The sequence below is a fragment of the Pinus tabuliformis genome, chromosome 9, assembly GCF_031772625.1.
Source record: "Pinus tabuliformis cultivar Carrire ecotype Pingquan chromosome 9, CPIR1, whole genome shotgun sequence".
In the NCBI taxonomy this organism is placed as follows: Eukaryota; Viridiplantae; Streptophyta; class Pinopsida; order Pinales; family Pinaceae; genus Pinus; species Pinus tabuliformis.
In genome coordinates, this window is record NC_142307.1 from 152,072,144 (window position 1) to 152,144,232 (window position 72,089).

General features: G+C 38.7%; 1 pseudogene; it reads right to left on the reverse strand.

The window, feature by feature from the left end:
* Positions 1-3,003: 3,003 nt before the first annotated feature.
* On the reverse strand, positions 3,004-36,404 carry LOC149147585 (uncharacterized; annotated as a pseudogene).
* Positions 36,405-72,089: the final 35,685 nt, after the last annotated feature.

The following is a 72,089-nucleotide window of genomic DNA, read 5'->3' on the forward strand; positions in this document are numbered from 1 at the left end:
CCGGTATCATGTATAATGTATTACACAAAGAAATAATAACAATGCGAGGCCTTGACTCATACACAGCATGTCGCTTCCACAAGTATGGTTGGCCTAATAATACATCACAAACATCAAGAGGTGCAACATCACACAATACCTCATCTATGAAGGGCTTGATGTTGTAGGGAAGGCAGAAATGCTGGCGGAATTGGAGATCTCGTCCTTGGTGAAGCCACCCGATGTTGTACGGCTTCGAGTGTGGTGTGATTAGTAGGCCTAGCCGCTTCACGACCTCTGTTGAAATGAGGTTTTTTGGCTGCCACTGTCGACAATGAATTGCAGCGGCGAACCCTTCACCCACATTTGTGAGTGGAAAAGACACTCCCCCTCCTCTGGATCTTCCGTCTCATTCTTCTGGACCTTGGTGGTGGCAACAGTGGCGCTGGGCTCCGCATCAATGATTTGCTTCTCTTTGTCATTCCCCTTATCGAGTTCTGACTCAGGGTCAGAACTTGCATCTGATTCTTAAGCCTTCAACTCGGCCACCAGCAACTGCTTGGTCCGACACTCACTCGTGTTGTGAGTGGGGCTCTTATGGAACTCACACCACTTTCTTGTGTCCTTCTTTGACTTCGTGGTGTTCTTCTTTTATTGTGGCTTCGACGGGTTGCCTTGGGTCACATCGTCTTGGCTTTGTCCTTGGTTTGCAGTTTGGGGAAGCCTTTCCCTTGCTTCGGATTCGCGGATCCAAAGTCTCGCTTCTTATGTTTAAACTTATGCTAGATCTTGACAGTGTATCGGTACGCCGTGCTAAGCAAGGAGATGTCCAGGAACTCCATATCATCCTGGATGTACCTGTGTAGGCATCCACAGTATTTGAGTACCAAATTCCACTCAGAATCCTTAATACCCAACTTTGTGCAAAGGTTATCAAAAATTTTGGTAAACTTCGGCACGTCTTGGTCCCTTCCCTGCCGCACCGTGGTCCACTTTATGTATTTATCCTCATAGCTTCCGATAGGTTAATACTGCTCCTTGATGGCATCCCAGAATGAATTCCAAGTGGGTGCAGCTGAAAACAATGAGGCCGCACTTTCATCCTTCTACTCGCAGTAGGTTTCCCACTAGTCCTTGATGTGGGGGGCTGCTTTGAGAAGAGCGAAAGTAATCTTTTCACGGCTGGAAAAATCATGAAAATAAAAATACCCTTCTAGCAGATTTAACCATTTATCTACAACATCTGCATCTATCTGACCCTCGAATATGGGGATTTCAAAGTTAACTTGTACCTTAAAGGGTGTGGCGTTTCCAAAGTAGCTATTAGATGTGTCGCCCTTGGGTAGTCGCTGAAGGATCTGGGCAAAGTTGTCCATCATCGCGTTCCTTTGTTGCTCGAGGGCTTCTTCGAGAAATATTTTGATAGGATCTCCTGCCCCCTCTTCTTTCTTTTCATCCACCATGGGAGGTCGTCGAGATTTGCGAGGCTAGTCTTGCAAAGGTTTGACCAGTTCAAGCCCTAACTCCTTATATCCCGACCTCATTGGGGACATGCAAGGAAAACTAGAGAAAGAGCAAACCCCTTTGATACCATTGATATGAATTTAAACAGGAACACAACAAATTATAGATATAACCATAAATATAGAGATGCAGCAAAAATAACACTTCCTTTTATTAATATCAAATAATGAAATATGCTTACAAATAGTATGGAAATGAGACTAGCTCGACGATGGTAGTTTATCTCTAAGAAGAGATGTGGTGGCTACATGCCTCTGAAATGCATTACAATGAGGCTCAAGGGGCGTTTTATTATTGAACAATAAGAGCAAACCCTAAACAACCAAAACCCTAACCTGAGGAGATGTAACACCAAGAATTTATGGGCCCCATTGGGGTTAGTTGGTCAACCAACTTCCCGGGGTCGTGACTTGGTCATATTATCTTCGTTTGACGCGCATGATATCTCGTTGTAAAGATCTCTCCGATGACTATGACGAAAAAAATGACTTATAAAAAGTCATTGGCATTAGATTGCCAAAACACTGTCGTTTAGGGCCTCAAAATGGCTCCGGAAGTTTAGGACCTGAAAAACTGCTAAAATAGTAAACTGTGCTACAATTAAGGAAACTGAAAAATTGAAAGAAACAATGGTGGGGGTCCAAGTGGAAGTGGTGGGTGGCCACCACTATCCGCCTGGATCACTCTTAGGTTCACAACCTTCCTCTCCTCATTTTTGCAAGCACTAATTCAATACCATAAGTATTCTACTACCAATAATTTACCCAACAACACTTCTCTCCACTCTTTTGGAGGATTTTCTCTGCACTTGGCCCACCTAAAATCAACTTCCTAGTAAGGGAATCCATGAAGAGTGGTACTCCACACCTATCCACAAATCCTCATTTGATGTCACCAAATTGATGATAACTTCCACTATCCCATCTGCTACATCCAAACTAAACTTCCAAAAACTCATACTAAGCACAAAAATAAGAAGAGAACCATGGGGGTGTCCATTAATAAAGGAAACTAGCTGAGAAAGGGCCTTGAATGTCATCACAAAAGTTGCCTCCTAGGAAGGATCCCCAACTTCGATATTATGTTACATCCCCTACATAACAAAGTTGAGAGATCCTGGTGTATCCATAATATGGCAATAGAAAGCATATCTTTGTCATTTGTAGTGCCTGTTCCCAACCCTGTTTAATAGATTACCTTCCGGGGCTTTGACCTCCATACCCATAAAATGGTAGCAAATATAATTATTGAAATTGCTTCTAAATTCATTAGGATTGGATGTGAGAACCTAAAATTTTCTACCATTATACCACTCTAGAATTTTTACTTGTCGAATTTTCTCAGGCCCAAAATTAAAAACCTCTCTGAGAGCTACTAGATTGGGCCATGCAAATTTCAATATGGAAAATAAGATTGTGAAGGCCATTATGACCATTGTTTGAGATAGAAATTGATCCAATAATTTCTAACACCAATGAGCTACCAATACCAAAGATATTTTCACCATATATTTTTTGAACTTGTCGAGCCAGTTATAATAATAGCTAAATACATGTTGGCGAGGGCAAAAAAACATGGGAAAAAAAAGAGTACGAATATGTGACAAGCTGTTCTTCATATTTTTTTGCATTTTTGTGGCATTCATCAATCTCATCAAATGAGAGCAAAGGATTCCCAGAACTTTCCCTTCATGAGGATGGAGGTGAAAGTAATGTAGTTGAAGAACCGGCACGAACTGCAAAATACATCACCTAGAGAACTATTGTAAGCATTCTAAGTAAGAGAGTGCCAATAGACCATTTCATTCATAGTCCCTTGGTTCCATTTAAAGTCCATTGTAACAAAAGTATGTGCAGTGCATTGATATTACTGAAGCTAGAAAAATGCCTCCATTCACCTTAGGATGCAATGCAATGATTGCAAATACAAATTCCAAACTTAATATTGCCACAATAAAGAATGTTTTGAGATTACATTCATAGCCTGAAGGATTGAACTAGTGGAAGAGAAATCCTGAGAATATAAATGTTGCAATGTAACAAGCAAGAGACACAATAAGCAATGTTATATACCAGAATTTCTCATCCTTTGAAACCCAAGAATTATTCCATGTATGAGTAAATTTTGGTAGTAAAACCACTTGAATAAGTAAAAACAATCCAGAACCAAAGTTTGGTAGCATCTCATAAACACCAACAAAACCATGGGGAACTAAAACATCAACACTACTAGAGTACACCAAATCATGATATTTTTCATCCATCCACCATGGTGCCAATTCTCTCGAGAATCTCTTTGGTCCTTAACTCAAATCAGGAGAAGTGCAAAAACAAAAAACAAAAAAATGTCGAGACTGAAGATATTACCAAATTACATTTGTTGTTGACAGGAAGGAATATGTTTCTAATTCTTGAGCTCAGCAACCATTAACACTGGATTTAGAAGGAAACTTATTTTTTCCACTTCCTGCAATTTTGATGTCCCTTATCAATTTAAATTTGGGATTCAGAAAAAAGGGTTTAACCATTGTATATCAAACTTTTCTTAGCCATTGTGATCAAAACAAAAATGTCATTCTAAAAACAACAAGACCACTATCTCCCTTAGCACTATTAAAAACATTATCATTATCATTGATATTATGCCATCCAAACCTGAAATACCTACAACTCACAACCCATAACTTCTTCATGGAATCATAGAAATAAGAGCCTTGGGATTGAACAATAGAATGATCATGGTTGCGAGATGGATAGAAAATAATTAAGGTGGCAGAAAAATATGGTAGTGATGAAATTATATTGAAAGGAAGGTGAATTGACACGCATGTGAGAAGTTGTAAATTACTAATTTTCCTTTATCCATAAAAAAATCAAGTGAATTAAAACTACTTTACCTCGTAATTGTTTAGCTGCCAATACTTACTGAATCTAAAGATGTTGAGGCTATAAAGACCATTAAACTTAGGATAATTAGAGGAAAAATATTTAGAACCATTGTTGCAATTGGAGGTTGCACTGATGGAATTGAATGTTGATAGAGATATGTTGTTGTTGTTATCAACTGAAAGGATTGAAGTTGTATACATATTTGGAGGAAATCAGGTTGAAACCAACTTAAACTAAAAGACTTTAAGATGTTGTTGGAGATTGGATCCTCTTTTTTTATTTTTTTATTATTGGCATGTCTTTGCAAACTTATGTTAGAACCATAAATCATAAACCCATACCTAACACAATTTTATCTATGTGAATAAACTTTGTTAAAGTTGAAAATAGAAAGAATTCATTGGATTACCGACCATTGAAGGATGTATTAACTAGTGGGAGACAACTCACTATTAATGTTAATGAGTGACAAGGTGAAAGATTGCATTCTGACAAGAACGAATGAATGTGTTGAGGTCAAGTCACCTACGAGATCTGGAAATCAAGAGACATTGAGGTATTCCCTTATTATCAATGAGGAATTTTTCCATTGATGTATGCAAACTCCAAGGCACTCAAAAAGATATTTGATCTCAGCCCCAGATAAAGTGCTAAATTCAATGGGACAAGATCTGTTGGAAGGTGGGCCTTAGCGAATCCCACATTAGCCAACTCGAGTATAGAACCAAAAATATTTTGAAGAACCAATGGAACCAATATGAGCTTATAGAGTTTATTGTTTATCTTTCTCACCAAAAGACTTGGTTTTCAAGAAAATCTATGTCTAGTTGCATTGGTTACCCTATTTTTACAACTAGACTTATGTTTTCTTTACTATTTTATTCATTTATTTACTATACTATCCTACCCTACTTGAAAGAGGGAAAACCTCTTCAAGTATAAGAGTACTGTCAATGAATCCATGTGCATAATAAGATAAGATATATGCTTATACTTGGATTTTAGAGATAGGATTCAATGCATACTGGATTATGAAAGGCTGACTGCTTCGAGTAATGTGGTGTCAAGAGTTGTTGGAGAAAAGAGTGTTGCTTTGATCTGGCGGTCATCTGGAACTAGTCTTTAATATAAACATGATATCCTTGACTCCCTTGCCTCATTCAGTCCATTATGTATATGCTCCTCTACCATGCCATGTATATCTCCTACCATTAGATGGTTGGTCTCTTGAGTGTATGGGAGATCTGATAGAAGACATGTTGATAACTCCTCGATCTCAGGTTCAAGCCCAGGCTATGATAATTTAGTCTCCAAGGAAGATCTACAAAGGTGATCAGGGAAGGATTTTGGATCTTCTTGTAGAGATGGCAAATTGACCTTTTGTTCTTCTATCACTTCTGAAGTGCAGGTATTCCCTTGATGGAAGCTAGAATTTTCTCCTCCTGAGAGGCAGTTAGAAAGTTATTAGAGTCTCATTTTTCTTCACTTAAGAAGTTCTTGAACATACTTTCATATTTCCTTGATGGTTTCTAATTCCTATCCAACACATGAATTAGTGTATGGGGGGTTCTTAAAACACCCAAAATCAGTTGAAATCTTAGCTTCTAAAGAAATGAATTAAAGATAATTGCAAAAATATAACACACCAAAATGAAACACATTGAACCAACTGATGAGCCCCAAAAATGGATAATTATATGGGCTCATTCAACCTCCTAATTCGACTTAATCCACCATTCTCATTAGTTTATTGCATGCTTTTTATTATATTTATGCTAATAGAGTGAATTGGGTTAGTCATTATGCCAACAAGTCTAATGTGTGCTTTGTGTAGTCTTTTTGGTCAATTTGGAGACAAAATCAAAGGTTTTAATGAGCACTTGGCAGCCAAATTCGTGGGAGAACAAGGGAGAGGATTTGTAGGAAGGTGTCCCCTTCATTTATGGGCCCTTACCTCGAATTCTCCACCATCAGCTCGGAGTTCAAGGGCCACCAAATCAATCATCACAAGGGCAGCCAAGCAAGTGCTAGTAAAAGTGTTGTTAACTACAAGTTTTGGCAGCCGAGTTCCTAAAGTTTAGGAGGGCTGTTGGGGTCCTCAATTTGTATAAATAAGAAGGCTTAGGGCCTCATTTTGGTTAGCTAGTAGTTAGTCACTTTGTAGGCAGAAGTTAGCTAGTTTGTAGTTCGATTTTAGTCAGTAGATTAGCTTTGCATTTCAGCACATTTTCAAGCTTTCCCTTGTGGACAGTTTTTTATGTAACTCTTCTTTTCTTGCTCAATAAAGATGAATCCAGCTTTGCACCAGCTCTAAATCTCTCTTAGGAGGTTGTAGCTCTTGGGGTTGGGCCCATCTCAAGTGCCCAGTACCTCCTTTGTTTATCTTTATGTGTTTTTGTTGCATTCTTAGAATAAAATCTGCTATTTAGATTTAAATCTTGCTTTGTTATTTAGATTGCTTTTGATGGTTAAAGTAGCTTTTCATGTTCAGATTTAGTTGGTAGGATAATAACAGGAAAAAGGCTCCAAAAAAAGGGTCAACAAACACTTTTGGTTTCACCTCTTCCTTATTGGATCAGGGGCTGGAATTGAAGTAACCGTGTTGTCCCAAACAAAAACACTAGTTTGCTTTACCATGCAATCCTTAGTGTATTGTTTTCATTTGCAGAAGTTAGTTATGTGTTCAGATCTCTGAAATGTTTCATTGCATAGTTGATATACATGGTTCTCTTCCAAATAAAGTTGTTGTTCATTCACTTTATTGTTAGTTAGATTAGATTAGCTAGGAATTTGATTACTTGCAAGACTTTGTTGATTCAGTTGAATGTATACGGTGCAGAGCATCTCTACCACTCTTTCATCCACCTAAGTTTCATCAGAGCCATCTACTCCATCTCCTAGCTAGGTTCCTCGTCTCACATTTGTCCTCTTGCCCAAGTAACCCTACCTTTTTGTGCAATCATTGTTTCAGCATTCTTTGAGCCAATTTAGCCATCTACACCTTCTCACCACTCCATCCACCAGTCCCTGGGCCACTTCAGACCCCTATCCTACCTCCATATCCATTCATGCATCTTCCCTCACTCACCCATCCTCCAAAATCCAATTTTTAAACATCCTGTAGAAATTCCTAAACATCTTGTAGAACCCCTGCAGACTTCTTATAGAAGCTCACAAATGAGGTTCCTTGATAGCCAAACTTTGTGAAACTCTCTGGAAGGGTGTTAGGGACTCCTTAGACCCTCTCTGAACCTTCCCGACCTCTTCCAAGCATTTTTCCTCCTTGATCCACCCCTGCACAATCAAAGAACAGTGAAAGCATATGCATGATGAAACTGACGACTTAATCAAAAATACAAAAAGATGTTTTCTTCAGATAGAGGTAGTCTAGGCACATGTATTTTACCTTCATAGCAGTAATGGCATCTCTTTCAGTAGTTTTCATTCTCTCCTTTGCATTAGTAGGACTAGCTGGTAGAATTAGGGTTTGCTAGGGTTTGCGTTTTCCTTCAGTTTTTCAATCTCTTTTCGCAAATAGATTATCTTCCTTCGAGTTAGCTTTCATCCATCAATTAAAAAGCTTCTTTTAAGAGCTCATAGAAGTTGGCTTAAGCTCCTAGCGGACTTGTGCCAGCTGACCAAGTGACAGCTGCGGCAAGAGCTAGTACTTGTGCATACAGCACCGTCGCTTCCAAGTTTGTTACGAACTACCGGGTTGATAAAAGTAAAGACGGGAGTCCCAGGAGTTGCAGCATTATTGCTGCAATACTGGAGCCCACCATCTTTTTGGCGCCATTTCCGGGGAAGCATCAGAGTATTGGTGATTGCTGCTTTTCTTCTATTTTCCACTACAATATTCTGCTAAGTAGTTTATTTCATTTCCATTATGCAATTTCGTTTATGCAAAAGTAGATTAGCATTTCCTGTTTTCATAGATTAGCATTTCAATTCCGTAGTTTCATTTCTGCAGGTGTAGATTAGCATTTCAATTCCGCAAGCGTAGACTAGCATTTCATTCCTGCAATTTCATTTGAGCAAGATAGATTAGTCCTTTCCTGCTTTCATTTCAACTCCGCATTTTCATTTTCACAAGATAGTTAGTTGCAGTTCAACCTATTTCAGTTTTGCAGGTAGAAGTAGAAAAAAGCAAAAATCAACCAAATAGATTCCTTTTCGTGCCTTGTAGGAGTAGAGATAAGTTAGAAAAATGATTGCACAACACCCCCACTGCTTCACACAGCCAACATTCTCTCTTCTTCGATGGCTGTGATTAAAGAACCCTTAGGTGGACAGCAAGACACATTTGAAGAACCTCAAGGGAAGAAGAAGAAGAAACCATTCCTCTGGAGCAAATGGCTACAAGCAGAAATGTTGGGAGCAGCACCTTGTCCAAAGACGAATTTGAAGCTCAGATCAAAGATTTCAAGAGTGATATGAGGCAGTTTCTTGCCATGCAGCTGGATACCTTGCAGATCCAAAGGAAGCAAGAGGAAGCCAAGAGGGCTTTGGCTATCTTCTGTCCCAGGTGCACTAGAAAGCATCCTAGGAACAAATGTCCATTGCACTCCATAGAAGTGTGTTTTGTTTGTGAAAGAGACCATCCTACGAATCAGTGCCCTTCCTTGCCCGGAATCAAAGCTGCCTATCAAAGGGCTAAAGGATCCACTGAACCACTCTATTATATGAAACAAAGGAGGCCACATGGACCTAGATCTTACCAGCAGGAACTGCAAGGGACATCTGAGACCTATTATGACCCCTATCAAGCCACTTTCATGCCTTCTTGGGGTCACCCTGCTCATCCTTCCTGGTTCACACCTCCTCCTTGTTCCTTCATAGATCCATATTATGCCCAACCAGTTGCTCATTTGTTTCACTCTTATGCCCAGCCATAGCCTCAGTGGAATGCACCTCATCAGGGGTGGAGGCCCCAATACAACACTCCTCCCGCTTCTTTTCCTCCACCACCTGCTCGTCCACAACCATCGCCTCCCACTCCACCAAGGCAACCCCAAATGCCTGCCCAACCACAACCCCATCCACATCCATATCAAATCTACGCCCCCACTCAGCTACCCATACCACCATTTCCAAACCTATCCATTGGAGTAGCTCAACACAATTGCAATACTGGGACACAACATGTCCAAATGACTCCTCTTGAGCTCAATGATCTTCACCATAGCTCAAGAAGAGTGTTGCAAAGCAGAGACTATGTTGACAACATTGAAGGACCAAAGGCAAAAGAAGATTCAAAAGAAGAGATCAAAGAACCCTGGGCTGCACTTGATGAAAAGAAGAGATCAGGACCAGAGATCGAGAAAGCCCCCTCATGGTTACCATCAAACCCTCCATCTAGTCAAGAGAAAAGTCAGCAAAAAGAGGAAGATGTGAAGGTCATGATAGAAGAAGATATGGATAATGATCCAGATCAGCAAAAGGACCAAGGATATCAAATCTTTATTGAGACATGGTTCCAAACAGTCACTAAGTTGCAGCAGTACTCTCTTCCTCAGCTATGTTTGATCCCTTCAAAGTCAAATCATTTGGTCTCTGAGATCTAGATAGTTGTCAAAGCATGCATTTCAAGCCGCCACATCATTTTATCTCTAATCTCGATGTGCACATGGCACCATTGGAAGTATTCTTATACTTGAAAAGAATTTTTTTTTCAAGTAGGGTAGGGTAGGGGAAAAAAAAAGAGAAAAAATGAAAATAAGATGAAAATAAAAATCTAAGGTGAAAACCTCCTCGGAGGTGCCTTAGATTGGCTCATTGATTGAAAACCTCCATGAGGCGGTCAATGGGTTGGAAAGAAGAGAAAATAAAAAGGGAATAAGATCTCTGGGTGAAAACCTCCCTTGGAGGCGCCCAGGGCAGGCAATTAGGGTGAAAACCTCCATGAGGCGCCCTAGTTGTTTTTCAATAAAAAAGAGAAAAATAAAAGAAAAATAAAGCTAATTCCCATTGAATAATTGCAGGTTGCAAGAAGGACATTGCAGGTCAGGAGGATCGCTCAAAACAAAGACAAAGGAAGTTCTGTGCCTTCTACAGGAAGTTCTGTGTCTTCTACAGGAAGTTCTGTGTCTTCTACAGGAAGCCTACAAACGAGCCAAAATTGATCTCTGAAGAGGACCTGAAGGCCGAGAATTTTTCCATGAGGCCTACAAGCATCCATGTTTCCATCCCTCACCCTTCTCCATCATTTTTCCATATCATTGTGCTTCTTTCCTCAAAACTGTGTGTTCTACAGGAAGTTCCTGTAGAAATTACAGGATTTCTATAGGAAGCTAGAAATGGATTTGAAAAAGGTATTTTGGCAAACATGATAGCTTCCTCAAGGGTTCATAAGTCCTCCTGCAATCTTCAAACTCCTCTTCCATCATCTCCATGCCTGCATCACAGCCCAAGCTCAGTTTTCCTTTCCATGCAAAACCTTGCAGAATTCTTTGAAGAAAAAAATACATAGAACAGAATTTGTTTCTTCCCTAGCTTGAAAACCGTGCATCCATTTGCAAAACTGTTACAGGGGGAGTTGTATAGGGACGATGGCAACATGCCCGAGCAATTTCATCCAATTCCGATGCACGGTTTCCAAGAAATCTTCCTCCATCACCGTTAGCCATTTTTGTATTTTCTCCATATCAGTGCATCCATTTCAAAACCTGTTTCATGGGGAGATGCATATGGGTGATAGTAACCTACCCAAGCAGTTTCAGCCGATTCCGATGCACGGTTTCCGAGAAATTGATCTCTAAAATATTCAGCCATTTTCCATTTTTCTCGAAATATGTGCATCCATTGATCAGAATTTTACTATGGGAGGTGCATAATGATGATAGGAACGTGCTCAGCAAGTTTCTGATCGATCCGATCTATCGTTCGGGAGCAATGGTGAAAACAAGTTTTGGTCCTGTGAAAATTCAGCAGCAGCAGCTCTAGGGTGCAAATCTGAACGTGAAGCCAGCTCCTACAGCATGGATCCAGCCAGAGGATACCTGCACAAGAAAAAATAGCCATGAATCAGCCACCAAGCCATCATGCAACCACAGAAACCAGTGCATGCAGCAAATGAAAGGCCACAGCACCTCACAGCAACCATTCGACTTGCAGGTATGTGTCTAAACCAGCTCCTCTATTTGCATCAATATGATCCGAAAGTGCATAACGAATGAAGTGGTGGGATTAAGCCAATAGTTCCTTGTGCAATTCTCTAGCAATCAGCCAGGAATCATGCAGCGTACGTGTTAGACAACTCACGTGAAATTAAAAAAAGCAGGTAGTGTTGGTCGTTTAAACTCTAGTGCAACTGATTAACAAGAAGAGAACATATAGTTCATCATAGCACTGCAGTCTGCATGTGGCCACGTACACCTGGCCACCTCACTCCTTCACCACAAGTCATGCAGCAATTAAAGAACGCTCGACTGAAACTCACAAACTACTGTTCATTTGCACTTGCCACATCCTCAACTGAAGTTTGCACAAAATGATTAACTAGTCATCCTCCACCAATTTCTCTACCTGTCTTAGAGATTCTGCTGTGTATCAGGCTCGCTCAGAGGTGCAGGGGCGCTCTACAGGCGTTTCTACAGGAAGTCTTCTACAGGAAACACAGAAAACAACCATGCTGAAAGAAAACCTGGGATTTTCAGTGAAATTCAAGCTCAAAATGAGGTAGGATCGGGGAAACTTCTTTATGCATGATTTGTTGGTGAAAAATGGTGAATTGAACACAACATTAAATTGAAAAATGAGAGTAAAAAGTCTACCTGTGCATTGAGAACAGTGGAAGTCTGCCTGCATGATTCAGTGAGTTTACCCATTCTTTTCTTCTGCTTCCGAAATCTCCTCATTAGTTTTAAAAAGAAAAAGAAGAAAATAAAAAATTCCCTTGCAAAGAAGACATGCAGCAGTAGAGACAGACCTGTGTGTGTGGAAAAACCTGAATTGGCATATCTATCAATGTGTTGGAAAAAATCGATGTCCTTATGCTCTACTCTGTAAAAAATTTCTTTCATAAACAGACAGACCAATTCTAGGTGACAGCAGTTTTAACACACAAGGCAATTACTGTCATTTGATGTTGTAAGGAGCATGAAGAATTCTTTATTTGGTCCAGAAAAGAAGAAAATTCAGCCATCCTCTGTCGCAGTGAAATGACTATTCCCATGAACAATTTTCCTTTTTTTGGTTAAAACACAAACTCAACACCATGCCAACTAAAGAAATTGAGAAGAAAATTGATGAGGGAGCACAAGACATTCAAGCAGAGGGCAAAACAGAGGAAGAACAGAAGGAAAAAGAGGAATTTGACATGACCGCTGAGCATGAGATAGAAAAGGAGACAACAGCAAAAACAGAGAGGGCGAAAAAGGAAAAAAGGTTGGAAAAAATGCCAAGAAAGCCCAAATGGGAGTTGGCACAACCAAGGCAACCACACCACAATTAAAAGGCAAGACACCCTCAGCCAAGCAGATCGAAACAATGAAGACAGTTTCTACAGGAAGCCAGAAAGCAGTTTCTATAGGAAGACAGAAAACAATCAGCACAGGACTTTCTACAGGAAGTCTAGAAACAGAGGAACAAAAAGGGAAAATCACCTGAGATTTTGGCCAGGGAGGCAGCAGCCATGCTTGCCACCATTAGCACACCTCCAAGACCAAAAATTAAGGGAAAGAGGCAAACCTTCATGTACTTTAAAGTGAAAAAGGAGCACACAGATAAAAGTGGGCAGATCCAAACCACAGTCAAAGGAGCAAATTGTCATTAAGGACACAAAAGCTAAACAAAAGGAGGAGCCTCCTTCAAAGATATCCATCAGATATGAACGAGGAAGCCCGAAGACATCCACCTAGAGAAAAAGAATGAAAATGTTGGACACAAAGGCCTCTCTACAGGATGCTGAGACAGTTCTATAAGAAGCTGAGAATTCTCTAGGAAAAGGAGCACAGGCAGTAGGAAGAAGCAGAGAGAAAAGCATGGTTTCATGACCGAGAAGACGACAGCACTTCAGAATATTGGAGGGAGGCCACCAGGGCCATCAAAGATGAAGAGATAGATTGGTTGCTCAGAGGATGATCAACACTTTATGTAGGGGGGTGATGATGAAACCCAAAAATGGATAATTATATGGGCTCATTCAACCTCCTAATTCGACTTAATCCACCATTCTCATTAGTTTATTGCATGTTTTTTATTATATTTATGCTAATAGAGTGAATTGGGTTAGTCATTATGCCAACAAGTCTAATGTGTGCTTTGTGTAGTCTTTTTGGTCAATTTGGAGACAAAATCAAAGGTTTTAATGAGCACTTGGCAGCCAAATTCGTGGGAGAACAAGGGAGAGGATTTGTAGGAAGGTGTCCCCTTCATTTATGGGCCCTTACCTCGAATTCTCCACCATCAGCTCGGAGTTCAAGGGCCACCAAATCAATCATCACAAGGGCAGCCAAGTGCTAGTAAAAGTGTTGTTAACTACAAGTTTTGGCAGTCGAGTTCCTAAAGTTTAGGAGGGCTATTGGGGTCCTCAATTTTTATAAATAAGAAGGATTAGGGCCTCATTTTGGTTAGCCAGTAGTTAGTCACTTTGTAGGCAGAAGTTAGCTAGTTTGTAATTCGATTTTAGTAAGTAGATTAGCTTTGCATTTCAGCACATTTTCGAGCTTTCCCTTGTGGACAGTTTTGATGTAACTCTTCTTTTCTTGCTCAATAAAGATGAATCCAACTTTGCACCAGCTCTAAATCTCTCTTAGGAGGTTGTAGCTCTTGGGGTTGGGCCCATCTCAAGTGCCCAGTACCTCCTTTGTTTATCTTTATGTGTTTTTGCTGCATTCTTAGAATAAAATCTGCTATTTAGATTTAAATCTTGCTTTGTTATTTAGATTGCTTTTGATGGTTAAAGTAGCTTTTCATGTTCAGATTTAGTTGGTAGGATAATAACAGGAAAAAGGCTCCAAAAAAAGGGTCAACAAACACTTTTGGTTTCACCTCTTCCTTATTGGATCAGGGGCTGGAATTGAAGTAACCGTGTTGTCCCAAACAAAAACACTAGTTTGCTTTACCATGCAATCCTTAGTGTACTGTTTTCATTTGCAGAAGTTGGTTATGTGTTCAGATCTCTGAAATGTTTCATTGCATAGTTGATATACATGGTTCTCTTCCAAATAAAGCTGTTGTTCATTCACTTTATTGTTAGTTAGATTAGATTAGCTAGGACTTTGATTACTTGCAAGACTTTGTTGATTCAGTTGAATGTATATGGTGCAGAGCATCTCTACCACTCTTTCATCCACCTAAGTTTCATCAGAGCCATCTACTCCATCTCCTAGCTAGGTTCATCGTCTCACATTTTTCGTCTTGCCCAAGTAACCCTACCTTTTTGTGCAATCATCCTTTCAGCCTTCTTTGAGCCAATTTAGCCATCTACACCTTCTCACCACTCCATCCACCAGTCCCTGGGCCACTTCAGACCCCTATCCTACCTCCATATCCATTCATGCATCTTCCCTCACTCACCCATCCTCCAAAATCCAATTTTTAAACATCCTGTAGAAATTCCTGAACATCCTGTAGAAATTCTTGAACATCCTGTAGAACCCTTGCAGACTTCCTGTAGAAGCTCACAAATGAGATTTCTTGATAGCCAAACTTTGTGAAACTCTCTGGAAGGGTGTTAGGGACTCCTTAGACCCTCTCTGAACCTTCCCGACCTCTTCCAAGCATTTTTCCTCCTTGATCCACCCCTGCACAGTCAAAGAACAGTGAAATCATATGCATGATGAAACTGACGACTTAATCAAAAATACAAAAAGATGTTTTCTTTAGATAGAGGTAGTCTAGGCACATGTATTTTACCTTCATAGCAGTAATGGCATCTCTTTCAGTAGTTTGCATTCTCTCCTTTGCATCAGTAGGACTAGATGGTAGAATTAGGGTTTGCTAGGGTTTGCGGTTTCCTTCAGTTTTTCAATCTCTTTTCACAAATAGATTAGCTTCCTTCGAGTTAGCTTTCATCCATCAATTAAAAAGCTTCTTCTAAGAGCTCATAGAAGTTGGCTTAAGCTCCTAGCGGACTTGTGCCAGCTGACCAAGTGACAGTTGCGGCAAGAGCTAGTACTTGTGCATACAGCACCGTCGCTGCCAAGTTTGTTACGAACTACCGTGTTGATAAAAGTAAAGACGGGAGTCCCAGGAGTTGCATCATTATTGCTGCAATACTGGAGCCCACCACCAACAGGATGAGGCTTTGGAGAAACCCACTAAAGTGGATGTAGTAGGCTAGGACCCTTTCCAAATATCTTAAAACGAGGGCGAATTTGGATCTTACTGTTTCTCTTCTCCCAAGTCACAAGTGTTGCTAAAAATAGGAAAAGAATGAATTTACTAATGTTATAATCCATTTTTAGCACCTTCGTAGTAGCAATACAAAAAAAAATTGGTCAAAATATATGCATTTATATTACCAACAGTTAATTATGAAATCGAGATTTTAATACTCCAAGATACTAGCAAAAACAATGCAAGATTAAAGCTTAATCGATTCTAATATTATCTAATCTAAAGTCGACAATTACTATTGTAAATCAACAAGTAAATAACATGTTTATAAGGAAATAAATGCAAATAAACACGTGTTGAAACTAAAGACCATTTGGCCAGTCCTAGACTCAAATCCCCTAACACGGTGTTGACGGTGTTGGACCCGCCAACATTCAGGGGATCTCCCCGATATGAAGTCCCAACTAGACCTCACACCGTTTGGTGTAGGAGTCCCATCTGGTACGATGGCCCAATTGCCATTATCTTAAAGATATGCCTCAGCTCTTGCTTGTCAGCACATGACAGTGGTTTAATTAGTCTTCAAACAGTGAGTTTTGTGCCTGGTGAGTGCTTAGTGTAACTTATGTCTAAGTTCTTTCACTGTAGAGGGAGAGGGTGAGAGTGAGTCTCAAGTCGAAAGGGAATAGTCCTAACTCTGTTAGAGATACACAACACAACAAGACATGCGCAACTTCCGGCAGAGTATTCCACATGGATGCGGTAGTCACAAACACAAGGTGAACAAATAGCATGTAAAACACCCAGCGGAATAGTCCACACGAGTGTGATGGTCGTTATAACAAGTTTACGAGAATGAATTTGTCGAGTGTATGAAGGAATAGTCCACATGGGTGAGACAACATTAACAACTGATACAACACATTTCCAACAGCATATGCACTAAAACAACCGAAATAGTTCAATTGTCTTAATACAGGTTAAAGCAACATGCATTACAAGCATCCAAAGAATAGTATTACAAATGAATACATTACATGTGTGAAAACATGTTGGCCTATTAACATGCTTCTGAATTAAGTGAAAGTTCCAAGACACATTCGTACACCATTACATCACTAACCCCAATAGCATGGTGCTGGAGCCACTGCTCGCTCCTCAAAGAAAAGACTACAGACTCTGAAGGCTATGTGGGAGGAGCCAAGGTGAAAAGTCTTTTGCATGCACAAATGAAGGATATATATATCCAAGGGTGAAACTGACCCTTGTGACTTTTGGACTTCCCTCATGACTATTCGACTTAGATGACTCTTCGACTTACATGACTCTTTAACTTCATCCATGGGTCTCTTGGTCCTTGGACTTCCACGTTACATTACATTGATTACACAAGTATGACCCAAAGTAGTGATGTGGATGAGGAAAATCATGACACTACTGGTATGCACATGCTGCCTGTGTTGTTTGTGGAAAGTTGTTGTGTTGTTGAGCGATGAGTGTTGTCGTGATGTACCATAGCTTCACCTCCACATGGAAAAGTGCGTGAAATATTCAATGGTATTGGTGTTTTCTTGATAGTTCATCCATGCGCATGTGTCCCCTTCGCTTGCTACTCAGTATGCTTCATGTGTTCGTCCAACCGCAAGAAAGTCTTTTAGCATGCACTCCTTTTTCATCCCATTCATCATCACGCCATGTCTAGCAGGGCGTTGGAGCCACTTCTCACTCCTCAAATAAAATACTACAGACTCTGAAGGCTATGTGGGAGGAGCCAAGGTGAAAAGTCTTTTGCATGCACAAATGAGGGATATATACAGCCAAGGGTGAAACTAACCCTTGTGACTGTTCGACTTCCCTCATGACTATTCGACTTACATGAATCTTCGACTGACATGACTCTTTAACTTCATCTGTGGGTCTCTTAGACTTCCACATTACATTACATTGATTACACAAGTATGGCCCAAAGTAGTGATGTCGTTGAGGCGACCCATGACACAAATCAACATGACACTACTGGTATGCACATGCTGGTTGTGTTGTTCATGTCAAGTTGTTGTGTTGCTAAGTGATGAGTGTGCTCATGGTGTACCATAGCTTCACCTCCGCATGGCAGAGTACGCAGAATCTTCAATGGTGTTGGTGTTCACTTGATAGTTCATGCATGCGCATGTGTCTCCTTCACTTGCTACTTGGTATGCTTCGTGTGTTCGTCCAACCACGATAAAGTCTTCTAGCATGTGCTCCTTGTCCATCCCATTTTTCGTTGCGCCATGTCTCATCCATCTACCTATTTTTGTAATCACTCATGACGAGACGACATCAAATCCATAAATCCCTTAGTTTACCATGATGCATTGTCTTTCGTTTTTGGGTGCAGGTGACCGGGAGAGAGGAAAAGGCTCTAAAACAACGCAAAGCGCATGTTAGGCTGGGATGTGAGGCTTTAGGCACTGTTAAGAAAAATTGCGCAGGGATCATTGGGAGGCTAGGATGAGCAGTCTGAACAGCAGTGACATTTTGTGTGATTTGTCCGAGCTGGGAGGAATATCTGTGCGATTTTTCCCGTGAAGGCAGTGCAGGCAACAGAGGACACTGGTAGTGAAAACTACGCAGATTTTCAGGGGAGGTTAGGAGTGGGTTGCGAGAGCTTGCTGGCCAAAAATGCGGAGAACTGGGAGGCAGTCATGCTTAACATGTCTCCATAGTTTCTGGGATGCGTGGGATGTCGGGCAACTGGTGGAAAGTCCAGGAAAACTGCATAATTTTCAGAAGAAGCAATAGGTCAGCTAGCAGGGGGATTGACTGACAGAATTGCGCAATTTTCAGAGACAATGTAGTGATAGGTAGTGGGTGCCTATCCCTCTTATATGTGCAATTTATTCAGCTAGTGGAGGAAGGCATGCTGACAGCTTCTCCACAATTTTTGGGAGGAGTAAAGACTGGTGTCACTGCCCAGTCAAACTCTCTGGTTGACCGATGGGAGGCTTGATGGGTTGGCTTGCAGGCATCGAAGTTTGAGATGGCTTCTTGGGCATCTTCTACGTTGTTCTGGATGAAAGTCAGCCAGGTCGATTCCAAGATTGCAAAGTGCAGACTACCTAGGAGGCAGCCTCAAGCTCTACGTAATTCTGGAAAGTAGTACTTGGTCACTAAGGGTTGAGACTGTGCAGTGCAGCTCACCGGAGGTCTGGCTGATGGAGGGTGGTCTAGTGACAGATCTTTGGCAAAACAATAAAGTGTGTGAGCGAGTGAACTCGTGTATACATGACCTTGTGAACACACACTCAACATGACTTGATGACAAGACATCTCGAACAAACAAGACAACATATGCTCAGTGTGACTGACTGTGAGACTGTCGAATGGTGAAAGCGACAAGCGCGACACTTCGGATAGACCTTCGGATGACCGTAATGAACCTTGCATGATAGTGCTTACAACATCGTGTGTGAGTTTGATATATGTTTACATAGTGAGCACAACTCAAACACAAACCTTTAACATCACCAAAACAAGGTCGCAAGCATGGCATAGTGATCAACATGCCGAAGACGACAATTGATTAAACAAGCGAAAAGGAAGAAAGACATGTAGAGGAAACACATGAAATGACTTTTTGTGTTTGTGCACATACATGTTACTGAGGACAGGATGATATGACAATGACAGGCAGTCCTGCAAACACATCTAAGAGGTGTACTTTGAAATATTTTATTTACTTACCATACTTACCCTCGAAATGATCATGCATTCAACGTAGTTTGCATGCAGTCCTAATCTTTTTCCATTACTTGGTCTCTTGGTCCTTCTCCTCGACTCCTTGGGATTGATCTCAGCATGTCACCTTTTCTTGTAGTCACTGAGCGATGGATCAACGCGGTTTCAGCGGGAAGTGACTGTTGTCGGGATGAGGCCATGGGAGGCCCATTTGCATAGATGCAAGACTGATAGGGCAGTGTGGACAACACTGTGCATTTTTTAGACACAGGACTCTGCTACAGGATGGGGGTCTTGGGAGGACACCTCTGCGCAATTTCTCAGCGCAGTGCATCCTAGGAAGTTGATTACTCTGCACATTTCTAGAGAGTAGTGTCAGATGCCTTACTGCTCTATGCATTTCTGGAGAGCAGTCTTGGTTGGGGTCTCTGTGCACTGTGGGGTTTCGGCAGGCAAGGGAGGAAGCTTGATGGTTGCAAAAGCAAAGTGCAAAGTTCCGAGAAGCTAGATGAGGCTAGGTTACGTGAGAAATGGCTAAGTGTGAGATCAGTGATACATATGTAAACATTGATATGACTCGATTGTAATCACACACGGATACTTAGTGACACAACGTAGACCCTCCAGAATGCATAAGACATATGTTTCTTCATGCAACAACCTTCATGACAAGAGTGTGTGAAGTGAGTGTGAAACATGTCTATGTGATGACAACCACTCATATGCACACAATTACCTTGAAGGAAAAAAAATTCCCTTTGTATGCCAAACAACAACCCCTATGCCCAAAGGTGACACATGTTGCATAAAGGTGAGAACATTAAAAACTCTTAAGATCAAGGATGGGAAGCTTGAGATCATTAGCTTACCAACAACTGACCAAGGAAGATTGATCGTAGGATCCAAGGTAGGCTCTGAAATTTGCATGTGAGCCAAAATTTTGGAGGGTGGTGGTAGTCGCTACAACATTGGTGACACATTGGTAGAACCCTAGCTCTCTATATGGACCTTGTTTCGTGAAAAATGAGCCTAACCCTTCTGCAAGTATTGTTTAATTCTTTGATCATGATGGCTTCCGCACTAGCTTGTGTGAAATATGTAGTCCCTATCATTATCTTGATTGGTCAGCACACATTCCATGCCAAGTCAACTTAGTTGTTTTGATTTGGGATGAGGGGTATATTGATGCACAAGTAATATAATTGTTATAGTTTAAGTTTCATCTCTGGTGTTGCTCCACTGCCAGCAGGCCCAGACAGTACCTCGACAAAGTCACGCAGGAACACCAGCATCACTCTACTACCAGCGAGCTTGGTCAGTACCCCAGCGGAGTTACTTGCATCACCTCTCTGCACAGGAAGGCTTTCTCTTCTTTAGCCTTATTCATGTTTCATTTTTCATTTTTTTTCATTTTTTTAAAGAACTATGCATAGGAACTTATTTATTTCAGAGGCAGAAGAGGGATCCTGACTTATTGAGAGCATAAAAGGTTGTTCCTTAAGAGAACTATGTTATGTATACCTCTGACATACTTGTTAAGGTTCTCCACCTCACCTTACTTTACTTCAATGAGCTAACAAGGGTTACCCCAAAAGAACTTATTAGAGTAGGTGATACTAGTTAACAATGCAAGCATTGTGTTTTCACCAAGACTCACTCTGAACAAAACATATTTTCCATCAAGACATCATCGACTGAAGATAACAAGTTCTTCATAAAGAGAGAGGAAAACAGACAACTAGATGTTGATAGTTGTACAAGTCCTCTTAGATTTTCTCTGCCTGTCTCGAGAACCAAACACGGTTTCATGGGAGGCTAACCTATAGGTACAAGCAAGCAAATAAATCAAAAAGTAAAAGGGAGAAGTAGAGCGAAAGAAACACAAGTAAGCAAAGAAAGAAAGAAAGCAAAGAAAAACAAGTAAGCAAGCAAAGCAAACATGCAAACCAGGAAGCAAAGGAAAGCAATAAAGGAAACATTATTCCTACTCCTACACTAAACAGTGCATGGGCCTACTTACATGAAGTGATATTTCCAGTGCAGCCACCGACACATTGGTTGGCCCATGTTTTCGAAGGCATGGTAAAAAAGAAAGATATGTGTGTAAACCAATGAACAAGAAATATTGATCAGCAGAGACCAACAAGCTCTGAGTTCTAAAATATCCATAGAAAATAAAAGAGTGAATGCACAAGACAGACATTCTGCGGACTTAACATGGTGTTGTGACACATTGCATGTAGATGATAAGCATGCACACTCTCTTGACTGTGACAGACAAGCAAACATGAGAAAGAGAGACAACTTACGCCTTGCAAGTGTGCTTGTTGTGTATGATTCCTCCAATGCATGAGCGATAGGATCATGTGATTCTGGTGGAGGAAGAAAAATCTGTGTGTTGGATTGATCTTCAGTGCATACAGATGAGTAATGAGGAGCCATGGGTTATTCACAAATTTTCTGATCAGAAGTGCAACTAACCTTAGGACAGCGAGGGCCTAACATAAACATAATCTCAGCTAAAGTGCCTCGACAGCTTACAGGGTCTCCACTTCGTCAATAGATAGATCATCGATGACCTGTGGCTTAGAAATATTATGAGTGTGTGAATCATCATCGTGATCAAATGAAGAAGTACATAGATCATGAAAACCATGATCAGAAAATTGGGGATCTTCGTCGGTACCCTCATTATTTGATTACTCACGCAGAGGAGTAAATGAGAAACAAGAATGTTCACCCTTTGTGTTTTTAGAAATGACAGATGACAGATGGGACAGATTTTCATAGGAATATGTGTCCTCTCCGCAATGTAATGACAATCTGACATCCGGTGTGTCCTGTGAATGATAGGAAGTAGAAACATATGGAGATGAGTTTTCACAGGGGAAATCAAAAGTGGCAAAATCACAAGGGATGTCAAGATAGAGCGGATGAGGCACGGATGGAAGGGTGTCATCCTTCACCGCGGGTTCTTCTTTAGATTCCCGCCTACACTCATCATGAATGATAACGCAGTTTGGCTACACAACACCGGCTCCGTTGAAAACTTGATCCTCGTTCACAACAAGTGTGGAGTCTAGAATGGAAGAACATAAGACAGTACAATCCGGAGGATCAAAAGAACGCGGGGACGGAGGTTGATTTAACAAGTACACATGACAATTAGTAGGCTTACAAGCCAAATCTGCATAGATATCAAGAGTAGGCGGGGTAGGAGGATGTGAAATTTCAAAAGATGTGCGCGCACCTTCTCCCACCTCGCACTGCAGAGCTAGAGCTGTTTGATGACAAGAGGAAGGAAAGTCACTTGTGACAATGACCGTGCCCATCTTAGATTTGGAAGATATAACACCAAGGTATGCTAGGAGGGGTTTGAATGATTCTAAGAATTGCGGATTTTTAGATATGTAAAGAAGATACATAAATATTCCATCGAGAAATTCCCAATCAATTTCATCTTCAGGAAATTGATATGCAAGATTACAAAAGTGTGTGAAATTACTCAACGGATTCATCGGGTGATTTCTGTAATTTCATAATTTCTTTATTGAGTGCTTGGTTGTCAAAATGATGGAAAACTTCACTTATCTCTTCGATCAACTGCGTGAAAGAGTGAATAGAGTTCTCGGGTAGCGTGGCACACCAATGCAGCGAGTTTCCTCGAAGCATGTGTGCGAACAACGCGCACCTCATGTAATCTTCATGTATTTTATACTTATGACATATGGTTGTAAAGGCCATTCTATGTTCAAGCCAGGCCATTTCGCCTTCACCTTCATATGTGTATTGTGACAAGAGATTCCAGAGCCCCTTCGAGATTTCAAATTCGTTTCCAGTAGACATACACTCTAGAAGAGAAATTCTGTGATGATAAGTATGCAGAGATTCAGAACAGATTGTGAGGACTCAGCTTGTCATCTGGCCCTCCTTCTAGCACTAGAAATGTTGACGGTGTTGGACCCATCAACATTCATGGGATATTCTCGATATGAAGTCCCAGCTAGACCTCACACCATTTGGTGTAGGTGTCCCACCTGGTATGATGGCCAATTTGCCATTATCTTAAAGATATGCCTCATCTCTTGCTTGTCAGTACATGAGAGTGGTTTACTTAGTCTTTAAACAGCAAGGTTTGTGTGCCTCATGAGTGCTTAGTGTAACTTGTGTCTAATTTCGTTCACTACGGAGGGAGAGGGTGAGAGTGAGTCCTAAGTTGAAAGGGAATAGTCCCAACTTTGTTAGAGACACACATCACAGCAAGACATGTGCAACTTCTGACAGAGTAGTCCACGCGAATGCGGCAGTCACAAACACAAGGTGAACAAATATCACGTACAAAACCCAATGGAATATTCCACACGAGTGCAACCGTTGTTATAGCAATTTTACGAGAATGAGTCTGTCAAGTGTCTGACGGAATTTTCCACACAGGCGAGACAACATTAACAACTGATACAACACACTTCTATTGAAGGAAGTGCGGGCTCTGAAACAATGCAAAGCACATGTTAGGCCGAGATACGAGGCTCTGGGCACTGTCAAGAAAAATTGCGCAGAGGTCACTAGGAGGCTGGGATGAGCAGTCCGGAATAACAGTGACATTCTACGAGATCTGTCTTAGCTAGGAGGAAGATCTTTGCAATTTTTCCCAGGAAGGCAGTGCGAGCAACAGACACTGGAAGTGAAAACTACACAGATTTTCAGGGGAGGCTGGGAGCAGGCTACGGGAGCTTTCTTGCCAAAAATGTGGAGAACTGGGAGGCAGTCATGCTGAACATGTCTCCACAGCTTCTGGGCTGAGCGGGTTGTTAGGCAGCTAGTGGAAAGTCCAGCAAAACTGCATAATTTTCAGGAGGAGTAGCAGGTTAGCTAGCAGGGGGACTGACTGACAGAACTACACAATTTTCAGAGAAAATGCAGTGACATGCAGTGGGTGCCTGTCCCTCTTATCTGCACAATTTCTTCAATCAGTGGAGGCAGGCATGTTGACAGCTTCTCTACAATTTTTGGAAGGAGTAAAGATCGGGGTCACTGTCCGGTCAAAATCTCTGGTTGACAAATGGGAGGCTTGATGGATTGGCTTGTGGGAATTGAAGTTTGAGATGGCTTCTTGGGAAACTTTTGTGTTGTTCTGGATGAAAGTTAGCCAGGTCAATTCCAGGATTGCAAAGTGTAGACTACCTGGGAGGTAGCCTCAAGCTCTGCGAAATTCTGGGCAGCAGTACTTGGTCACTGAGGGCTAAGACTGTGTAGTGTAGCTCACTGGAGGTCCAACTGATGGAGGGTTGTCTAGTGACAGATCTTTGGAAAAAAAATGAAGTGTGTGAGCGAATGAACTTGTGTATACATGACCTTGTGAACACACACTCAACATGACTTGATGACAAGACATCTCAAACAAGCAAGACAACATATGCTCAGTGTGACTGACTACAAGGATGTCGAGTGGTGAAAGCGACAAGCGCGACACTTCGAATAGACCTTTGAACGACCGTAATGACACTTGCATGATAGTTCTTAAAACATCATGTGTGAGTGCGATAGATATTTACATAGTGAACACAACTCAAACACAAACCTTTAACATCACCAAAACAAGGTCGCAAGCATGGCATAATGATCAACATGCCGAAGATGACAATTGATCAAACAAGCGAAGAGGAAGAAAGACATGTAGAGGAAACACATGAAATGACTTTTTGTGTTTGTGCACATGCATGTTACTGAGGACAGGATGATATGACAATGACAGGTATTCCTGCAAAATCATCTAATTTTATTTACTTACCCTCGAAATGATCATGCATCCAACGGAGTTTGCATGCAGTCCTAATCTTTTTCCATTACTTGGTCTCTTGGTCCTTCTCCTCGAATCCTTGGCATTGATCTCGGCATGTCACATTTTCTTGTAGTCACTGAGCGGTGGATCAGCGCAGTTTCAGCGAGAAGTGATTGCTGCCGGGATGAGGCCATGGGAGGCTCATTTGTGTCGTTTATGAATGCAAGACTGATAGGGCAACGTGGACAACATTGCGCATTTTTTAGACACAGGACACTGCTGCGGGATGGGAGTCTTGGGAGGACACCTCTACGCAATTTATGAGTGTAATGCAGCCTAGGAAGTTGACTACTCTACGCATTTCTAGAGAGTAGTTTCGGATGCCTTACTACTTTGTGCATTTTTGCAGAGCAGTGCTGGCTGGGGTCTCTGTGCACTGCGGGGTTTTGGCAGGCAAGGGAGGAAGCTTAATGGTTGCAAAAGAAAAATGCAAAGTTCCGAGAAGCTGGATGAGGCTAGGTTGCTTGAGAAATGGCTATGTGTGAGATCAATGATACATATGTAAACAGTGATAGGACTCGATTTTGATTGCACACATATACTTAGTGACACAACATAGACCATCCAGAATGCATAAGACATATGTTTCTTCATGCAACAACCTTCGTGACAAGAGTGTGTGAAGTGAGTGTGAAACATGTCTATGTGATGACAATCACTCATATGCACACAATTACCTTGAAGAAAAACAAAATTCCCTTTGTATCCCAAACAACAACCCATATACCCAAAGGTGACACATGTTGCATAAAGGTGAGAATATGAACAACTCTTAAGATCAAGGAGGGGAAGCTTGAGATCATCATCTTACCAACAAGTGACCAAGGATGATCAATCATATGATCCAAGGTAGGCTCTGAAATTTGCATGTGAGCCAAAATTTTGGAGGGTGGTTGTAGTCGCTACAACATTGGCGACACACTGGTAGAACCCTAGCTCTCTGTATGGACCTTGTTTCGTGAAAAACGAGTCTAACCCTTCCAGAAGTATTGTTCAATTCTTTGATCGTGATGGCTTTCGCACTAGCTTGTGTGAAATATGTAGTCCCTGCCATTCTCTTGATTGGTCAGCACACATTCCAAGCCAAGTCAACTTAGTTGTTTTGATTTGGGATGAGGGGTATATTGATGCACAAGTAATATAACTATCAGAGTTTAAGTTTCATCTCTGGTGTTGCTCCGCTGCCAGCAGGCCTAGACAGTACCCCGACAGAGTCACGCAGGAACACAAGCATCGCTCTGCTACTAGTGAGCCTGGTCAGTACCCCGACGGAGTTACTTGCATCACCTCTCTGCGCAGGAAGCCTTTCTCTTCTTTCGCCTTATTCATTTTTCATTTTTTTCAAAGAACTGTGCATAGGCACTTATTTATTTCAGAGGCGGAAGAGGGATCCTGACTTATTGAGAGCATAAGAGGTTGTTCCTTCAGAGAACTATGTTATGTATACCTCTGACATACTTGTTAAGGTTTTCCACCTCACCTTAATTTACTTAAATGAGCTGACAAGGGTTAACCGAAAAGAACTGATTAGAGTAGGTGGTACTAGTTAACAATGCAAGCGTTGTGTTTTCACCAAGACTCACTCTGAACAGAATATATTTTCCATCAAGACATCATCGAATGAAGATAACAAGTTCTTCATAAAGAGAGAGGAAAACAGATAACCAGATGTTGATAGTTGTACAAGTCCTCTTAGATTTTCCCGGCCTATCTCGAGAGCCAAACACGGTTTCATGAGAGGCTAACCTACGGGTACAAGCAAGAAAAGAAAGCAAAAAGTAAAAATCAGAAGTAAAGCAAAAGAAACACAAGTAAGCAAAGCAAGAAAGAAAGCAAAGTAAAAAAAGTAAGCAAGCAAAGAAAACATGCAAACCAGGAAGCAAAGGAAAGCAATATAAAGGAAACTGTATTCCTACTCCTACACTAAACAGTGCATGGGCCTACTTACATGAAGTGATATTTCCACTGCAGCCATTGACGCAATGGTTGGCCCATGTTGCCAAAGGCATGGTAAACAAGAAATATATGTGTATAAACCAATGAACAAGCAATATTGATTAGCGAAGACCAGCAAGCTCTGAGTTCTAAAACATCCACAGAAAAGAAAAGAGTGAATGCATAAGACAGACATTCTGCGGACTTAACATGGTGTTGTGACACACTGCATGTAGATGATAAGCATGCACACTCTCTTGACTGTGACATACAAGCAAACATGAGAAAGAGAGACAACTTATGCCTTGCAAGTGTGCTTGTTGTGTATGATTCCTCCAATGCATGAGCAATGGGATCATGTGATTCTGGTGGAGGAAGAAAAAGCTATGTGTTGTATTGATCTTCAATGCATACAAATGAGTAATGAGGAGCCATGGGTGATTCACAAATTTTTTGATCGGAAGTGGAACTAACCTCAGGACAACGAGGGCTTGACATAACCATCAGCTCAGGCTGAATTGCCTCGACAGCTTGCGGGGTTTCCACTTTGTCAATAGATAGATCATTGAAGACCAATGGCTTAGAAATATTATCAGTGTGTGAATCAGTATCATGATCAAATGAAGAAGTACATAGATCATGAAAACCATGATCAGAAAATTCAAGATCTTCGTTGATGCCCTCATGATTTGATGAATCACGCAGAGGATTAAATGAGAAACAAGAATGTTCACCCTCTGTGTTTTCAGAAATGACAGATGGGACAGATTTTCATAGGAATATGTGTCCTTTGCGCAATGTAATGACAGGCTAACATCCGGTGTGTCCTGTGAATGATCGGAAGTAGAAACATATGGAGATGAGTTTTCACAGGGGAAATCAAAAGTGGAAGAATCACAAGGGATGTCAGGATAGAGCGGATGAGGCACGGATGGAAGGGAGTCATCCTTCACCGCGGGTTTTTCTTTAGATTCCCACCTATAGTCATCATGAATGATAGCACAGTTTGGCTACACAACACCGACTTCATCGACAACTTGATCCTCATTCACAACAAGTGTGGAGTCTAGAATGGAAGAACATAAGACAGTACAATCAGGAGGATCAAAAGAATGCGGGGACGGAGGTTGATTTAACAAGTCCACATGACAATGAGTAGGCTTACAAGCCAAATATACGCAGATATCAAGAGCAGGTGGGGTAGGAGGATGTGACATTTCAAAAGATGTGCACACACATTCTCCCACCTCGCACTGCAGAGCTAGAGCTATCTGATGAGAAGAGGACGGAAAGTCACTTGTGACAGTGACCGTGACCATCTTAGATTTGGAAGCTCTAACACCGAGGTATGCTGGGAGGGGTTTGAATGATTCTAAGAATTGTGGATTTTTGTATATGAAAAGAAGATACATAAACATTCCATCAAGAAATTCCCAATCAATTTCATCTTCAGGAAATCAGTATGTAAGATTACAAAAGCGTGTGTGAAATTATTCAACGGATTCATCAGGTGAATTCCGTAATTACAAAATTTCTTTATTGAGTGCTTGGCTGTCAAAATAATGGAAATCTTCGCTTATCTCTTTGATCAACTGAGTGAGAGAGTGAATAGAGTTTTCGAGTAGTGTGGCACACCAATGCAGCGAGTTCCCTCGAAGCGTGTGTGCGAACAGCGCGCACCTCATGTAATCTTCATGGATTTTATACTTATGACATATAACTGTAAAGGCCATTATGTGTTCAAGCCATGCCATTCTGCCTTCACCTTCATATGTGTATTGTGACAAGAGATTCCAGAGCCCCTTCGAGATTTCAAAGTCGTTTCCAGAACACATACACTCTGGAAGAGAAATTATGTGTTTAGTCATGATAAGTATGCAGAGATTCAAAACAGATTGTGAGGACTCAGCTTGTCATCTAGCCCTCCTTCTAGCACCAGAAATGTTGACGGTGCTGGACCCGTCAACATTCATGGGATCTCCCTGATATGAAGTCCCAACTCTACCTCATACCATTTGGTGTAGGAGTCCCATCCGGTACGATGGCCAAGTTTCCATTATCTTAAAGACATGCCTCATCTCTTACTTGTCAGCACATGAGAGTGGTTTACTTAGTCTTTAAACAGTGAGGTTTGTGTGCCTCGTGAGTGCTTAGTGTAGCTTGTGTCTAAGTTCCTTCACTACGGAGGGAGAGGGTGAGAGTGAATCTCAAGTTGAAAGGGAATAGTGCCAACTCTGTTAGAGATGCACATCACAGTAGGACATGTGTAGCTTCCGACAGAGTAGTCCACATGGATGCAGTAGTCACAAACACAAGATGAACAAATAGCACGTACAAACCCAATGGAATAGTCCACACGAGTGCGACAGTCGTTATAACAATTTTACAAGAATGAATCTGTCAAGTGTCTGACGGAATTGTCCACACAGGCGAGACAACATTAACAACTAATACATCACATTTCCAATAGCATATGCACTAAAACAACCGAAATAGTTCAACTATCTTAATACAGTTTAAAGAAACATGCATTACAAACATCCAAAGAATAGTCTTAGAAATGAATACAATACATGTGTGAAAACGTGTTGGCATGTTAACACGCTTCTGAATAAAGTGAAAGTTCCAAGACACATCCAAACACCATTACATCACCAACCCCGATCGCGGGGCATTGGAGCCACTGCTTGCTCCTTAAATAAAAGACTACAGACTCTGAAGGCTATGTGGGAGGAGCCAAGGTGAAAATTCTTTTGTATGCACAAATGAGGGGTTTATATAGCCAAGGGTGAAACTAACCCTTGTGACTGTTCGACTTCCCTCATGACTATTCGACTTACATGACTCTTTGACTGACATGACTCTTTAACTTCATCATTGGGTCTCTTGGACTTCCATGTTACATTAAATTGATTACACGGGTATGACCCAAAGTAGTGATGTGGCCGAGGCGACTCATGACACTACTGGTATGCACATGCTGGTTGTGTTTTTCGTGTTGAAATTTTGTGTTGCTGAGTGATGAGTGTGCTCGTGGTGTACCATAGCTTCACCTCTGCATTGCAGAGTGCGTGAAATCTTCAATGGTCTTGGTGTTCACTTGAAAGTTCATGCATGCACATGTGTCTCCTTCACTTGCTACTTGGTATGCTTCGTGTGTTTGTCCAATTATGAGAAATTCTTCTAGCATGTGCTCCTTCTTCATCCCGTTTGTCGTTATGCCATGTCTCATATATGTACCTATTTCTGCAATCACTCATGACAAGATGACATCAAATCTAGAAATCCCCTAGTCTACCATGATGCACTGTCTTTCTTTTCTAGGTTTAGGTGACCGAGAGAGAGGACAAGGCTCTGAAACAGTGCAGAGCACATGCCAGGACGGGATAGAGGCTCTGGGGCACTGTCAAGAAAAATTGTGCAGAGGTCACTGGGAGGTTGGGATGAGTAGTCGAGAATAGCAGTGGCATTCTGTGAGATCTGGATCATATGGGAGGTATATCTGCGCAATTTTTCCTGGGAAGGCAGGGTGGGTAGCAGAGGACACTAGCAGTGAAAACTATGCAGATTTTCAAGGGAGGCTAGGAGCAGGATGCGGGACCTTGTTGGCCAAAAATGTGCAAACCTGGGAGGCATTCATGCTAAACATGTCTGTGCGGTTTCTGGGCTAAGCAGGGTGTCTTGAAGCTGCTAGACAGTCCAGGAAAACTGTGCAATTTTCAAGAGGAGCAACAAGTCGTTTGGCAGGGGGACTGACTGACAGAACTGCACAATTTTCAGAGACAATGCAGTGAAAGGAAGCAGGTGCATGTCCCTCTTGTCTGTGCAATTTCTTCAGTCGGTGAAGGCATGCATGATGACAGCTTTTGCGCAATTTTTGGGAGAAGTGAAGCCCGGGGTCATTTCCCAGTAAAACTCTCTAGTTGACCGATGGGAAGCTTGATGGATTGGCTTACGGGAATCCTAGATTGAGATGGCTTCTTAGGAACCTTTTGCGATGTTCTAGATGAAAGTCAGTTGGGTCAATTCTAGGATTGCAAAGTGAAGACTACTTGGGAGGCAATGTTAAGCTCTGCGCAATTTTGGGTAGCAGTACTTAGTCACTGATGGCTGAGACTACGTAGTGTAGCTCAATAGAGGTTCAGCTCATGGACGGTGGTCCGATTGACAGATCTTCGGAAAAATGGTTAAGTGTGTGAGTGAGTGACTCATGTATAAATGACCTTGCGAACACACACTCACGATGACTCGACGAAAATACATCTCAAACCAACAAGACAAGATATGCTAAGTGTGACTGACTACGGGACTATCTAATGGTGAAAGAGACAAGTGTGACACTTCAGATAGACCTTCGGATGACATTTGTGTGACAATGCTTACAACATCATGTGTGAGTGCGATAGATGTTTACATAATGAACACAACTCAAACACAAACCTTCAACATCACTATAACAAGGTCGCAAGCATGGCATAGCAATCAACGTGCCAAAGACGATAGTTGGTCAAACAAGTGAAAAGGAAGCAAGACATGTAGAGGAAACACATGAAATGACTTTTTGTGTTTTCGCACATGCATGTTATTGAGGACAGGATGATATGACAATGACAAGTAGTCCTGCAAACTCAACTAAGAGGTGTACTTCGAAAGGTGTTCTTTACTTACCATACTTACCCTCGAGATGATCATGCATCTGACGAAGTTTGCATGCGGTCTTGATCTTTTTCCATTACTTGGTCTCTTGGTCCTTCTCCTCGACTCCTTGGGAGTGATCTCAGCATGTCACCTTTTCCTATAGTCACTGAGCAATGGATCAATGCAATTTTAGCAGGAAGTGACTTCTTTCAAGATGAGGCCATGGGAGGCCCATTTGCGCAGTTTATGAATGCAAGACTAACAGGGAAGCTTGATTCAACACTGCGCATTTTTTAGGCACAGGACACTATTGTGGGATGGGGGTCCTAGGAGGACACCTCTGCACAATTTCTGAGTGCAGTGTAGCCCAAGCAGTGGACTTCTTTGTGCATTTATGGAGAGTATGTTGGTTGCCTGACTGCTTTGCGCATTTCTGCAGAGCAGTGTTGGCTGGGGTCTCTACGCACTACTAGGTTTCATCAGGCAAGGGAGGAAGAGTGATGGTTGCAGAAGCAAAGTGCAAAGTTCTAGGAAGCTGGATGAGGTTAGGTTGCTTGAAAAATGGCTAACTGTGAGATCAGTGATACAGATGTAAATAGTGATAGGACTCTACTGTGATCGCACACGGATACTTAGTGACACAACGTAGACCATCCAGAATGCATTAAACATATTTTGCTTGGTGCAACAACCTTCGTGACAAGAGTGTGTAAAGTGAGTGTGAAACATGTCTATGTAATGACAACCACTCATACACACACAATTACCTTGAAGAAAAACAACATTCCCTTTGTATGTCAAACAACAACCCCTATGCCCAAAGGTGACACATGCTGCATAAAGTTGAGAACATGAACAACTCTTAAGATCAAGGAGGGGAATCTTGAGATCATCAGCTTACCAACAAGTGACCAAGGATAATCAATCGCAAGATCCAAGGTAGGCTCTGAAATTTGCATGCGAGCCAAAATTTTGGAGGGTGGTTGTAGCCGCTACAACACACGGCTCGAGAATGCAATCTTTCATTGCTCATGCATTATATAGTAGGTTGGATCTAAATAAATAAAATATTCTAGTTCTGGTGATTAGTTTGTTGAAATCAAATGCATGAATTGAAGGATGAAATTAAAGGAATATAAAGTAACATTGTGGAATTTGTCACTAGGCCAGAGGACAACAAGTGCCATAAAAATTCTAAGCTACAATTTGTTATGCAAATGGTTTTTTCATTCATGTAACTTTGTAGGAATGGCCTCCTGTTATCTTGATATTCCTTCAATGACCATTTCCTATAGTGGATCTTTTCTACAGATCAAACACCATAAAACCATTAAATTTGAACTAATCTATATTTGACAAAATAAAGAGGTAGGCATACAGACATAAAACATTACAAATAAACTTAAAGACCTATAAAACAATATCAAAATGGAATGCTAAGCTCAATATATTACTACATATATAGATTAACCTAATAAAATATAAGTTAACAAGACACCAAATAGATGCATAATAACTTTAATACTAGCATAAGCATTTATTAATAAAAGATCAATATTGTTACATAGAGGTAACACTCAAGTTTGTTGCCATGATGAGGCTTCCATCCACTACCTATGCTAAGCCTTGTTACAAAAATGAATGTATAACCTCATTAGCTATGTTTCAGATCCAAATATTCATACAAAAAATCATTGAGGTGGATGAAAACCAATCCCCCAGTCTCAAATTTGTTCAATTAGAAAATGCATTCAAGATGGCAAAAGGAATCATACAAGGTAAGATTGGGTGATTTACTCTCCCAAAATACAAATAGATCTTCAAAAAATAATTTATATACATTAGAAGATGATTGAGATGTGCTCCCCTTGCTGTCTTGACCTCTTATTTGACAATCTCTTCAAATCTGGGCAAATTTTTGAAATATGGGAAAATTGTTCATTTGGGGCAGACTGACTTCAAAGAACCGAACATATCTTCCAAACTGTAACGAATTTTGGGAAACGGTCTGAGACTTAACCAAATTGATATACTGGGAAGAAAACTAATTCACAAAATCTTCATATTCTCCTTCACAGCCTCAGGAATTGTGCCCAAAGTTGGCAGCCCAGAAACTTTGACCTGTAACAATATTTTGGTGTACTTGGTGCCTCACACGTGTGATCTGGGTGTGATATGAATGGTGTACAATAGATTTGACACCCTAGGATACAAAACCCATGTGTCAGAATTTCTTCTAAAAGGCTATAAATGTATTAACCACGACTGGGTACCAAAACTACACTATTAGTACTAAAACTAAGCTAAATAGTTCGTCATCAATAAAAAAACTTAAAACTCAATTAATATACTAGAGACTTAAGAATTAATACAAATAAGAAAATTTTTACCTTAATATGTGTGTCAAAAGGTTTTGGGTTCAAAGGGTTGAAAATGCACAATAAAAGGTCAATGTGTGGTTATATCTGCATGGTTATGGTAAAAAGGTCAAATGAATGGTTGGAAAACATGACAAAATGGGAGCCCAACAAAGCCATGGTATCATCCCATGGTATAGTAACAAAAAATATTTACAAGTTAAGAATTTCCACAGTATAGTGGTTGAGAATCTCCATGGTTATTGTTATCACTTAGGTTGTTCCCCAAAGCTCCTAAAAAATGGAATACGGCCGAGGTAACCACTAACCAATATTTTAGATGCAGATTCTAGCCAATCTGCATCCAGAGAGGGCTCTCTCTTTATGATTTAGCTTTGTTTTGGGGTATATTAGGCTAGTTATGAAGTACAAGGGTTTGTTTGATTTTTGGATGATGATTTTCAATAGAACGGGGATGTAAATCTGAGAAGTTCAGTCCATTGGGCTATGGAGTCTCTGAGGATGAACTGCTAGATATGGTTTCTTTAGCAGAGGGCATACTACAGAGCAAGATAATTAACCATGAAGCAATTTTTATAAGCTGGAATCAGATGAGATGGGATCAGGGGTGAAGGGCAATTAAGAATCCTTCATCATGCTGATAGAGGGAAAATGAATGAATATTGCTAGGGAGTAGTTAAGAATTCCTTAGCTGCATTCAAGATGAAAGAACCAGGGGAAACAAGAGCAATTAATAATTCCTACTTATGTTGATTCTGAAGAAAACATAAATAATAACAGAAATTGAACACAGAGTACAGTTAAGTAAATTTTGGGTTATTCTTTTTCCCTGTTACTAAGATTATGAACATAGATGATATATAAAAACACAGAAACATTAAAACATGAGTTAAAAAGACTTATTGATCCATGAAATAATTTGAGAATTCTGCAACATAGTCCACTGCCATCAATTCCACAACCAAAGAGTTCAGCAACAACGCATTCCAGCAACCTTTATTCAAAAGAGTTCTCAGAGTTACAGCGCAGTTCCAGAAATGTATCACCAACCCCTAACACTTTGCTTGGGGAGGTATTTGTACAATATCTAGCAATAACTTCTTCTACCTACTCAGAAACAGAAATAAATGATCTTGGGAACAGGAAGAAATAAATGCAGAAATAAATGTTGTTGAGCTGGCAGCTCGGTTGGTAGGATGCGTTGATTGTTCACTCGGTGAGTCGGTCGGTGGATACTTCACTGATATTCCTTGTTGCTGGCTTTGCTTTCTCAGCTACTTTTAATTCTGATTTGAAGACTGCAGCCCCGCGTGACTCTCATCCGCTTCTAATCTCCACTTTATGGTATTTGTTGTATCTTGAGAAAAGACAAAAGTTTGAAACTTGCCTACAGGATTTCCAGCATACTCTGCCACCACTGGTCATCTGGTAATTGGTGTCTACGCATTTTTATTAGAATTTCATCAGCATCTGTGTACCTGAAGAGAGTAGGCTGGACTATGAAAAGATGTCTCACTTCATGTTCAATAAAAAACAGATTTTCTAAATTTTCATACAGGCTCTGTCCAGATGGGAGTGTCTTCTCTCCTGCAGAAATTGATGATGTCGTGATTTGATCAGCCACGTATGTATTTAACCTGTGAGCATCAGTCTATAGTCACTGGTTAATAAACTGGGCAGACCCTTTTCCTGCAATGCTGTAAACTTCTGTGTGATAGCATTTATCTCCACTTGCATGTCATGGCACTTTCTCTCCAGATTTTGTATGAAGTTCTTCATGGTCAGAACTTTTTTGACTGTTAGAACGGTGCCTGTCCTGTCCTTGATATCCAATGTTGCCAGCTCTTCCTTGGTGTGGGTGTTCAAAAACTGTATTATCCTATTGGCCTGTTCAGGCATGTGTCCCAATAAATTCCTGGCCTTTTGAATCTCCGCTTGAGATGCTACTACCAAATCAATCTGCTCATGAATTATCTGTATTGATTTCCATACATCAGTGAGGGATTGGCCAATGTTGGTCCACAGAATTGTTTTGATTTCTGCCAAGGGTTTATGCAGGGTGAGATCCTTCTCTAAGGCTCTTACTTTATTTTCCAATGCTTTTACCTCCCTTGATTTTTCTACCACAGTCATTTTAGATTTGTCATAACTTATTTCCAATTTTGCCAGTTTTTCTTTAGCATCCTTCAATTCTGAAACTTGAAGTTTTAAATCCTCCATATCTTTGATTAATTCCTCAATGGTTATGGAAGTGTTGTTGTTGTTGCTGGAGTACCTGTTGTTGTTGATGCTGGGACAGTGGGTGGGACTGCTGTTGTAGCTGTGGTAGGAGCAGTTGTAACTGTTGGAGCTGTTTGAAATGGCTGGGAGGTCGACACTCCCTGCTTTTCCTGTAATGCCTCCTCCCATTCCTGCTCCATCTCACTCAGTATTTGATTCATTTTCATTAACAAATCCATCATGTCTTCACCTAATTTTTCTTGCACAACCTCTGTGGTTTGTGGATACATTGTGATTGGCAGCTTCAATTGTTTCTTGAGGGCAGCTATGTCATCCTCCTTTTTCTTTATCAATGCTTTTATTCCCTTGGCATCCTTGGGTTCATGTCCCAACTCAACGATAATCTCTTCCAAGGACTTTATCCTGTTGTCTTTGGCTAGGGAAGATGCCTTCTCTAAATCCAGTTGGGCAGATGTATTATTAAATGAGTTCTGCAATTGCTAAGCTAGCATTTCTTTGTCTGCCAATGTGGAATAAACCATCTCCCCTGTTTGCTTGTGCAGCTCAATTTGGTCCATTGGATGAATGTCCTTGGCAACAGCTTCTAGATTTGTTCTAATATAATCAACAGCTGACTGTGGCTACTGCACTTTAGGCTTGAAGTGGCTCAAGACCATCTTTCCTTCCTTAATGTCATATGCAAACATTAACCTTTGTTGTTTGGCGGGGGTCATCTTGAGAAATTGGTCATAAAGCTGCAGTCCGATTGGTTCATTATGTGCCTTGATGTCCGTGAATGTTATTTTAATATCTGAACCTTGCTTGCTTTGTGGCCTTGAGGAGGAAATTTCCACACTATGTTGTTTCTCCAATTGCTTCCTATGCGAGCTGGTGGAAGTTTCTACCACTGGAGATGTTTGTGGGCTGGCAGCCCTCTCACTTATTGGACTTTCTATGATCTCCTCTATAATTTCCTCTTCAGGTAGAGGATCTATTCTTTGCCTCTTTTCCCCTGGTTGCTCTGCTGGCCCACTTACAGGTGTAGCCTCTTCTCGGTCCCTTTTTCTGCCCTTTTCCTCATTTAGAGGAGTCTGTAATGCTGGTGTTTCCGATGCCTTGGTCTGAGAAGGAGGAATTTTCCCTTGACCTTGTTCTTTTGATGATGTTGGCTGATCTATCATTATGTGTTGCTCTGAGTCCAGCACTTCTTTGCCCTTTGATGACCTTGCAACTAGTGTAGTGCTCTCTTGTGTAGGCTGTTGAGAAGTTGTAGCAGTTGATGTGCCCACTCCGTCCTGCTGAGGTAATTTGAAAGAGACCTGTCCAAAAGAGTCTAGGTCAAGAGTCTTTTCAAGATTTTTCATTGCTTGTTCCATTTTTTCTTCCTCAGTGAATTCTTCTACCAATGTGCCCTCTACCCACTCATCTTGGTTAGCATACTGCTATATTTCAGGGATCCTGCAATGGCTATAGGCTGATAGCCTATTTTTTACCTTTCTATCACAGATGAATCCATTTGGGTCATAGGGTACCCACCAAAAACTCCTTTTTAATTTGAGATGTTCACCCAATATCTTTTCAGCATCTTTCCATCCTTCCTTTTTGTTAATAATGAAAGGGCCTAACTGGTTTCTCAATTTCAGCTACGCCTTTTTCTTGGAAACATAAAAATGAGTCAAATCTGAGCTGATAAATTGCCTGAAGTATTCAAGAGCAAAGAGTCTCATAGGCACATATTTTGGCAGTTTATAGGGGCACAACTCAGAGCCATAGATCATGATCTCAGTGTGATTCTGGTAAAAGTACCAGTCACCTATTTTGTAGTTTTTGGAGAGCTGTAAGATTTTTTGCATGTCACCAGAGAGTCTAGGAGGAGGAGTGGCCATCAGCAGAGAGGAGACTGGATGTATAAACAGATCAATGAACTCACAGTAAGTGTAAGGAGAGTGATAGACTATATGGAAGACTGAGGTCCAAAATATCACAGACCTCCTTTCTCCTTTAGTATCCAATTTTCTGATAGGAAACTGAAAACTGTCTGTTTGATAATAGAGAAACAGATGATAGATATAAGAGGTATACTTGAAGACTCCCTCTCTATCCAGACTCATGAATTGGTCATGGATTTTGTTGGTAATGAAAGTAGCAAAGTCATACTTGATAGCAGGAGGGTGTCCTGGAATAAATATGGACATAAAAGCTAAGATGGTCTCATCAACAATTTCACTTGTCTTAAATCCCAGGACATAGGATATCATATCAATAATGAGTCTTCCATCTTCATCGAACCAGGCATGGTGATAGGGAGGTGAGCATTTGGAGTAGCAATCTGGACTCATGAATAACTTGGCAATTCTGCCTATTTCTACAGTGGATAGTTTAGAGCCTTGCTCCAGAAAATATCCCATGGAAAGGGGAACCAGAGGCTGAGTAGGTTTAAAGTGTAGCATTTCATTGATTGAATCAGGAGTTATATGAAATAAGACAGTTCCAGCTAGAGACATGACTTCTCTTTGAGTAGGCTCATAATTGGCACAGCACAGGTGAATGACATCTGGGAATAAATTTACTTCTGGAAGGTAGTATCTGGGCAGGTTGGATTCCCATATCCCATAGAGATCAGCTTTGTTTAGGTGACTGTTCCTGATTTTACAGAATTATTGGAGGTGGTTTTTGTCACCAATTAAGTCTTGAATTTGAAAATCCCTATCTGCTAAGGGCAAGTACTCTAAGTCCTTATGAGGAGCATTAAGGGGGGCAACATTGAGGGCCACTAGAGCCTCCATTATTCAACCTCCTGTGATTTTTCAATTTGAAATTTGAGTTTTTTGCAGCAACAGTAGGTAAAATAACAGTTTCTGGGGTTTTCTCAGAGAATTGCGGGCCGAAACTAGCTTTCATTTAGCTTAGTGGGCGAAATTTGCAGAGGGAGATGGAGCTTACGCAATTTCTTGGAAAACTGGGTAAAAACAGTGGTTATAGTGCACAGGTTTGAAGGCAGCACGGGGTTCTTAATTCAAATTTGGGTTCTCCGAGCAATTTTACAGAGAAAATTAGAAAAATGGGGTTTGGAAGCGAAATTCGGATAAATACCTGTTTTAATGAGCGCCCTGTACGAAATGCAGGTGGCGGACTGAGCTGAAGGCCGAACTGTGGTGTATTTTGGCTTAGAAGCGGCCTGGGTAGTCGAATGACTGCTTTCGGACGTAAATTGTCATGCACAGGTTGCACAGAGGAAACAAAGAGAAATGAACAAAACCAACCTTTTCACGCCTTTTGGACAAAAATTTGATTTTGGCAGGTTTTGGCGTGCTTTGGTCGGGTGACGTCAGCATGACGCAACATTTGTCGTGTAGCGGAGTACGGAGGCTGACTTGGCGGTGACATGGCGGATGATACGGAGGAGAGGTGGCAGACAACATGTCGGAGGACGTCAACGAGGGGGTCGTGGGGCGGTAATCGGTTTGGCCTCCGCACCGCCTTTGGGCCATGGTGGTATTGGAGGGGGGGGGGAGCGGGGAAAGCGGGATGCCGACACCTGTCCCAGGGTACGGCAGGAATACCGCCATCCCCCGAATGCTAACGATCGGCACATGAGGGCTTGCAATATGCATAGGAGCCGTCGGATCTGTGGACCATGATCCGACGGTGGGCGGTCTACGGGAACGGAAAAGGGCTACGTCGCGGGGTCCACCATTAATTCAATGTTGTATAATGTTCGCGGGGTATTCAAACTTTAGTTAAATGTTCGGGTCTGACTATTTATTTAACCGAATGTTAAATAAATCCCATTGTTTGCGCGCACAGGGTTATTAATGGCCCGAATGACCATTAATTCCCAAAATACCATGGTTTATGGCTATAATTGCCGGGGGTCGGGATATTTAAATATTTGGGGTTTTTTGTGTATTTTATATAATAGGGGTGGGGAAAACATTAGGTAGGAGCTATATAGTAAAGTTAGTATATTAGAATGGGTTTATGGGAGGTAGGCACCAAGTTTACATGGTCACATTAATTTAGGCTTTTGGGGAAATGAAAGGGATTTGAGCTATGAACTTGGAGAACTTAGCATAGTGGAAGAAAATCAATTTTACACAAGAAATGTGGCTTTATTATCCTAAGTAAAAACAAAGTTTCACTTAGTCTTTTTCATGAAATGAAATGATCTAGGAGCACTGAGCAGATTTCAATGTCCGGGTGGGGAGGTTAGTAAGTGTTCTTGGAGAAATGAGGAGGGGAGTTAGTCATGCTCCATCTGTTTTGCAGCCACCTTGCCATGGCACTTATGATATCCATGAGATAAATCATTTTCAAAGGACAAAATTGCTCACAAACCTGCTTCTGCAACATCAAAACTGCCTACCCAGCCTATTACACCTAACATTTTTTCTTCTTTTTTGATTGGGTGCATTTGAACTAGCAAACCCTTACTCTCTTCTTTTCTTTTAGCTGCAATCCTATCTAAGTCTGCCCTTATTTCTTCCAGGGGCTCAGATTTAACTGTTGAGCACCCTTGCTTCTCTACCTAACTACTGATCTGCTAAGCTTGAATTGTTTGGACAGATTTCATTCTCTACCTCTAAAATAGGAAATTTAAACATGGACTGGCCAAGATTAGGTTGTTTGTCCATCCATTAAATGTAACAACAGTCAACTAACTGCACATGATGAAACTCTTTGTAATAAACAGAATAGTAGTGGCATTTTGGACTAGCACACTTTCCTGGTCTTTTCTTTGGGGTTCATTTTCTTTCTTTTTTTGGCCAATTCATTCTTTTTGCCCTTTGATCTTTCTTTTAGGGCATACCCTCTTTACATTTTTTAATTTTTTGATTTTATTCAAAATATGGAATCTTTGCAGCATGGAAAGGATGAACATATTTGGCATTTTATCAGTCAATCATGAAATATGACGCCTATTGGTATAGGAGCACAACACTGGCTCCACTTGGTGATGGCTATTGGTATAGGAGCACAACACTGGCTCCACCTGGGGATGGATTTTCCTGGTGAAAAGCCAAGAACAGCAGGTTAGATGGCCTTACATTCAATTCTTGCTGCAACATGAAATTTCTCCTTTGCTGTAAACAAACAACACTGTACCTCTGCAACCTATACACATTTTCATAAGCTGATCAAAACAATTGCAGGTCTATTTTTGACAGTTTGTTCGAATGTTTGCCATCATATTTACAGCTCTCAAGTCTTCTTCTTCAATTCCTCTGATGAACTAAAAATGTAATACCAAAAGGTGACACAGTTCCTTGCCTTTTTCTCAAAATTTGCTGCATATCCCTCCTATGTTATTGCTGTAATAAACTGCAGAAAATAAACACTCTTATGTACATGTTAGAGTCTTGACATCTCAACGCACTGGATCAAGATAATGCTTCAGCATGTGACCATTGACTGGTCCATCTTCTGCTTCTGTACCATCCAGGCTCTTCAAAAAGTAGGTGTTGTTTCCTTGTGTAGCCTGAATAACATAAGGTCCCTTCCAAAGGAAGTCAAACTTCCCATGTTTTCCCTTATCTTCCCTTCTGGAATCCCATTTCAGTACTTTTTCTCCTATGAAAAATCCTCTGCTTTAGTCCTCTTATCAAATATCTTCTTGAGTTTTTCTTGTAGAATCTGAGATCTTTGATACACCTCTTCTCTAGTCTGCTGTAAATGAATTGTTTGATTGATTCTCCTATGAATGTCATTGGGTTCTGCTTGTATTTCTTGCAGCAATTTTATCACAGGGATTCCCAAAGAAGAAGGGAATACAGCCTCCATGCCATAAACCAATTCATAGGGGCTTGTTCCAATGGATCTCTTTGTAGTCAATCTGTTTGCCCAAAGTGCATTGATAAGCTTCTTATGCCAGTTTTTCTTGTTTTCCTCCAATACTTTCTTAATGATATTGATCAAGCTTTTATTGGATGATTCAGCTAGGCCATTACCTTGAGGGTAATAGGCTGTGGAATGGCCTAAGGTAATGTGGTATTTGTGACAAAAATTGATCATTCTTTTGGATTTAAAGGCAGCAGCATTGTCAGTTATAATCTTTTCCAGACAGCCAAATCTAGATAGGATATTGGTTTCTAGGAATTGCATGATTACTAAATCATTGGCTTGTCTACAAGGGATGGCTTCTATCCACTTGGTGAAGTATTTTGTGGCAGTCAAAATCCATCTATGCTGACCAGAAGATGGAGGGTGAATTTCCCCAATGAAATCTAAACCCCATTGTTGAAATGGTCTTTCAGTGGAAACTGGTTTGAGGGGTAGAGGTAAAAGCTTTCTCTTGCCTTCAAAGATCTGACATTTATGGCAAGAAGTTACAAACTTTTTTACATCAGCAAACAGGGTGGGCCAATAAAATCCAGCCCTTAGGATTTTATCAGCAGTTGATTTCCAGTACAAATGTCCACCACAGTCCCCTGCATGAAATTCTTTCAGCACTTTGTCAGTTTCATCCTTTTTTAAACAATTCAATAAAATGCCTTCATTATTTTTCCAAAATAAAACATCATCTACAATACAAAATTTTGAAGCTTTCATTTTCAGAAATCTCTTTTTAGTTCTAGATAATCCTGGAGGAGCCTGCAGGTTTAACAATACATAGGTTATGTCAGCATACCAAGGTGATTGTAAAAAGGCTTGATTGATCTGTGGAGTCGCCATCTCCTGTTCGTTATCCAGTTCATTAATGTCAAGGGCTTGAAAGTTGGTTTCAGTCATCAGTTTAGCTAATCCTTGTCCTTTTATCAGCTTTGTTGGTTTAATTTCAATGTCATATTCAAAGATGTTAGCTATCCACTTGCCTATTTTGCCTTCAATTCCTTCTTGAGTTAGAATATCCTTGACCACAGTGTTTGGCACATAAGCTATTACATGAGAGTATAAAATGTAAACTCTGAAGTCCTTAATAGCTTTTACAAGGGCATAAGCTTGTTTTTCCATGATTTGATATTTTAAAGGTGCATCTCTAAGTGCTTTGCTGAAAAAGGCAATGGGTTTTTCACATCCTTGGTCATCTTTCTGTAATAGGACAGCAGCAATAGTATGTTCAGATGCAAAGGAAAAGATTATAAAGTCTCTGTCAAATTTCGGGCTTGTGAGGACTGGTGTTTTGGTTAAAGCTATTTTGATTTCTTCAAAGGCTTGCTTTGCTTCTACTGTCCATTTGACTTTGGAATCCTTTTTCAGCATGTTATTCAGCAATCTTATTAGCTCAGCCAAGTTGGGTATGAATCTCCTTAGAAAATTAATTTTCCCTAGGAAAGCTTGCCATTCTTTGATATTCCTATGGTGAGGGACTTGCAGAATGGCTTGTATTCTGTCTGGATCAATTCTAATGCCATCTTTTGAGATTATGTGACCTAACAGTTTGCCCTCTTCTAGGCCAAACAATGATTTCTTTGGATTCAGTGATATACCATATTTTCTACAGATTAAAAACACTTGTCTGAGATGTTCTAAATGTTCCTGATCTGATTTGGAAAATGCAGTAAGGTCATCTAGATATATGACCAGGAAATCATGAATTTCTTTAGAAAAGGCTATGTCCATGGCGTGTTGAAAAGTTGCCCTGCGTTCTTAAGTCTGAAAGGCATTTTTACATACTTGAAGGTTCCCCAAGGTGTTGTAAAAGTTGTCTTATCTTGATCATCGGGGTGAACTAGGATCTGATTAAAACCTGAAAATCCATCTAGCAATGAAATTCTAGAAGCTCCCACTACCCTTTGTAAAATGTGGTCCATCTTGGGTAAGGGATAGTGATCTTTTAAAGAAACCTTGTTCAGATTTCTCAAATCAACACACAGTCTAATCTCTCATGTTTTCTTCCTAGTAGGCACTAAATTTGAGACCCATTCGGAAAATCTAATGGGTGCAATTATTCCAGCTTCATTCATCCTCTTGACTTCTTTTTCAATAAGGGGAAGAAGCACAGGATTGATCCTTCTAAGTTTCTGTTTGAAAGGTTTTTTATTTTCTTTTAGAGGTATTGTGTGTTGAATCACAAAAGTGTCATAGGACTTAAGATCTTCATAACTCCAAGCGAAGACATCTTGAAATTCTTTGAACAGTTCAATGTATTTCAGTTTTGGTCAGGAGGCAAAGTTTTAGACAGTTTTACCATTTTAGGATTTTGTTGAGTCCCTATGTTGCAGTCCTCAATTTCTGCGTTTAATGGCTGCATTTTTGGCTTTCTTGGAATATCATTTGAGTCAAAAATATCCTTCAGAGGAGTCAGACCAGTGGGTAAAAAATTATCCTTTAAATCGATTACTTCAGACTCTCCTTCAGCGGTTTCATCAAAGTCTATTTGTTTCAGCTCTTGTAATTCTTTGCTGCTAAGGATTGTTGGATGCGAAATCTGATCTGTTGTTTCAGCTGAAATATGAGTTTCGATTTTGTCTATTTGCTGATCTTCACAAATGGTGCTTGTATCTATATTTGTGGTAGAAAATTCTTCTTTCAAAGTCAGGAAATTGTTGATTTGAGTCATTGTCAAACACCTGCCAATTTTTTACATTGTCTGGAACAGCAGGTCTGTGTTTAATTTCTGTAGTAAAATGATGGTTCGGCTCAAATGGCAGCTTACAAGTGCTGGCAAATGTTGCCAAACTGTGAGCATGCAAGTTGTGTTTCCTTGAAATTTTGGTAAGTTGTGATTCTAGAAAAGTATTGAGTATTTCAACTGCTGCCCCTCTATAAGCTCTCAATCTTAGGTCATTAGCAACAAAGTTTCCTTTCATTTGCTGAATAATCAAATCAGGATCACCTAAAATTGATATCCTGACTGCCCCTAGACTTTTTATCAATTTGAGTTCTAACAGGAGGGCTTCATATTCAGCCATGTTGTTTATGCATCTAAAGTTCAGTCTGTACGCATGTCCTTCAGCATGATCAATTTGCATGTTGTGTATCCAAATCCCTGCCCCTACTCCTAGTTTATTAACTGATCCATCAAACTCTAGGTACCATAGGATTTCTTGATTGCAGTTGGCATTAGGAGTTTTGGAAACTTGCTTAGTGGGCAGATTTGGATTTTCAGTTTTATGTGGTTTCCCTTGTGTGTCTGTTATATCAATTATTTCAGCAATTTCTAGAGTTTGAGCAATAGATTCTTCATTTATGCAAATTTTTTGCTCCATAGTCAAAGCTTTGACATCAGTTGGAGAACAAATATCAGTATTGAACAGGATGAAAGAGTCCATGTCAGAATGCATGGAATAGATAGGAAAGTTTTGGGGTTTCTCTTGACTGCTGACCACATATTTCATCAATGTTTCCCGGTACAATCTCTTTGGCTGGCCAAAGACTGAGATGGTGGCATAGGACATGTCCAACTGTAGAGATCCCTGGAGTTTTGCACCCCAAGATCTGGACAAAATCATTCCATATTTTGGTGGGATATCAGCTACCACTACATCCATTAAAATAGTCTTGGCCGGGTATTGAACTAGAGATACACATAAATCTTTAATTAGGCCTAGACATCTGACCTGGCTAGAATCAAAAGAGAACAAGTCTTTGTATGGCCTTGTGATATCTAGGTCCAACTTTTCCATTACAGACTTGGGCATTAGATTATGGGAAGCTCCAGAATCAAACATTGCATTGTGAAGGACTTTGTCATGAATATTCAGACTCACATAGAAAGGAGGAACTCCTCCATCTACTGATTTGCCATTTACTTCAGGGCCAAAAATTAATTCTGGTTGGTCATCTAAAATGTTCACTGCATCTCTGTTTTCTGGAATTTGAAGCGATCTGCTAATTTGTTCTCTATAGACCGCGTGTTTAGCCAATTCAGACAATGGAATTGCTATTTTTAACTTGCCTATTTCGGTTTCAAGATTGAAAGGTTTTTCTATTTGGATTTTTGTATTTCGGGCAGCGAGATTTTCTTTTTCTGCTGCGTTTTCAGTGTTCTTTTCCTTTTTAGGAGTGCTGACATGAACTAAATCCACTTTAAAATTAATTTCAGCAAATTCCTTTGCATTTTCTTTGGGAGGAAAGGAGGTGGAAGGCTGATTTTTTGATGGTTGGCTGTCTGATATGTCCTCAACTGTTGGTTCTTTTGGATTGAGGTCTGTTCTAGCAGAAAGTTGTATGGGGGAGTCATCAACCTTTGTCTTTTTAGGCTGCTTGGCATTTTTCTGTTTATTAGGTTCAGGGACATCTATTGTTCTGCTTCTCAACTTGTATTGTTTATGAACCTCATAGACAGCTGCATCATATCCCTCTCTAAAATCAAATGATTCTCCCGATTTGGTTTGAAATTGATTAAAGGCGTGAACTTCTTGATCATCCTGGGTCAAAAAGATTTGTTGTTCACTGTTTAGACCCATTAAGTTGATTTGAGAATCCTCTGTTGGTTCACTAGAGGTTGAAGCTTCAGCATAGTTTTCCTAGAATGGAGGACCAGCCTTTCTGGCATTGGGATTATGATTTTTCCTGAAGTTTGGATTTCTTCCGGTGTTACTTGGTTGACCCTCCCAAGAGGATTTCCTCTCTATTGTTTCTACTCTGTCACCCAGTGTATCCATTCCTTTGATAATTGCATCTAGTTTTTGCTCAAAAGCAGAAGGTTCTTCTTTGAAGGGAGTCCTTCTTTCAGCTCTAGCCCGAGCTCTTTTAGAAATCAGATTTGTCTCTACGCTCATAGCTATGCTTTGCATGTCTTCTAAGCTTGGAGGAGCTCTTTCCCGGAGCTGGTAAGCCATGTCAGAATCAAATCCATCCGGAAATTTGATCAAGGCCAAGTCAAGTGGAGGTCTAAGGTTCTGAGGAATAGCATTGTACACATTATTAAATCTGGCACAGTAATCTTGAACACTTTCTTGTGGACCTCTTTTTAGGTTCTCATATTCTGTTAGAATGTGTAGAGGGTCTTTCTTCTTTTCCCATCTGTTCAAGAAAATTTGATAAAGGGCATCTGGGTCAGCAATAGTGTTTGCAGGGAGCGCCCTAAACCAGGTCCTAACATCACCGGTTAAGCTTTGGACAAAAAATTTCATTCTGACATCATTATCATCAATTTCATAGTTCTCAAAATAATCTGTCATTTTCTTGGTATGTTGTTGTGCTGTGTAAGTACCAGCACCATCAAAATAGGTAATTTTTCTTTGATAATCTTGGGGCATAGCCCCTGGATTTGCAGGTAACTGCAGGGGAGCATATCGGTTTGCCATATTTACAGAGATAAATGGGACAGCAGGAAGAAATGCGACAGCTGGAAGAACAGGGATAACAGTGGAAATATGTGCAGTGGATGGGGGAGTGGAAAAGATGTTTTGAAGTGTTGATGGTGAACTTGGAAAAGCAGCAGTAATGGAAGAAAGGAGTGATGCTTTTGCAGGAGTAAGATCAGTTTGGATAGAGTTCTGCTAAGGTGTGTCAAGGTTGAAATCAGCTGAATTTTCTTTATTATCTCGGCTTCTTAGGTTCTTTGGGATCAAATTAGGATTTTCAAAGATAGTTGGAGGATTTGGATCTGGATTTGATCTAGTGTAATGGATTTTCTTCTTTGGAGCCAGCTTCTAAATCTATTTTTTGGTATTTTCTGGAAGTATTTGAAGAATACAACTTTTAACAATATTTTGAAGGAAGCTTTTGAAATATAGGAAGCTTTGAATTTTCCTTCAGATATGTTGAAACAAGGAAACTGATCAAGTCTTTGAGACAGTTGTTTAAAGCCTAAAACTAGACTGGAGATAGACTGAAACAGCTTTTATTTACTCCTGTAATTGCATAGCAAAAATAGTTTCAAAGGCTACCTGGCTAACTTCAGGCTCCATCTATAGCCTTATAAAATAGATAGCAGAAGCAAACAATCATTCAGTTCCCCAGTGGAGTCACCAATGATGTTATCACTCAGGTTGTTCCCCAAAGCTCCTAAAAAATGGAATACGGCCGAGGTAACCACTAACCAATCTTTTAGATGCAGATTCTAGCCAATCTGCATCCAGAGAGGGCTCTCTCTTTATGATTTAGCTTTGTTTTGGGGTATATTAGGCTAGTTATGAAGTACAAGGGTTTGTTTGATTTTTGGATGATGATTTTCAATAGAACAGGGGTGTAAATCTGAGAAGTTCAGTCCATTGGGCTATGGAGTCTATGAGGATGAACTGCTGGATATGGTTTCTTTAACAGAGGGCGTACTACAGAGCAAGATAATTAACCATGAAGCAATTTTTATAAGCTGGAATCATATGAGATGGGATCAAGGGGTGAAGGGAAATTAAGAATCCTTCATCATGCTGATAGAGGGAAAATGAATGAATATTGCCAGGGAGCAATTAAGAATTCCTTAGTTGTATTCAAGATGCAAGAACCAGGGGAAACAGGAGCAATTAAGAATTCCTGCCTATGCTAATTCTGAAGAAAACATAAATAATAACAGAAATTGAACACAGAGTACAGTTAAGTAAATTCTGGGTTATTCTTTTTCCCTGTTATTAAGATTATGAACATAGATGATATATAAAAACACAGAAACAGTAAAACATGAGTTAAAAAGACTTATTGATCCATGAAATAATTCGAGAATTCTGCAACATAGTCCACTGTCATCAATTCCACAACCAGAGAGTTCAGCAACAACGCATTCCAGCAACCTTTTATTCAGAAGAGTTCTCAGAGTTACAGCGCAGTTCCAGAAATGTATCACCAACCCCTAATACTTTGCTTGGGGAGGTATTTGTACAAAAATGTTTACAAAATATCTCAATGAGATAATATCTAGCAATAACTTCTTCTACCTACTCAGAAACAGAAATAAATGATCTTGGGAATAGGAAGAAATAAATGCATAAATAAATGGTGTTGAGCTGGCAGCTCAGTTGGTAAGATGCATTGATTGTTCGCTCGGTGAGTCGGCCGGTGGATACTTCACTGATATTCCGCGTTGTTGGCTTTGCTTTCTCGGCTACTTTTAATTCTGATTTGAAGACTGCAGCCCCGCGTGACTCTCATCTGCTTCTAATCTCCACTTTATGGTATTTGTTGTATCTTAAGAAAAGACAAAAGTTTGAAACCTGCCTATAAGATTTCCAGCATACTTTGCCACCACTGGTCATCTGGTAATTGGTGTCTACACATTTTTATTATAGTTTCATCAGCATCCGTGTACCTGAAGAGAGTAGGCTGGACCGTGAAAAGATGTCTCACTTCATGTTCAATAAAAAATAGATTTTCTAAATTGTCATACAGGTTCTGTCCAGATGGGAGTGTCTTCTCTCTTGCAGAACTTGATGATGCCATGATTTGATCAGCCACATATGTATTTAACCTGTGAGCATCAATCTATAGTCACTGGTTAATAAATTGGGCAGACCCTTTTCCCGCAATGTTGTAAACTTCTGTGTGAAGGCATTTATCTCCACTTGCATGTCATGGCACTTTCTCTCTAGATTTTGTATGAAGTTCTTCATGGTCAGAACTCTTTTGACTGTTAGAATGGTGCCTGTCCTGTCCTTGATATCCAGTGCTGCCAGCTCTTCCTTGGTGTGGGTGTTCAAAAACTGTATTAGCCTATTGGCCTGTTCGGGCATGTGTCCCAATAAATTCCTGGCCTTTTGAATCTCCGCTTGAGCTGCTGCTACCAAATCAATCTGCTCATGAATTATCTGTATTGATTTCCATACATCAGTGAGGGATTGGCCAATGTTGGTCCACAGAATTGTTTTGATTTCTGCCAAGGGTTTATGCAGGGTGAGATCCTTCTCTAAGGCTCTTACTTTATTTTCCAATGCTTTTACCTCCCTTGAATTTTCAGCCACAGTCATTTTCGATTTGTCATAACTTATTTCCAATTTTGCCAATTTTTCTTTAGCATCCTTCAATTCTGAAACTTGAAGTTTTAAATCCTCCATATCTTTGATTAATTCCTCAGTGGTTATGGAAGTGTTGCTACCTGCTGCTGTTTTTGCTGGAGTACCTGCTGTTGTTGTTGGAGTACCTACTGTTGTTGATGCTGGGACAGTGGGTGGGACTGCTACTGTAGTTGTGGTAGGAGCAGTTGTAATTGTTGGAGCTGTTTGAGATGGTTGGGAGGTCGACACTCCCTGCTTTTCTTTTAATTCCTTCTCCAATTCCTGCTCCATCTCACTCATCCTTTGATTCATTTTCATTAACAAATCCATCATGTCTTCATCTGCTTTTTCTTGCACAACCTCTGTGGTTTGTGGATGCATTGTGATTGACAGCTTCAATTGTTTCTTGAGGGCAGCTATGTCATCCTCCTTTTTCTTTATCAATGCTTTTATTCCCTTGGCATCCTTGGGATCATGTCCCAACTCAACGATAATCTCTTCTAAGGACTTTATACTGTTGCATTTGGCTAGGGAAGATGCCTTCTCTAAATCCAGTTGGGCAAATGTATTGTTCAATGAGTTCTGCAATTGCTAAGCTAGCATTGCTTTGTCTGCCAATGTGGAATAAACCATCTCCCCTGTTTGCTTGTGCAGCTCAATTTGGTCCATTGGATGAATGTCCTTGGCAAGAGCTTCCAGATTTTTTCTAATATAATCAGCAGCTGACTGTGGCTGCTGCACTTTAGGCTTGAAGTGGCTCAAGACCATCTTTCCTTCCTTACTATCATATGCAGACATTAACCTTTGTTTTTTGGCGGGGGTCATCTTGAGAAGTTGGTCATAAAGCTGTAGTCTGATTGGTTCATTCTGTGCCTTGATGTCCGTGAACGTTCTTTTAATATCTGAACCTTGCATGTTTTGTGCCCTTGAGGAGGAAATTTCCACACTATGATGTTTCTCCAATTGCTACCTATGCGAGCTAGTGGAAGTTTCTACCACTGGAGATGTCTGTGGGCTGGCAGCCCTCTCACTTATTGGACTTTCTATGATCTCCTCTATAATTTCCTCTTCAAGTAGAGGATCTATCCTTTGCCTCTTTGCCCCTGGTTGCTCTGCTGTCCCATTTACAGGTGTAGCCTCTTCTCGGTCCCTTTTTTTGCCCCTTTCCTCATTTAGAGGAGTCTGTAATGCTGGTGTTTTTGGTGCCTTGGTCTAAAAAGGAGGAATTTTCCCTTGACCTTGTTCTTTTGATGATGCTGGCTGATCTGTCATTATGTGCTGCTCTGAGTCCAGCACTTCTTTGCCCTTTGATGACCTTGCAGCTGGTGTAGTGCTCTCTTGTGTAGGCTGTTGAGAAGTTGCAGCAGTTGATGTGCCCACTCCGGTCTGCTGAGGCAATTTGAAAGACACCTGTCCAAAAGAGTCCAGGTCAAGAGTCTTTTCAAGATTTTTCATTGCTTGTTCCATTTTTTCTTCCTCAGTGAGTTCTTCTACCAATGTGCCCTCTGCCCACTCATCTTGATTAGCATACTGCTTTATTTTAGGGATCCTGCAATGGCTATAGGCTGATAGCCTATTTTTTACCTTTCTATCACAGATGAATCCATTTGGGTCATAGGGTACCCACCAAAAACTCCTTTTTAATTTGAAATGTTCACCCAATATCTTTTCAGCATCTTGACATCCTTCCTTTTTGTTAATAATGAAAGGGCCTAACTGGTTTCTCAATTTCAGCTGAGCCTTTTTCTTGGCAACATAAAAATGAGTCAAATCTGAGCTGATAAATTGCCTGAAGTATTTAAGAGCAAAGAGTCTCATAGGCACATATTTTGGCATTTTATAGGGTCACAGCTCACAGCCATAGATCCTGATCTAAGTGTGATTCTGGTAAAAGTACCAATCACCTATTTTATAGTTTTTGGAGAGCTGTAAGATTTTCTGCATGTCACCAGAGAGACTAGGAGGAGGAGTGGCCATCCGCAAAGAGGAGACTGGATGTATAAGAAGATCAATGAACTCACAGTAAGTGTAAGGAGAGTGATAGACTATATGGAAGACTGAGGTCCAAAAGATTACAGACCTCCTTTCTCCTTTAGTTTCCAATTTTTTGATAGGAAACTAAAAACTGTCTGTTTGATAATAGAGAAACAGATGATAGATATAGGAGGTATACTTGAAGACTCCCTCTCTGTCCAGACTCATGAATTGGTCATGGATTTTATTGGTAATGAAATCAGCAAAGTCAAACTTGATAGCAGGAGGGTGTCCTGGAATAAATATGGACATAAAAGCTAAGATGGTCTCATCAACAATTTCACTTGTCTTAAATCCCAGGACATAGGATATCATATCAATAATGAGTCTTCCAGCTTCATCAAACCAGGCATGGTGATAGGGATGTGAGAATCTGGAGTAGCAATCTGGACTCATGAATAACTTGGCAATTCTGCCTATTTCTACAGTGGATAGTTTAGAGCCTTGCTCCAGCAAATATCCCATGGAAAGAGGAGCCAGAGGCTGAGTAGGTTTAAAGTGTAGCATTTCATTGATTGAATCAGGAGTTATATGAAATAAGACAGTTCCAGCTGGAGACATGACTGCTCTTTGAGTAGGCTCATAATTGGCACAGCACAGGCGAATGACATCTGGGAATACATTTACTTCTGGGAGGTAGTATCTGGGCAGATTGGATTCCCATATCCCATAGAGATCAGCTTTGTTTAGGTGACTGTTCCTGATTTTACAGAATGATTGGAGGTGGTTTTTGTCACCAATTAAGTCTTGAATTTGAAAATCCCTATCTGCTAAGGGCAAGTACTCTAAGTCCTTATGAGGAGCATTAAGGGGGGCAACATTAAGGGCCACTGGAGCCTCCATTATTCAATCTCCTGTGATTTTTCAATTTGAAATCTGAGTTTTTTGCAGCAACAGTAGGTAAAATAACAGTTTCTGGGGTTTTCTCAGAGAATTGCGGGCTGAAACCAACTTGCATTTAACTTAGTGGGCGAAATTTGCAGAGGGAGACAGAGTTTGCAGGATTTCTTGGAAAACTGGGTAAAAACAGTGGTTATAGTGCGTAGGTTTGAAGGCAGCACGAGGTTCTTAATTCAAATTTGGGTTCTCCAGGCAATTTTGCAAAGAAAATTAGAAAAACGGGGTTTGGAAGCGAAATTCGGATAAATACCTATTTTAATGAGCGCGCTGTGCGAAATGCAGGTGGCGGACCGAGCTGATGGCCGAACTGTGGTGTATTTTGGCTTAGAAGCGGCCTGGGTAGTCGAATGACTGCTTTTGGACGTAAATTGTCATACATAGGTCGCACAGAGGAAACAGGTAGAAATGAACAAAAACAACCTTTTCACGCCTTTTAGACAAAAATTTGATTTTGGTGGGTTTTGGCGCACTTTGGTCGGGTGACGTCAGCATGACGCAACTTTTGTCATGTAGCGGAGTACAGAGGCTGACTTGGCGGTGACGTGGCGGATGATACAGAGGAGAGGTGGCAGACGACGTGTCGGAGGATGTCAGGAAGGGGGTCGCGGGGCGATAAGCGGTTTGGCCCCTGCACCGCCTTTGGGCCATGGTGGTATTGGAGGGGGGGGAGCGGGGGAAGCGAGATGCCGACACCTGTCCCAGGGTATGGCAGGAATACCGCCATCCCCCGGACACTAATGATTGGCACATGAGGGCTTGCGATATGCATAGGAGCCGTCGAATATGTGGACCATGATCCAACGGTGGGCGGTCTACAAGAAACGGCAAAGGGCTACGACGCGGGGTCCGCCATTAATTCAATGTTGTATAATGTTCGCGGGGTATTCAAACTTTGGTTAAATGTTCGGGTCTGGTTATTTATTTAACCGAATGTTAGATAAATCCCACTGTTTGCATGCACAGGGTTATTAATGGCCTGAATGACCATTAATTCCCAAAATACCATGGTTTATGGCTATAATTGCCGAGGGTCGGGATATTTAAATATTTGGGGTTTTTTGTGTATTTTATATAATAGGGGCGGGGAAAACATTATGTAGGAGCTATATAGTAAAGTTAGTATATTAGAATGGGTTTATGGGAGGTAGGCACCAAGTTTACATGGTCACATTAACTTAGGCTTTTGGGGAAATGAAAGGGATTTGAGCTATGAACTTGGAGAACTTAGCATAGTGGAAGAAAAGCAATTTTACACAAGAAATGTGGCTTTATTATCCTAAGTAAAAACAAAGTTTCACTTAGTCTTTTTCATGAAATGAAATGATCTAGGAGCACTGAGCAGATCCCAATGTCTAGGTGGGGAGGTTAGTAAGTGTTCTTGGAGAAATAAGGAGGGGAGTTAGTCATGCTCCATCTGTTTTGCAGCCACCTTGCCATGGCACTTATGATATCCATGAGATAAATCATTTTCATAGGACAAAATTGCTCACAAACCTGCTTTTGCAACATCAAAACTGCCTACCCAGCCTATTACACCTAACATTTTTTCTTTTTTTTTGATTGGGTGCCTTTGAACTAGCAAACCCTTACTCTCCTCTTTTCTTTTAGCTGCAATCCTATCTAAGTATGCCCTTATTTCTTCTAGGGGCTCAGATTTAACTGTTGAGCACCCTTGCTTCTCTACCTAACTACTGATTTGCCAAGCTTGAACTGTTTGGACAGATTTCATTCTCTACCTCTAAAACAAGAAATTTAAACATGGACTGGCCAAGATTAGGCTGTTTGGCCATCCATTAAATGTGACAACAGTCGACTAACTGCACATGATGAAACTCTTTGTAATAAACAGAATAGTAGTGGCATTTTGGACTAGCACACTTTCCTGGTCTTTTCTTTGGGGTTCATTTTCTTTCTTTTTGACCAATTCATTCTTTTTTCCCTTTGATCTTTCTTTTAGGGAATACCCTCTTTACATTTTTTAATTTTTTTATTTTATTCAAAATATGTAACCTTTGCAGCATGGAAAGGATGAACATATTTGGCATTTTATCAGTCAATCATGAAATATGACACCTATTGGTATAGGAGCACAACAGTTATTAATATTGTTTAACTCATATATTAATTCTTTTTATAATTATGATAACAATAATTTAAAATAAAGTTATAATTTTGTTATTTTTTTATGATTTTATTTAGTCTAGACAATGTGAGATGTATTTTGGAGTAAGTGTTTTGATCCTTATCATGGATTAATGTCTATTGACATTAACCGACCATTTAATTTATATGGTTGCGCTAGTAAGTATTAATTACAAGAATCTTTGAAAAATGAATGCTACCTCTTTAAGAATAAGGGAGGGTTATCTTTGTTCCACCAAGGTGACTCATTAATAATTAATATCAAGTTAGAGATATACATATATATCTTAAGTTTTATAGTGATGAACTTTTAAATTTATGGATCAACATCACTATCTATAGTGTCTCCAAACTAATAAGCCAAAAACAATTTCAATTCCATAGAATACATATATATACAATTCATGATGTCCCCACCCTAACACATTTTTGTAAAGTGTAATTTAACTTTATATATCCTCTATTACTTCACATGCTTTTCAAGATTTTTGGTATTATATTAACATCATTCACAGGTCTTCAAACAATGGGTAAATATGTATGTCTAGTATGTGGCCCCATGGCATATGAAATGTTACTCTATCGAATTCAAGCAATTTCTTTGCACTACAAGAACCTATTAGTAGCTCATTTAATAGAAAAAATGTGTATTGGAAAGAATGACACATAAAGCTTATGGAAAATCTTAGAAGGGTGGAATAGTAAAGACAAAACTATTGAAGTTATTAGTAACATAGAGAAAGCCAACTTAATGTAACATCTGGCTCAAATATTGTGATGGACAACTGGCCAATTTTTCATGGTTGTTAATAGATAAAGACAATGATGATGTACAAAAAGGTTATACAAAATACTAAATCGGCCACTAGTTTTACTAAATACCGAGCTATTAAGATTTGACATTTCATTGTATTTCCCATGTTATGATATATACACTATTATTTGTTAGTAATAGATGTTTATTTCTAATAGAAATTTTTTTTTTACTTAAACATTAACTTTAGAATACCCGTATTCCTAACATGAAATAAATTTGAGTTATATAAGTTTGTGAATTTTCCTAAATACTTTTTTTTGAGTTATTTCATTGCTACTATTATTACAAAAAAATGGTAATTTGGGTATTATTCATTTTGATCATATATTGTAATCGCAACTCTAAAATTAAATATAAGTTTTATCATTTTGTGGATTTTCCTGAATACTCTATTTTCTGAGTTATTTCATTGATGCTAATTAAAAAAAGTGTGTATGCTACAACTATAGCCCTTCTTCATCTCCTCAACTCCATTGAATTCAATGTTCTTCTTTTTCATAACCATATTTTTTAATGCATTACCTTGGAATTTCAACCATCATAATGTTTTGTTTCGATTTCGAAGGGAGATATGAACATTTTCTAATCTATAAATTGTTATGGATATCCCACTAGAACAATTCGTCACAAGAGATCCAATAAAATACTAAAATACTGAATATGAATGTTAATTTCTTTTAGATATGAAATTATTTAATTTCTAACTTTAGGGTTAAATGTATGAAATAGCTAAAATGCAAATAACAGAGAACAGAAAAACATTCACACATTTACTCTAGGAATCATGTTATAGAAGAAAACCCAGCTAGAAGGTGAGGTCTCTCTACTCTCTTTTCTTTGGTATGGAAATATGAAAATGCAAAGAAATAGGTACTCTTTGTGAAGTTATCTAAGACATTGTGGCCTATAAGGTTGCTACATAATCGTATTCCCCCTCAATTCTACTCTTTAACTTGCCACTCCTAGTTACTTTGCTCAACTATGTAAGAAATACAATTATATAGGATGGAACCCCTTCTCCACCTAGCATCTTAGTAAGTAGCATTGTTCATTAGCCATATAGGGGTAATTTTATGACTCCTTCAACCCTTAATTGTGATAAGATTTTGGACCTTCTAGAATCTTCTTGAAAGTCCACATGTGGCTAGCCCCACATTTGTGAGTGATAGGGTTGATGTGACATCCACTCATATCATGGTGGTCAACAAGGTAAGTCAACTTTCACATACAAGCTCTAATTAAGGTGTGTTCGCACCATCGGAAAGGTCTTGGTGTATAGATTAATCTTAGGTGGAAGTTTTGTCCATGCAACCCCAAAAATGTTGGTTAATGCCTAATTGCAAAAGGTTCTAGACCCGAGTTTTCCAAATTGAGACTTGCCACTAAAATGGCCATGCAAGTTAATTCCCCAATATTTTCCACATAAAAATATTGAGATAAATAACATACAGTATGATGACTCAACCCAAATCATTTTCTCAATATTGCCAAAAATAATTAAATAATTATTACAAAATTTATAAATAACGTTTTTCAAATAAAAATCCAATTCAAATAAATTATTTAAACTAATATTTAATTTAGAAAGAACAAATTATATATAATTATATTTCTCATGTGATTAATATACCATTTCTATTTGAAGGATTGGAATTTTATACATACCACTGCATCAAAATCTATATTTATAAACCTAGAAATGCTTTATCAATCTAAATTGAAAATGGAAATATCTCACAATGTAGGATACGAGAATCAATTAGAGCACAAGATACATATTGTATTGTGTTTGTAGCTAACATAGCTTTGTTGGTAAAAAATTATGTATTACACAAATTCTTGTTATGAGCTCAGTGTATAGATAAATGCATACAAGAATGCAATCCATGTTTATCATCCTCACATATTTATTGTCTTAAAATATATTATTTTGTATAGTAATAAATATGAGAGCAATTCATAGATATTCATATTGGTATAAAAAACCATACATATTAATAACCAACACACACAGATAATAAGTGAAAATATATGTTAATTCACATCATTGAAACATGGACTAGGATGAAAATATGCAATAATTCATAGCTCTACGAATATCGAGTTCTAGTAGTTCAAGTTGAGTAAGACATAAATAGAGTATTTACCTATGTGCGCCAATTTTTTTAATTCTACACTAACCAAACTTTAGTAACATCTCCACCTTGAGTAATTAAGATAATTAAGGGTCTTAAATCAGAATAGCACATCCAAATGCAACCAACAAATCCTTTAGGAAGCGGAGGTGTCTTTCATCCAACCACTAATGAGCTCCACTAATTTCTTGATTATTTCTCCGTTTCTTCCTTCCTTTACTAATCTCATAACGGGAAGTTATAATGTCTGTCTTTCTTTCTTTCTCCCCTTGTATCATGGTGAGGAATCAAGTTCTCCTCATTTCATTCCCAAGTTAACATAGAAAGCAAGAAGGGATATTTCTCGCGTACAAATCTATTAAGGAAAAATGGTAAAATGGTAGAATTGTCACGATGTAACGGAACAAAGACATAGGGAGGGACGTGCAAGATGATGGAGGGGTAAGTGTCCACAGAAATGGAGATGTGAATGAAAATAGTGAGACAGTTAAAAAACAAATTAAAAAAAAAATTATTAGATAAACAAGAGGTTCTTTACAATTTCATATAAAAACATAAATATAAATTTAAAATATGAAAAGGTTTACAAACACTCAAAAAAGTTGTATGGTAAACAAATACAAATATAAATAAACTAGAGATATAGTAAATAAATAAATTTTTTTATATATATTTACTCTATAAGATTGGTAAATAAATAAAAATATAAATAAACTAGAGGTATGATAAATAAATAAAACCTCATTTTATATTTATTCCATAAACCTCTTTATATTTAAAGAAAACTCAAAAAATATGTTTTATTTAGGTGAAGCCTATGAGCCAAATACCATGGGACAAATAATTATTAATACCATGGGCCAAATACCATATTTATAAAAGAGGTATGATAAATAAATAAATATAAAAGAGGTATAAAGAGGTATGTATACCAAGCCTATGGGCCAAATAACATGGTAAAAAAAAGAGATATGATAAATAAATAAAAATATAAATAAGCCACAGGTATGATAAATAAATAAAATATATTTTTATATTTACTCCATAAACATCTTTATACCATAGGCCAAATTACCATGGACCAAATTATTATTAATACCATAAAAAAAACATTATTAACCCTATTATTATTATTATTATTATTAAATTTAATAGCTTTGGATTAATATAATATTAAATTTGTGATATTATAATATAATTAATATATCATGTTATATATTAACTCTAGATATAAATGGGAGAGAAGAACAAATACATAGACTGATAGACGTGGAGAGATAGGGAGGGTGACAAGGGAGAGATCAAGATAAACTTAAGGATAGGGGAGAGGAGGAATGAAGAGAGAGAGAAGGAGATGAGTGAGAGATGTAGAGAAGGGTAAGAGAGGGAGAGGGAGACACAAAAATGGAGGGGGGAGAGAGAATGAGAGAGGGAGGGAGATAGTGAGAGGATTGGAGGGCGGAGCGAGAGAGAGAGAGATGGGGGAAGAGAGAGGATTGGAGGGAAGAGAGAAAGAGAGAGAGAGGAAGAATGAGAGACAAGACTTGAGAGAGAGGAGGAGAGTGATGGGGGAAGAGAGAGGATTGGAGGGAAAAGAGAGAGAGTGATGGGGGAAGAGAGAGGGAGGTAGGAGAGAAAGGGAGAGAGAGGAAGTACGAGAGAGTAGACTTGAGAGAGAGGAGGAGAGAGGGAGGGAAGAAGAAATACATAGAGAGTGAGAAGTGGAGAGAGAGAGGGAGTGACAAGGGAGAGATGGAGAGAGAGTGTGTATGTTTGGGGTTGAGATAAAGAGACAAAGAAGGAGAGATGGAGAGAATGGGGAGAGAAGGAGAGAGGGAAGGATATAGTAACAAAATTGGAGGGTGAAGAGAGAGAGAGAGAGAGAGGATGTGAGAGAGTGGAGAGAGGGAGGGAAAGAGAGATGGAGTTGGAGGGGGAGAGAGGGAGGTAAGAATAAATAAATAGAGAGAGAAAGGTGGAGAGAGAGAGAGAGAGGGAGTGATAAGAAAGATGGAGAGAGAGGGAGAGAGGATAACAAGAGGGAAGAGAGATAGAAGTGGGGGAGAGGGAGAGAAGGGGAAGAGAGAGAGAGGGAGGGAGAGGAGGAGAGAGGGATAGATAGATAGATTGGAGAAAGAGAGTGTATGTTTTGGGGATGATATAGAGAGACAAAGGGAGATAGAGATATAGATGGAAAGTGAAGAGAGGGAAGAAGAGAGAGATGGAGAGAGAGAGGGAGGGATAGAGAGATTGATAGATATGGAGTGAGAGAGCATGTATGTTTGGGGGGTTGAGATAGAGAGACAAATATGGAGAGATGGAGGGAGATATATATATAGATGGAGGGGGGAGAGGGAAGAATATTTATTGCACTAGATGCATTGATTTTAGTGTAGATGTTGATTTCTATTGATATTTGATTGTTTGCACTAGATGCATTGATTTCAATGTAGATGATTTCTAATCCTATTTTATTGCTTTCACTAAATGCATTGATTTCAGTGTAGATGGTGATTTCTAATCCTATTTGATTGCTTGCACTAGATGCATTGATTTTAATCTAGATGTTGATTTCTAATAATATTTGGTTGCTTGCACTAGATGCATTGATTTCAATGTAGATGATTTATAATGCTATTTTATTGCTTGCACTAAATGCATGGATTTTGGTGATTTTTAATCCTATTTGATTGCTTGCACTAGATGCATTGATTTCAGTGTAGATGTTGGTTTATAATCCTATTTGCTTACTTGCACTAAATGCATTGATTTGAGTATAAATGTTTTCTAATAATATTTGATTGTTTGCATTAGATGCATTGATTTAAGTGTAAATGTTGTTTTCTAATCTTATTTGATTTCTTGCATTAGATGCATTGATTTCAATGTAGATATTGATTTCCGATTTGATGTAATTGGATATATGATAGTACATTAATTTTAAATTAATTGGATTAATATTGTGTATTAATTTCATGATGTTATTTACATTTTTTTGTGTTTTAATTTTTTTCGAGCATAAACAATATAATTTTGAATAAATTTATGATTTATTGTAATTTTTAATTGTTTAAAATACATTTATACATATATAAATAAATTTAACATTCTTATGGTTTTTAAATATATAAATAACTCAAATTTATAATTTTAACAAATTCCTATTCATTTCAATAAATTTTATAAAATATATCGTAAACATTTTTATTTGAGTAGGATTTTTTTTTTTTAACGAGCCCCTCGTTAAAAAACATAAATTTGTAACTCACAAATCTTACCGGAAGAAAAACCAGGGACCACCGCACGTGCCACATAACAGATGTCAGCTGCTCATGAATCTCACAATCAGATCGGGAGGCCACACAGAAATCGGCACGATTGATGACCACAGACGAGCCGTCCAATCTAATGTACACAGAAAAAGCGCTATTTAAAATAAAATAAAATGGAAAATGAAAAGGGCATGCTAACGTGTCAGAAGAATCTAAACATGAGTGTTGAACGCCCAGTTCCGATCACGCGAGATGTTATCCTGTCAACTAATTGTGGCCACAAGCTTTCTGCCTTTTCTCCTCCACCAGTTTCCTGACACCTACGAAATTTACACGTTGTACTCAATAATAGGTGGGTAGTAGTTGGCGTATTATGTTTCAAGGAAAAGGTGGAACGCACTTCTAAAAAATTATTGTGTGAAGGTGTTTTTTGGGTGTTTTTTAAGGGACATTGTTCAGTCTATTTTGTCCTAATCTTGTTAGAAATTTTAGTTAATTGGTTAAGTTTAAAGTTAAAGTTATAATTTTTTATTTATAAAGTTTTGGATAGATGGTGATTGAATGTTTTATTAAAAAAAATTTGATGTGTAGTTACTAATTTAATTTTTTGTTTTGATGGCAATGATAAATTAGACATAATGAAAATATAGTCCTACCAAACTTTAAAAAATTTACAATTTTCTAAAATAGCTATTAACATTAGTAACAAACAAACACTATATACAACCAACTAATTTAATATGTTTGAAAAACATCAAATATTTCAGTAGATATATAAAATAACATTAGTGACAAAGAAACACTATGTACAACCAACTAATTCGATATGTTTGAAAAACATCAAATATTTCATTGTGTATATAGGATAAACAAGGCATGAGAAGGTAGGAATTCATTGGTGATAAACAAACTATTTTCTCTTGCAAATGGGACACTAAAAGCACATTTCCAAGTGTCTTTTAGTGTAAATATGTTCAATGAAGTGTATATGTGTCCAATTATAATGCCTAGAAACCACAAAGCATACAACATAATCACAAAAAATAAGAAACCCTAATGTCAATACTAGGTGGGATTATCATGGTCATTCGTGGTAGGGTCACAATCATTTATCGAGAGCATCATCCATAAGACGATCCAATTATTAAGTATAAATATTAACTTTTTCTAGGATTCAAGGCTTTTTAAAACACATAGGATCAATGATAAGGATCGAGTCCATACCCTCACCAATCAGAGAGATACTCCATGAGGGGCCTTTTTATTTTATTTTTAACCCACGCAAAAACATCGATGCACTTTTCGATAAGGCAGGTTATGATGACGCCACATGATGTTAGCCATGCAAGGTGCAATGTTGCAATGTTACCACCTATGATAATCTCCAAAAATAAGGTTAGGCTTTTAAGGTGTGTAATCCAGGATTCTTATGGTTTATGAAGAGGTATTTTTTTCAATATTTTTGGGATAGATAATAACAGTTTTTTAGATGGTGAAAGATCCAGATTTGATATCATATCTTTGGATGTGACAAAATAATGTGTCACAATGTATGACATATACTCACAAAGTGCCTAGAATAAAAACTTGTCTAAAATTTGAGAAACTAAAACATTATTATGTTATCTTACTAATTAAGGGAAACTTTGAGGTTCAAAATGGGTTTTTTAAGAAAAATAATAAACTATAACTTATAAATTATAAATTTTAGAGGAAAAAAGAAAACTATCATTTTTCTTGTATTTCAATCATTGCATTGATGTTATCAAATGCATTAAGTGTAGGTATTCATTGGTTGAGAAAATAAACCCTAGATCAATTGAATACATACATTACATTATTTTAGTAAAACCACCACAAAATAAATTAAAAGTAAATCAAAATTGCAAGACATGGCAATCCAAAATCATGTTGATTTTATCAAAATAATTTTGTGAATTTACAGTATGACTAATATCAACCATTTGAAAAACCCAAAGTCAAACAATTAATGATGATATTGTAAATTATACTATCATTAATATCAATTATTTGAAAAAGCTTTTAAAGAGTGACCATTCATAAGAGTGAAATTCATTAAAGAGAGGGCTAACCAAGTCCTCAGTAACATTCTAACAAAATATCTACCAAACTAGACTAAGACTTCAACTGAACAAAAATGAAAACTCGAAGTCAACCTTCATCATTCAAGTGACATGTTACATACATTGTCATCATAGATGTTATAGTTAAGAGGAAATATCTCTACAAAATAGGCAATTTTTCTCCATAATCTACACATTACGAGCCTTCCTTTAATGGCGCTTAGATGCTAAGTTGCTTTAAAATATTTCCAACCATGATGAAACTCAACTCCACTAAATTTGGATTTTTCTTGTCATTCCAATGCCAAATAACATCTTCCTTTTATGGTCCACGAATAACTAAACTTTGCATGAATTTTATTGTAATATGACAAATTATTTTGCATGAATTTTATTGTAATATGACAAATTTCCTTCTTAATGGTTGCCTGTGGTATCTAAAACCAAATTTGCTTCATAATTTCAATACTTTGTTTTGCCTTGTTTAAATGAACCCATCTCACCATTGCATATCCCATCAAAATGATCTACTTGTCCCTTTAATCTAACCTCATCTTTGGGAGATTTCATTACCTTGTTAAGCCTCTCATCTTGGATCTAAATCATAATATGGGTTTCTTTTGGATTATTGTTAATAACATCTATATTATAAGTAAATCCACTATATGCCTATCATGCACCATACTTTCGCTATTAGCACTCTTTGCATTAGGAAAAGCCAACTAACCATTCCAATATTCACCCCTATCTTACTTATTCTAAGAAATTTGTGGGGAAGTGACCATGTCTATAAAGAAGTATGAACAAATTTGAAGGATTGGGATCCTACAGATGGGGATCAAACGATCAAAGCATTCCCAATACACGTGTCGATTTGCAATATGTTGTAGACAGAGTACACAGGGTGATGATGATAGACCTCACTACCAGCAATGTGCGGGTCTAAAACATCGATTTCATTCTTGGCAAATGAAGTTAAGTTATAGAAAATAAAAGATGCCTTTACTAAATTAATAATATTTTTTTCAAGAAAATTGTACTTATTCTTGGTTACATGTGATGTAGCCCTTTCTAAACTTTTGCAACACTCTATTTGTTGGGTCTTACATAATTTATGAAAGTTTATTGTTTACAAATTTTGACCTCGACATTGGCTTTTCAAAGTTGGGTGTAGGGGAGAAGAGAGCACTTGTTATGGGCAGTCTAAGTACCTCTCCACAAGTGGCATGAGGGTTTGAGTATTGGGATCATTGAGATTTTGATACATCGAGTTTCATCTAGGTAGCAATTAAGGTGAATGGACATAACTACCGTTTGTGTATAAATGAATAATCAACAAATAGAATTCTTAAATAGATCTTCTATCAATTATTCATTTATTATTGGAAAGAAACGTGTCTTATCTTTGAGTAATGTAATCAAAAAATAATTCAATGTTCTATATCCCTCACTTCAAGGGTACGCTAGTTATATAAAATAATAATAATAATCTAACTTTAAGGTCACGACCATGCCTTATCTTTCAGCATTGTAATCACAAAATAATTCAATGTTTTATTTCCCTCACTTCAAGGGTACGCTAGTTATATATATAAAATAATAATAATAATCTAACTTTAAGGTCACAACCATGTCAAACACCAAATTGGCGTATGAGACCTCATGGTTTGTGAGACAGGGGACCCACCTTTGCACACTGATTTGACTACTAAAGTCTATGGAGATGTACATACTCTATCCCTCTGGATTTGACCTTGAGACCTCTTACAGAGAAACACATATTCACAATTAGGTGTACCATTGTCTCTTAATTTCATATAATAAGATAATTTTTTACTCTTTCCAATGAAATTTGACTACAAAATGTTCTCACATTTAAATAATATTTTTTAATACAAAATAATTTAATACCTTAAAAACCTAAAACATTTTTTAATACAAAATAAATTTAATACCTTAAAACCCTGAAACAAGGAAAAAAAACAAAATCAACCACTTAAAAATGCAATTTCCCTAATTTCTAATTAAATTTTGACCCAAAAAAAAAAAAAAACAAAAACAAATCTCTAAACCAAAACAAAAAAATTACCTTGTACTTATCCCTTAGGACTTTATACTACATCATGCATAGTACTGGCGACCCATTAGGCCCACCTATTTCCAAGTATTGCTATTCTGGGTTTTATCCCAAGTCGCTTGAGGTGGTTGCCAGGTTGGGGGTGGAAAGGTTCCTAAAAAGGAAATAATGTATAGCCCGAGGAAAGGATGAGTACGACGCATGTGAAAAACACAACGAAAATAGAAATAATGATGAATAATATTATTTTAAAATTAATAAATAGGTCGATGTGGAAAGATGTTCAGATCTGAATGTTTTGTATGAAACCGTACGTAAGCGGCGGATCTGATCCACTACATACCAACGGCTCAGATTTCCCGAATCAGATTTTGAGGTTATCCACGGATCTGGGGCGGATTCACCAGAGGAAATTAGGTGATGACACGTTGTGAAATTTAAAGTATAATTTGTATATGTCATGATTGTGTCATGTTACATGTTATAAAAAATTGTTAATTTGTCAACTATGAACCATAGTAGTTGGTTTAAAACGCGTGGACAAATGAAATATATTATGATTTACGCTGAAAAATCTCTCATAAACCATGTATTTTATCGTAGTGATCATAAAAAAAATAAATTAAGTTTTTAATCTAATTAAATAATTAGAAGTGGACAAGTCCATAAAAAGCTCCTTAAAAAATACTTTTTAAAAAACAAAAAACAAAATTGATGAGATTACAATTATATAAAATAAATTGCTAATAATATTCATAATAGGTATAAATTTATAATAAATATTAAAATATTGATTTTATCATACTTTTTATATTATTAAAAAAATAAAAAAAAATAATGCAATCATAATTTTATTTTAAATAATAATAAGAATAATTATACTTATGATTATTAAATATAAAAAATTAATTTATAAATTAAATATATTTATAAAAAACATATAATAAAATAATAATAAATAATAAAAATTTAATATCATAAATAATACTACAAACAAAAAATCTACAATGTAATATGTTTAATTAAATTAAAAAATAAAAATAACATAATTACTTTTAATTTAAATTTAAATTATCTATTTTTATTTATTATTAAAAAATTCATCCATACAAATAAAAATTAAATACTTATCATCTACTTAATAATTAAAATAAATTTAAAAAAAATATTTTTACCAAAATAAAATACACCAGCAAATATAATTATGTAACAGATTGGAATAGATTTTCCTTAAAACCTACATCCTTAGAACCTCCTGTTTTCAAAAACAAGTGATGACGTGTCATTTTTATTTCAACGGTTCAATGGTATGGAATATCAAATAAAGGATTTGAATAAAGTTTAGAAAAAATCACAAATTAGATTCAAAATGTAACACATTTGTTATTTATGCAATAAAATCTAGGTATAATGATTTGAAATTACGTATATATTTTCTCAGGTGATGCGGAAAATTGAAAGGATAAAACAGAATTCAAGGTTGCTATTAACATAATAATTATAGCTCTTATGGGGGATAAACGGGTGGCAACATGATCTTGGGGTTTGTTTCCCGAGGTAACAATTGTCGATTTTTGGGGATGAATTTGGGTTGTAGGGCGGTGGAATTGAATATTGGTGTTTACGCGACATTCCTAGGGGCATGGGCATGGGCATGGGCATGGGCATGGGTTCATTGGTGTGGTGCAAAGGGCTCTGTTTTCATTTGGGATTTTGCCATGGTAGCAGCTTTTTAGTCTGTCACTATAAACCTAGTACTGTGTGGGATCTCGGTTGTCAGTAGTGGCAGAAAGCTCTAGTTAGTTGGGAACTTAGTGTTCTTCGGGTAAATTGGCTTCTTTGGTTTTGGGATTTTTATGAAAGCTTGACTCTAAGGGTGGTTGGTCCAGTGTTGCTGCTAGTTGTCATGTTGAGTGTGTGGTCTGGGTCATGGGCAATTTCATGAGTGTGGGTTTATTCTAATCAAAACTCTTTTGGGGGCTACCAGAAACTGTGGTCGTTTTCATTGATTCCAAGTACCATAGAAGGAAACCTCCAAGTATGTAGTAGAGAGGGTCGTAGTCTGGCCACAATGCTTTTTGTCTGTTTTTACCTGCTTCTTTCCAATGTGGTGTTGGGATTGCTATCTAATGGGCTTGTCCTAAGAGTTGTCAACCACCTTCTTCGTATATGGTTGTGGGTTGTCAGTGGGGGTGAGTTGACCTGGGGATTTGAGAGGGTGTGAACAAGGAAGACTCTACGTGAGCCCCAGTGTGGCCCTGGTGGTGGAGGCATTGAGTTGGGGCTGTGGTGTGACCCTAGCTTGTTCAGGTGCGTCTCGTTCGGTAATTCCTCTTGTGTGGCGATGGTTTCTTGGTATTCTAGTTCAGAGGTTCTTGGGGGTCGCCAGTCATGCCTTGCCAGCATGGTCATCCCCATCACAGAGGGGGGTAGCATAGCGCTGTCGAGCATCAAGCCAACTACCGGAGCTCGTCTTCGGAGGATTCAAAAAGTGGAGAAAGGGTGTGAGAGGTGGCTCATGACCGTGATCACTCACTAGGATTAGTAGAGGCTCTCGCTACTTTGGAATTCATTGTTGAGTATCTTCGGGGAGTCTAGGCCAACCTAGGCATCCTTAGAGAGCACCGTTACGAAGATAGAAATGAATTAGTGGCGTACATGAATGACATTAATGAATTCAACGTTTGTGAAACTCTAGAACAACTAGAGAACATTTGTTGGAACCAACTGTTATCACCCAAAATTCTCTAAAACTTGAATAGTTTACATTTGTTCCTAAGTCATAATGTTAGACGGTGGTTAAGTCACTTTTATGGTTTTTAGAGTCTAAGTCATAGGGTTAGAGTCTCTTTTCCATCATCAAATAAAGTTCAACAACCTTGTTTTACACTTTATGGGTCCCATATCATGTTTTGAAAGTCATATGTTTAGCCATTTTGAAAAAACTTTGAAACTAGCTACGAATCCACGTTTCGTAGTGCAGACGGTGTAAAAAACCAGTTTTTGCGCTACGAAATCATTGAAGCAGCCTTTTTCAGCAGAAAAATTGTTTTAAGTAGTCAACTTCCAGAAGGTCTCTTGAGCAACTGAAAGCATATTTTGGAAACCTGAAAGAGGTTTTTATTCCTAACATACTGAACTACAAAAATTTCTTTCAGTTTCTTCAAATTCATTATGATCTAGGAGAAATGGATGACCCAACTTGCGCTACGAAACTGTTGTAGGTGCAGTTTTTCAAAAATCAGAATTTCCCAGTTTACACCTGATATTCAAAGACAGTTTCTGGTCACAGGAAAAGGTATTTTGGAATTTTGAAGTAGGTTTCTCTTCATCAACTCTCCAGATACAATAACATATATCACTTTCTTCATAAGTGTTATCAGTTGGGAGATACTAAGCTTTCTTTGAAACCCTAATTTCAGAGAACAGATTTTTCCTGTTTTACACGTGTTTTTCAAGGACAGATTCTAGACATCTGGAGAAGTGTTTTAAAAAACCAAGAGAGTTTTTTGTTCTAGATAACATGGAATACAAAAACCTCCTTCCGTTTCGTAAAATATGTCATGGATGAGAAGATAAAGGCTCTATCCCACATGCTAATTTTCAAAGATTCTAAACCTAAAAATAGGGAAACATGTTCCCTAATTTCTAGGGTTTATCATCAGCAGTAAGGTGACAACGTGGCAGGCTTCATCAAATTTGACCTCATGAGGTTACAGCTGTCAAAGAATGCATTCAATGTTTAGTTAAGGTGGTTTAGTCATAACAAGGAGTTGTACTCCTAATTGTATTAGGACTCTAGGACTGTTAGTTAGCTGTCAAATGCATTTAAAGGTTTGTTTTATGGTTAGAATAGATGTCACTCATAGAAAATTCGAATTCTCTTGATGAGGGATGAGGGAATCCGTGTTGTAAATGTTATATATAAAGCGAGAGGTCAAATTAGCAAGGGGTTGGAGGCTTTTTGGCTTAGTTGTTGCTCTATGTGCAGACTGTGTATATTTTTAAGCTAATGCAAAGTTTCTACTTAGACAACTCAAGATTCATGAAGAGTTCTTGTATGTTCTTGTTTTGATGGCATCTTCCAATACTTACATTGCAGTGGTGTTTACTTATGATACTCGGAACTCATCAATGATGCTCTGACTTCCTTCATAGATAAACTAACCGTGTTTCACTGTTTTATATTTGCATTTCTGCACTTGAACTCTATAATGCCTTGACTTCCATGCTAGGTAGAATGTTTTGACTTCACTACACAGGATTCAAAGAGAGTTTTTAATGTCCTATTGCCTCATGGCTTTCCTCTTTCACTTACTTGCAGTGGTATGAATACATGTTACTCAGAACTCATCAATGATTCTCTAACTTCCTTCATGTATTTATAAACTGTGTTTCCTTGCATTGTATCTTTGTTTTGTTGATGTATAAAAACTCTCTATGCCCTGACTTTCATGTTAAGCTGATCTTGCTGTGGTACTGAAACATACTTTGACTCCATAGCCCAGTGGTAGCCAGCCTTCTTCTTTCAACCTATAAACATATAAAATCACAAACCATAGAGTTAGCCATCTATCCATATCTTTAATCAATGTCATTAACCCTTTGAGAGCTCTCAGGCTGAGGAGGCTAAGCCTTAGCTAAAAGATTGGTTTGAAATAGTTACACTGAGATAGTCTGATCAGTAGCCTATTAGGGTCCTATTTTGGTGATAACACCAACGATGCATCAACGTCTGACTAAGTGCCTTGGAGGTTCAAATGGAGCATATCGATTTTCACATGTGTGAGAGTGAGGGCCTCCTTGCAGTACCTCATGGGTTTCCTCCTCAACCACACTCGTGACATGATATTGTCAGGTTCTTTGTCCGCTTTGACACCTTTTTGCTTTGTAAGGTTGTATGGCCTATCAGAAATAATGGTTGTATGGTTATATCTCGTGCATTCTTCGGCTCCCCTCGCTATCTTCCTTGGTCTAAATGAAGCTAGGAGAGTCGTGAACACAAGTTTTGTACTCTGGTTTATTACTATGATAATATAAAATTTCTCCTTTGACCGACCAAAAAGAACATAATTAATTATAATTTTATTTTTTCCTTATATAATTTTAAAATTTATCAAATTTATAATTTATTAAATTTAAATAAATTATTATGGTTTTTTCAAACATTTTGTAATTTAGTTTTAAGCTAAATTTTTGTTGCAATTTTGAAGTTCACATGGCAACTTAATTGACAATTATTGTGTTATGAAGTAATATGTAAATGGTGAGTTTTCAAGTTCAAATTCCACAATAAGTATTCATCCCAAAAATAGAATAAAATAAAAATTTGTTGCAATTTATGAGGCGCAATGATTTTTTAATTACTATTAATATTTTTTAAATGTCACATATTAGTTTTACATTAAGAATTGAATTAATTTCACAACTCCCTCTTATTACATTTATAAGGAAGGAATTGAATCTTTTTATAAAATTATCTTATTTCATATGGACATGGAAATATTTATTTATTTAAAGAAACAACCAGTAATTTGTATTAATAAAAGAATGGGTAAGGCCCAAGCCATTACATTTTATGAGAGTAGATGTTCTAAGAATCTTTGAAGATTCAGGTTAGAACACGCATGAACAACCCATCTTGCATGACATTCACATTCTACTTGGCGATTAAACCTATTCCATTTGAAAATTTTCCAAAAAGTTCCCAAAATCCATATAAATTTACAACACATTCCTATTTGAAATTTATCTTTGGTTGTAGTTTCACCTTTCCTAGAGAGTCCTTCATCTTTCGTTTCAGTTAGGTCCAAGCCCCATTTCTTGTTGATTCTACAATGTCACTTATGCTTAATGAAGCTCGACTATTGGAATCTACCTTGCATTCCGGAGGAGGAAGAACTGGATCTACCTGGTCTACCCACAATATCATTTTTCCATTGTTGATTTATGAGGACATGAGTCCCGTTGAATCAACTGCTTTTTTAGAAATCTGAGGTCTGTTTCTTTTTAGAAATCTATGGAGAGGCAAAGGAAGCATGTGTTGTCTTTGCATCATCCATATCCACCTTGGTATTAGATACCTTCACATGAATTTCAGATGAAACAGGTATAGGCTGAGACTTTCCATCTGATGGTTTAAAATGTTTTAAACCCTTCTATGCACCGCACTTGGTGCGTGAAGCTGAAGGAGGAGCCTTCGAGGAGATTGAATATTGATCAAAGGTTACACTTGCCCACCATTTTGGCTTATGGAAAGAGAATTTTGGCTTATGGAATGACCTGTCTCATAGTAGACTCTATAGCGGAAGGAAGCATTTTCGTAGTCCAAGGATTGGACCTAGGAAAATTCAGGGCTAGTAAGCATTATCTCAGTAGGAAAACCCTTACTGAAGTCCATATCCACACAT